The sequence below is a fragment of the Magnolia sinica genome, chromosome 14 (assembly GCF_029962835.1).
Source record: "Magnolia sinica isolate HGM2019 chromosome 14, MsV1, whole genome shotgun sequence".
Taxonomy (NCBI): domain Eukaryota; kingdom Viridiplantae; phylum Streptophyta; class Magnoliopsida; order Magnoliales; family Magnoliaceae; genus Magnolia; species Magnolia sinica.
In genome coordinates, this window is record NC_080586.1 from 2,693,238 (window position 1) to 2,765,326 (window position 72,089).

The 72,089-nt window shown below is 39.8% G+C and overlaps 3 protein-coding genes across 11 annotated transcripts in view; 2 read left to right on the plus strand and 1 right to left on the minus strand.

Moving 5' to 3' along the window:
- Window positions 1-4,339: 4,339 nt before the first annotated feature.
- Window positions 4,340-11,655, minus strand: LOC131225233 (pyruvate dehydrogenase (acetyl-transferring) kinase, mitochondrial-like). Of its 2 annotated transcripts, XR_009161262.1 has the most exons (7): window positions 11,328-11,655; window positions 7,256-7,514; window positions 6,848-7,028; window positions 6,468-6,615; window positions 5,371-5,587; window positions 5,079-5,139; window positions 4,340-4,794 (listed from the first exon to the last, which is right to left on the minus strand). XR_009161262.1 is itself a non-coding variant. In XM_058220716.1 (6 exons), exons 1-6 carry the CDS (start codon window positions 11,574-11,576, stop codon window positions 4,736-4,738), a joined length of 1,113 nt encoding a protein of 370 aa, XP_058076699.1. In that variant the 5' UTR covers window positions 11,577-11,650; the 3' UTR covers window positions 4,340-4,735. The 2 variants fall into 2 exon arrangements, 1 of the variants encoding a protein (XP_058076699.1); XM_058220716.1 differs by lacking the exon at window positions 5,079-5,139 and having other exon boundaries at window positions 11,328-11,650.
- Window positions 11,656-54,739: 43,084 nt separating this feature from the next.
- LOC131225228 (novel plant SNARE 13-like) lies at window positions 54,740-65,035 on the plus strand. The gene is made up of 10 exons (XM_058220713.1): window positions 54,740-55,120; window positions 61,039-61,131; window positions 61,575-61,668; window positions 61,752-61,789; window positions 62,306-62,403; window positions 63,375-63,454; window positions 63,527-63,583; window positions 63,885-63,977; window positions 64,061-64,135; window positions 64,619-65,035. Exons 1-10 carry the CDS (start codon window positions 55,056-55,058, stop codon window positions 64,727-64,729), a joined length of 804 nt encoding a protein of 267 aa, XP_058076696.1. The 5' UTR covers window positions 54,740-55,055; the 3' UTR covers window positions 64,730-65,035.
- A 4,405-nt stretch (window positions 65,036-69,440) lies between these two features.
- The window catches only part of LOC131225237 (nuclear envelope-associated protein 2-like), a 10,063-nt gene continuing 7,414 nt past the window's right edge, over window positions 69,441-72,089 (plus strand). For 3 of the 8 annotated variants that reach the window (XR_009161264.1, XR_009161265.1, XM_058220723.1), the window contains exons 1-4: window positions 69,442-70,111; window positions 71,117-71,207; window positions 71,397-71,591; window positions 71,676-71,783. Coding sequence is in view for 5 of the 8 variants with exons in the window: in XM_058220723.1 (XP_058076706.1) it covers window positions 71,154-71,207; window positions 71,397-71,591; window positions 71,676-71,783 (357 nt within the window). In the remaining 3 variants the exon portion in view is untranslated. Of the gene's footprint in view, window positions 70,112-70,316; window positions 70,457-71,116; window positions 71,208-71,396; window positions 71,592-71,675; window positions 71,784-72,089 lie in introns of all 8 variants that reach the window. The other 5 variants (XM_058220722.1, XR_009161266.1, XM_058220725.1 and 2 more) reach the window with 5 other exon arrangements.

Sequence of the window (72,089 nt, forward strand, 5' to 3'; positions counted from 1 at the left end):
TCGACCACATCACAAATAGTAGTTGGACTGATTCTAACCATTAAGTCATCAGTAGGGCCCGCCATAATGTTTACTTTTCATCCAATCTGTTCATAAGGTCACACAGACCTGGATGAAGAGGAAAAACTTATATCATATTGTTCCAGAACTTCTGTGACTCCAAAAAGGATTTCAACGATAGATGTTCAATCCTTCACAGCCTTTTGCAGTGTGGACTACTTGATCTTTGTATATTTTATTTTTCAACTCAAACCTTAATATTAGCTCGCCAAATGAACAGACGGTTTGGATATAACACATACATCATGATGGGACCCACAGAATTTGGTGACGTCTACATACCAGCCAGGTCGGTAGGTCGGTGGTGTGTGTGCTACACCACATCAGCCAACCCGATTCCTAATTTAGAATGTTTGGCTCCTTTCGATTTTAGCAGTCAGTTCAATTGTTTATGATTCATCTTTAGCAATGCCGATGACATGCAGATCCGATGTGCAGGTATGCCACGTGTAAATTTTCATATGCATGTGCATGGATTGTTATATTCTGTCAGAGCATCAAGCCGATGTTCTTTTCCATCATCGCCACCGGCCCTCCTTTTCCACTTGTGTCAATGGGCCGGAATCGGGCTTAAAATCAGAATTTGAATGGTCCTAACCCGAAGCCCGGCCCAAAACAGTTCAAAATCCGGACAGACCTATCCAGGTCCGGCCCGTTAACAGCCGCCCAGGCTCCCCTTCTGACTGTGATGCCGACCTTTTACCCATCGCCTTTTCCAAAAGCTCTCAAACTCTACTTTTCTAAATTGAACCATTATGTACGGGCACATTATTTTTAGATGAAGATATTGTCGCTCACTACTAGTAGCTACGGTTATAATCCGTAGCCAAATATCTATAGAAATAATAATACAACCCGCTGAATGCAAGGGATTTTTATCTGAAAATAGTATATCCGCGAAAAATGGTTTAGTCTAGGAATGTAAAGTTTGGGAGCGTTTGGAAAAGATGGTGGGTAAAAGGTAGGATGCTCGAAAATTTCGCTGTGAAAGTCTTTCGCATGAAGTTCTTGCACATGAAACCTATGTGAGGCCCACTGTAATGATTTTGATAAATGTATACCATCCATATGTTTTTTGAGATCATTTTAAAACTTCAGAAAGAAATTGAGAAGTATCCAAGACTAAAGTATGTTGCACTAAAGGAAAAAGTGGGTAGGAAAATTTCTATTGATGAAACCTCCCCGGGGTCAACAATGATGTTTAGATGCTATCCATACCGTTCAAAACATCATTGCTACTGAGATGAACTGAAAACAAAAATATTATCCGTAGTCCCATGGATATTTCAACTGTAGACGTTCAATTCTCATGTTTTCAGCACATTTGAGTATTGGATTCGGCTCATTTTTTACCCTATGTTTTGAAATGATCTCAAAAAGGTATGGACGATGTGGATTTCTCATCACGGTGGGCCGCACCTATGTTTCCAGCACGAAAGTCTTTTGCAGGAGAGAAATTGGCCACTGTAAACGCCACCCACCGTCTTTTCAAATCGCTCCTAGACTTTACTTTGTCAAAGTAAACCATCCTGTACGGACACACTATTTGCAGGCGAACGTGCCTTTGCATTCACAACCTATAGCTACGGATTATAACCCTAGCGATAGGTACCTAGACAGCGCGACCGCAATAGTGTTTTCGTCAGCACTGCAAATAGTGTGCCCGTGCAGAACGCTTTACTTTGGAAAAGTAAAGTTTGGGAGCGTGTTGAAAAGACGCCGGGTAAAAGGTGGCGTTTACAGTGGTCAATTTCTCTTCGCAGGAAATCCACGTCCCCAACAACACCTTACTCGTAGGCCCACCCCGGCACTTGTCCAGGGCATCTGACCCATGCATCAGGTGGGCTTCGCTGCATCGATATCCTACTCCAAATGGCAGTCAGCCAACTTATCTGATAGACTGATTTAGAAAAAAATAGTAGATGGTTGAAATAAAATTCAACACGCACCTGTAGCCCGCAGATGAACGGCTTGTTTTGAGTCCAGGTCATCTAAAGGATAAGACCGACATTATACAGCACACTGTCACGACCACATCTCATCCGTTTGAACATTGATGGCGGACCACTAATTTCATGACCAATCAATGGCTAGGATCATCTGATTAAAGTGAGAATGCATTTATCATTAAGATGGAGGTGCAGGTACAATATCCTTTCGGTCAGTTGAGTACACTTGAGCGCAGGCGAATATATAAATTTACACCTTTTACCTCTCACACGCCAACTAATAATTGGAAAGAATCCATCTAGACCGTCCATACAGTGGAAACTGACATGGATGGTATATCTTATAAAAAAGGCACGGCGATCAAGCCATTCCCCACTTGCATGGTTTAAAAATAAATAAATAAATAATAAAAAACAGCCAATCGGCCTTAGTCAACGGCGAGAATCCATTTATCACCTACCCAGGCTGTCTTTTGTGCTGTGGGCCATCTACAGTCTGACCTACCGAATGGAGGGGTCAGATCAACGAAGCCCAAAAGGTCACAAAGAAAAGTTGGGAAGCTTGACGTGTGTGTTGCACGACCGGCAGGTCGAATCGAGTAACCGTGGTCCACACGGTTATGAATTATTGACTATGGCCGTCAGTGCTTTGGCATGTAGTCAAAAGCCACTTGTGTCATTTGACTCATTCTCCTAATAAAAATCAGATTTTGAATGGTCACCACAAATTTTAGAAGTGGACCACACGGCTTTTATGCGACCGAGCATGAATCACATTTTGGACCGCGTATTGCGTACTAAGTCAGATGTATATTTTTCATCCACACCGTCCATATATTTTTTCCAATCATTTTAGGGCACGACCCCAAAATTGAAGTATATCCAAAGTTTAGGTAGACCACACCACATGAAAGAGTGAGAATTGAACATTAAGGGCCACACAAGTTTTGGATCAAGCTGATATTTGTGCATGTCCGTGTGACATTACAAAGGATGACAAATAAACATTACTGTGGGCCCAAGGAAGGTTTCAATGGTGTGGCCCACAGTGATGTTGACTTATCATCCAACCCGTTGAAAAATATTGCGCAGACCTGAATGTAAGAAAAACACAAACATCAGCTCGATCAAAAACTTCTGTAACCCTCGGGAAATTTTCAACAATGGGGGGTCCACTTGAGCTTTTTGATACGCTTCAATTTTAGACCTATGGCCTAAAATGATCTGGAAAAACGAATGGATAAAACTCATACATCACTGTGGGCCCCCACAGTGGTGGCAGGGGTCAGTAAATATAAGATTTTCATTGGGCCCCACAATGTCGGGACCTAGACAATTGATCTGGTGAGCCCCATCAAGGATGGAAAATACGGAAAATGCTCCCAGCCATCCATTGGTTAGCCCAGATATTGTTGGCTGTGGATTCTTACTCATTTCATCAGATAACTTACATGAGTGTTTAAAGCTTGTGTTCAGTAACATTCCTGCCATTTGCAATTTATAGAAATTTCCAAGATGACCACACATTCAATTGGTGGCAGGCCAGCATGCGTAGTATTGCGCCTAAATAGATAAGCTTTGCAGTTTGTGGGTTCCCTTTGTAGTTCGATTTTCGATGCATATACCTCTAGAGTGTCGACTCGAAACAAAGGATCTTGGACCTGTGCAACCCCTCTGTCACTCTGCAGCGAGTAGCGCAAAGTATAAATGTGGGCCCCACCATCTTTGTTGGCCCTTGTGAACCCAGGAAAAAATATTATTGGGGTTAGCTTAAGCCAACGAGTCCCCGTGGCCGGGGTGCGAAATTTCATCTCCAAAGTACAATGAGACCATGTGCCTCGATATTGATCTTGGATGCTGGATTGAAATGAATCGCAGCGGCTCAATAAGGAGGGAATGACCAATGTGGGGCTAGCTCCACTCCACAAGTGGGACACCCTAACAAACCATTACGATCATTAAGGCTGCATCCAAATTGAATTGAATTGTGGATACTCAAATCCACTAAAGAGGAAGAAGTAACAGAAGTAAATGGATGTTTCCTGGCAGTCCTGATGAGAAATAGCCCACAGATTGGGGTTGCGTTTCTTTCAAGATTTCGTAAATTTCCTCAATATTGAATTGACTTATTGCAATTGAATTCAATAGAGCATCCAAATGCAACGTTGATCATGATGAGAAGTTGCGTTTCTTTCAAGTCTAACTTGAAGACTTTTGTAAATTTCCTCCTAATGGAATTGACTTATTGCAATTGAATTCAATAGAGCATCCAAACGCACCTTAAATGTTGGATGCTGTTCAAATATGCCCAAGGAGCACAGATGCACGTATCCATGTAATCTCTAATCTATACTCCATACAACAGATTCAAACACATGAAGGATGTAAATTCACATGCATCTGCACATGTATTTCAACAAAGGGATGAGAAACCAAACTTACATACAAGAGCTGCATAGACAGAACTGCACCGGGTGCCCCAAGTTTCAAAATGCATAAGGGAGCATCACACGGCACAGGAAAACCTCTACGGTTTTTCGAGGCCATATGAATGAATCTGAACCTGGTAAATTGGCTGGAATAAAGAATGAACAGTTGCTCTAATTGCCTAAACAAGCGCCCCACCAAATCCAAACGGTCTATGTTCATCGGCTGCATATTATTACCGGTAGTGTTGTCAAACTTCAAAAACTGAGAGTTCTGTTGTATGAACAAGCAGGCTGGAATCATGGCAATGGTTCTTGCGAATCTCCCAATCGTGATAGATGAAGGTATGCATCAGTTCCTGGAAAACAGAATGTAAGCTGGCATTGGAGCATGAATTTGGATGCCGATCAATGAAATAAAGTGAAACGACTTAAAAAGGAGTGCGCAGAGAACTGACGGATCCAGTCTTACACCCATTTATCTAAGCCTGGTTATGAAGCATTCTTGGTATCATGCGGTGGGGCCCTACCATAAACAGGTCATATCCAACAATCAGAACAGCTGGGACCATCCTAGCCACCAATTAAAGGACCTTCGAGAAGTACAAACAGGCAGTTTAAAGAAGTCCAACCATCCACATACAATGAGAATTCCTCAAGAGTGGCATCCAGCATTGTGCCGATATGGTCCATCTATGGCAGGCCTGGCAGACCAATGATTCGGATCTTATATATGTATTTTTTGGCTCTTATATACATATACAGAGATCACTTACTAGCTTGATAACTAACAAATAAATAAAAATCAGAAGAGTGCCTGTTCTTTCTAATATTTAGATAAAAAGAGACAACACTACAGAAAACGGAGGGGATGGGCAGAAAAAGATAGCACACTACAATGTACAACAGGAAAAGGAGAAGAGATGGGTGCTCACCATATCCTTCCATAGAGATAATTTGCAAATCACCTCCAAAATATCGGGCATAGAGGCGGCTTATTGGGAGACCGTATCCATATCCAGCCATTGTTGCACCATCAGTTGTTCCTTCAATGTTCGTATGCTCGTCAAGTGGGTTTTTGGCCGTACTGTATAGATATGTAAAGATCTTTGGAAGACCGCTTCTCCGAATACCACCGCCTTCATCTGAGATCTGGGATGCAAGGACATTAAATGACCAATGAGCATAGCTTACACCCCAAAACACATAAATGTGACAACCGTATAACTAACTTCAAATAGAAGATAATAGAATCAAATTGCATGATCAGCTAAGATTAAAGTTTTTTTTTTTTTTTTTTGGGTAAGCTTTGGCAGAGGAAGCAATATTCATGGAACTCTTGTGACTAATTACTGACCCATACGACGACTTATATGGTCGTTTGCCCAGGGACATGTAGTACCCTTAGGAACTCAGTATGTAGGATAGGGACCATGGCTAGCTCATAGAAACCATTGATATGGCGGGTACCAATGTTGATGGACCTGCCCCCAAATTCTCCCACATCGAATCATACTAGCCATCCAATCTTCAAGCTAGGATCTTATATTTTCACCCGGCTATTATTCTGGTCAATTGAAATAAGTAAAATGCTTTTAATATTTCACAAAACTTTCTCTACATGAGTGCACAACCACCAAAATGGCAAACAAATTTGTCCAACGGTTTGTGTCTATCCATTCTGCAATATGATCAGTCTTTGCGGAAACAACCTTCATAAGCCTAAATGTAATAGCATTCAATAAAGGGGTGCACTCCAGTGGTACCGGTCCCACTGGAGCGCACCTCTTCTAGAAATGGGTGTTATGGTGGGGGGAATGATTTAAAAGGAAAATACATGCGAAAATGGCATAAATGTGTTTGTTTGATCTTCTTAAGGACTGCTTGAAGTACCACGGATTGGCAAAAAGAATTCACAACTCGAATGGTTGGACCCTAAAAAAATTAAAAGATTTCACAACTCAAATCAAAATTCATTTAATCATTAGTCATATGGTTAGAAGAGTGGAATTAAAAGGCATTATATGAATACCTTTATTGTGACATCCTCTATCCCATCGGCAACGATGATTCTAATAGGAGGCGGGTACTTATCCAAATTCATAAAACGCTCTTGAACCGCACGCAAGGAGTTCTTAACCAACTCAAATACCATGAGATGCAAATGTGAAGGAACGTACCTGTTATAGAAGCACGATCAGTGAATAACTACCGTCAACTCACAAGTTTAATGACAAATGAGTAATCGTGACTAGGACTAAGATGGTCAGGGCTGTCAATGGTGGGCCTCGGGCCAAGCAAAATCAACATTTTCAAAAGGTTCTGCCAGCCAGTTCAAAACCCGCACCCAGACTAACCCAGGCCTGGCCAGTTGATAGCCCTAAAGATCATAACGTTGAACAAAGAACTCACGGGAAGGTGAAGTTGGGGTCCCCAAATGTGATAATGTCAGGTGCACTCCCATATTCCCGTAGACAAATGCTGCGGGCGTCCTCACTGGCACTTTCTGCTACTTTCATAGGAGACATCTTGCAATGTATGTGACCTACACATCCAGGTTGGGGATCGGGATCATGCAAAGCGACATGCTGGCCTGGATTTCACCAAAAATAAGGTTCCGTCAGTGAAGTTACTAATTGAATATGAAGTTGGTGCTGCTGGACCTTTAAATACGGTGCAATGGCAATTTGAACCCTATTAGATAAGGAGCCTTGACATCATTAAACAAGCTGATATAGGCTAGTGTGGAATCCTGAAACTCTGTGGCATAGTATTCAAGAATGTGAATGGAAGACAAAGAATGAGAAGTGGACAACCAACCAATGAGCATGCGAATCCCGATTCTTGACATGTAAAAACGGTCGAGAAACTGATGAATCTCATCGAGCTCTCCGGGCTCAACCTTTGGGCCCAAGTCTTTCTTCAGCTGCTGAATGCCCATAGCCATTGCAGGCACAACATTGTTATGCCTCACTTTAATCATTTTAATCATTTGGGTGAAAGACAACTCGTCATTTGAATCTTTGATCTCCGGAAAGGATCGAAGATCACGAAAGGAATCCAAATACCAATCTCGCACCTGAAAGTACAAAATGAAATGAGTGCCCCTCTCAAAACATTGACAGCTCCTGGTGCTTAGTAGCAATGTTGTCAAAATTGTTACCGTATCACAAATCACAATTAGTGTTGAATCATTCAAATTGCAAATCATACTGTAAATCATAATTTTATTTTAAAATTTTGAAAAAAAAAAGGTGCAAAATATAAATAAATCAGAAAAAAAAAAAAAAAAAAAACTCGTCAATCATCCCTTTCACGGCAATATGCATGCAGTAATACCACCATATCATGATGGTGTTAGAGGACTCTGGCCTTTATTTTTTGTCATGCAAGAAATTTACCTGAAAAGCATACAAGAATCCTTTAATAATTTATGTTCTTTTCACCTTTCTTGAGCACAGAATCACGATGGAAAAGCGGCATTTGATCTTGTAAACTGGAGAAAAAAAGATATTTTGATTTTTAACCATCATTACCACAATATATATATATATATATATATATAGGTCAACATGATAGCAGCCATCTATACAAAATATTCCAAACAAGTCATGCACATGGTATTAAAAAACAGTTACGTTAACGATTGTTATGTAACAGTAACAGTGGTGAACATTAAGCGGCAAGGGGCCGTAATGACCAACTTGAAAAGATCGTAATGGGCTGACACAGGGCCGATGCATTTTTTCCTTTTAAAAAAAATCCGTTCATTACAGGGCCGTAACGGCCATTATGAGGGTGTAACGGCCGTTACTGTCCGCTCATAACAACCAAAAGGCTGGCCCTTACGGCCACCATGACCGTTATTGAATACTATATCAATTTAGTGTTTCGACCAATTAAGAAGTAAGAAATCATGATGCAAAATGATTTAATGTCGAGGAGAATATCCATCATGTAATCTCTTGCAAGTTGTAAAGAACATAATAAAATAATTGACCTGTTCTAAAGGATTCCTCAAGCCCTCACCAATTTAAAAACATTAAACTTAAAATGAAAGGCAAGTAAAGCGTAAAATAAAAAAAGATCAAGTATGATTTGAATAATAAATCATAGGATTCAAATCATAGAATCATAGGATTCATCTAAAAAGGGATTCAAGTTGGGATTCAAATCGTTTTACTTAAGATTCGACTCAAACTGTACATCATAAATCATAGGATTTTAAAAACATTGCTTAGTAGCAAAATCAATCAATCTGTCAAAGCTGAGGTGTCTCCAACTCTAAAATGACAAACAAATTGAAGAATGGCAGTAAATGCTGCAAAAGCAAAAACCATTTAAAAACCATACTAGATGCAACAAGAATCAAATAAAAAATGCAAAATCAGCATGAAACACTGCAAGAACCAAAACCAGGAAGAGAGAATCTGCAACAGAATAGAATTGAAACCCATGAGTCAAATCCACACTGGATCCTTACTCTTGCTCGGGTGGTAGACTCTCAGGAGTTTCAACTCCTGGTCAAGGGTTCAAGTATCCACAGGTGGTGAAATCCCACTACCGCGTGAGTGTGTGGGGGTGTGTGTGCGTGTGTTAAAAAAAATAATAATAAATAAATAAATCCACACCAAATAAATTATAAATTAAAAATCATTCACAGAATCATGCGTCTTGATGCTCTAAGAAAAAAAGATGCAGAATCAACACAAAATACCACCAAGACCAAAACCCCTGCTACCCCAAACCCATTTGCTGAATCAACACAAAACACTACAAAATGCTGCAAAAGAATCAAAACCAGTTTGAAAACACACCAAATCCAAATAATAAGCATAACCATCAACATGGCCAAATGTGGGTTAGGTGGAAAGAATCAAATACTTCCCATTTGAAATAAGGAAGGAATCAAATACCCATAGCAGAATAACTACAAAATGATTCAAGAATCAAAAGCAGCATAAAAGAGAGCACTAAACAAAACCCAACTAAGAATCTCAAAAAAAACACACCAAAAATCAAAACCAATTGCAGATTCAAGATGACACTATAAGAATCCAAAAGATTTTCTTTCTTTCTTTCTTTTTGTGAAAATAACACAGAAAATTTACTAAAACAAGCAAAAGATACAGCCACAGAGAAGCACACAGCAAAAAGAAGGATGGTGAGGGGCCATTGCCAACCCCACTGTACCTAGAATTTACAACACATTTACCAAGTCCCCCAGAAGATCTACCCTATCGACACCCATAAAGAGGTTCAGCGCCAATGCCCAAGAAATGACTCTCCTTTGGCCCTAAGAAAAACAGTGTCCTCTCTCTCTCTCTCTCTCTCTCTCTCTCTCTCTCTCTCTCTCTCTCTCTCACACACACACACACACACACACACACACACACACACTCACTAAGGAGAATCAATGTTTTCTATAATTCATTGAAGAAGAAGTGAGAAAAACTAACATTTAGTTTAATTAAGAAGAAGTGAGAAAAACTAACAATGTTTTCTATAATTCATAAAGGGCAAGAAGCCCTCAGCTTGCAGTCATGTTTCATTTGAGTCCAACTTGAGAGGAACAAGACTGCAATTTGGAGCCCAACCCTCGGTAGGAATGCTATGGAAGGAAACTACAATCTATTTATCTCCACTTTATTACACAACAGAATTGTAATCCAATTTAAAATTGCATCCAAACGCACCCTGAAGAACCAGAAACAACTCATAATGCATAATCTTCACCAAATGCTCAAAATCAAAACCTACTACACGCAGAATCTACAGGCAACACTACAACCATTTAAAAATAAACTTGTTATGGGTATATCCAAATGGAGCCGCATCAAGGTCAACTTTGGCACCAATGAGCAAGGCCCCGGACTGATAAGCCTCCGACCCGAGGTGAGTGTCCGACCCGAGGGCTCTTGCAGAGTTATGACACCGATCCGAGACTCGGAATGAGTCATCACACATCCTACGAGCCAGGTCTTGGGGCTACAACAACACGTCCGACCCGATTATGTCGACTCGGAATGCAGGAGAGCATCACCTACCCATCCAGTGTTCCTTCGAGCCGAGCCTCTCTACTCAATGAAAGCAGTAACGCATGACTGGAGTAATGCTCATAACACGATCTCCGGGTAACTGCGGATGACTGCACGCGCGTAGCCCTCGCGTAGTGGCGATGAGCATGCCGAAATTATCGGACACGTTCATTGCAATCCTCATGTATAAATACGGATCACTTCTACAGGAACAGGTACCCAATATCGAATACCCTCCCCCCAACTCTACGCTAATTAGACCCAGTTTCCTAGCCTGACTTTGGCATCGGAGGGTCCCTGCTCTAGTCAGGGTCTCCTTTTGTCTTCCATTTGTGCAGGACCAGGGTCAGCTCCGAGCACACAGAGCTCGGCGGAGGGTGATCCAGATTTTTGCATCAACAAAACTCAAGCAAAATCTTGCCTGATGCTCTGAAAATCATAACACCCATACAAAATCCCGTACGAACCCCTGCAAGAGCCAATGAACCCACATCCACGATCTTCAGAAAATGCTAACAATCAGAACCCATATGCAGAATCAGCACAAAAACACTCCAATTACAATACAAGAACCAAAAAATAACACGCATAAACTTCACGAGACGCCCCAAAAATCAAAACCCGGTTGCAAAACCAACCTCAAAATGCTCCAAAAATCAAAACAGACGTGTAAAATAGGCACCAGATAACAAAAAAGGGAAAAGAAAAAGAAAAAACTTTGCAGAATCGACCCAAAATACAAACAAAATGCTCCAAAAATCAAAACCCACCTGAAGAATCGCCAACGAATACCAGGAAAAGAAAACCCACATCCAAAACGAAAAGAAGAAGGAGATTCAACCGGAATTGAGTACCTTCAAAACAGCAGGTTTCTCAGAGAGACCATAAGGCAAGTTCTCGAGCTCGATGGCTCGCCTGGCGATCCGAATGGGGAGCTCCTTGTGCAGGAACTGAGAAGAAATCAGAAGGTTCTTCGCTGTTGGCTTGGAACCAAAATCCATCATATATCTCAAGCTGACGCCGGTCTGTTTCATCCCACCCCATCTCTGCACTTCTTCAATCAAGGCCTTCGAAAATGATTCTGAAGCCTTCTTTGCCGCCATGGCTGCAAGCTCTCATGTGACTGTCACGAGAGAGAGAGAGAGAGAGAGAGAGAGAAGCCGATAATTAACGGATGGGATCTTATCAGTTATTTCCTCTTATCCTCGCTCGCGCGTTTTCCTGGGGTTTTTGTTCTGACAACTGGAGCCGTGTGCCCGGTTGCGTGACCCGTACCATCGGTTGCTTGGGCCTTTGTTTTTCAAAAATGAGCTGCCGAATCGGATGGACGGACTGGATAGAACACAAGCACGGATGTGCGGCCCACGTAGCTTTGGATTTTAGTAGTGCTGTGTAATCCGAGGGAGCTGTTACCCTTACCGTGGGGCCCACACCTTGGCGATGCTTTGTCTATTGAAGCCGTACATCCATTTTTTCCAGCCTATTTTTGTACGTGGTCCAAAAATTAAGTAGATCCAAATTCTTTGGTGGACCACACCACAAGAAACAGTGGTGATTGAAGGAACGCCATTTAAAAACTTCACTTATGGCCCACCATAAGTAGATCCATAATGTTGATTTGCAATCCAACTGTTTAATAAGGACGGACAGACTTTGATGAGTGAAAATACAAAAATAAACTTGATCCAAAACATCTGTGGCTTACAACAAGTTTTTAAGGATCATTTACCACTTTTTCCAGTATTAGGTCTATCAAACATTTAGATCTACTTAAGCTTTGAGGTAATTACTTGTGCAATTATTTATCTATAAGGTATTTTCATTGTGTTAATTGGTTGGTTGAGCACTTAAAAGCTTAATACGGGAATACATGAACACTTAAAACATTATTGAGTGAAGAAACGGATAAATTGAAGCGCTTTGGTAACCATAATCTTAGACCTTTTCAGGTCTAAAACGTCTCTAGATAATTTATTTGATTGTATGCTCATCCCATAACCTCACGAGCCTTTAATTAATCATGCTAAGTTAAGCTTTAAAGGTGCAAAGATGTTGGCAAACAAACAGCCTAAATCAATAGTTTTGAGTGGATCTTGATCATATTGACAAGTTATAAATAGGAAACAAGCTACATATATCTGGATTTTCTTTATCAGATTGAAAGGCAGTTCGATCCTATTGAAGGTTTGATCGATCTATCGACAATGTTGTTGAACTAGCCATTAGATACATGTTCTCTATTAAATGGTATTCAATCATTCAGCAAATTGATTGGTTTTTTGTACAATTAGAGTTTATGCGATTCCTCACTCAATATCCCTTTTATAGACTCCAAACCAAAGAGATTTATCACATCCTTTTTGTGATTAACTATTCTAATGAGCATTTCGAGCTCTATTATAAAGTTGTTCTCGTATTTCTCCATTGTTTTAGAGATTAAACTCAAACTTATAGGTAAATCTTTGTCTAAACACTCTTTAAAATACTCATTTAGTTAAATCACTAATAGGAACTAAGTAACATCATTACTTATAGTAGATTCAACCCAACTCTCATTGCCTTAACATCTCATAGGAAGATCATTTTCGATAACCGATTCAAGTAAGCAAAAGAAGATCGTTTTCGAATATCAAAAAAGTACAAGAGAAGCGGATTCAAGGAGTGAAGAGCATCTCAAGCAAAACGCATCAACGAGGCTCAATCCAACAAGTAAGGTTATCAATCGAGTACAAGAGAAGCGGATTCAAGAAGTGAAGAGCATCTCAAGCAAAACGCATCAACGAGGCTCAATCCAATAAGTAAGGTTGTCAATTTAGAGTCCATATACTCTTTCGTTATTTAAGATTGAATATAGAATTTGTAACCCAAACTCGATCAAGTCCTTGTATAGGCCACCACAGGTGTGTACTTGTGTAAATCCTTGTGTAAGTCTCCGGCAGGAGTGTACGTTTGTTAAGTCCTTATGTAGACCTTTGGCGGAAGTGTACGCTTGTAGAGATTAGAGGTGAACTTGTTGAAATTTTATAAAATAGTAAAATCTAATACACTCGAGGAGAGTGCATCTGCTAAGAGTGGAGTATATAAGTAGTCGAACTACTATATATACTTGTGTTTGTGATTGTGATTTAAGTATATTTATATATTCATGCTTATGAGTTTAATTAATTGAAATAATGGAATACTTGAATGGATTATATGCTAGGCATTTGATTGTTAGCACATGCACACATAAGATATCAATCTCGCACATAAATTAAAAGCTCAACTTGTTTTATCATTTGTAGTCTATACAATTGGACCCACTTGACTTGAAAGCATACGTGTTAATTATTTTTAATTGATATAATTTTTAAGTAGTCATATTCACCTTTCTCTCTAGGACTTATACATAATTCTAATTTTTATCGAGCATTCACGTGTCATGGTGGTCAATATGTGCAATTTCAATAACTTCTCAAAATGAGTTGAGAAAATGGATGTGCGGCATGGATATACAAAACATTCATCATGCGTGGGCCCCACATGCTAAGGTAACACCTAATATACTCTAGTAATCCCAAGGCAAATTGCCTATGACATGCCCATGTGGGGCCCATCACAATATTTGTGTCTAATTAATGCCTATTTTGTAACTCATTTTAGGGCATGACACTAAAAATCAATACCTATGGTTATTTGCCATCCAACCACTTCACGAGATTACAAGGACATATATAAAGGGAAACCACACATATCAACTTCTTCTATAAGATAATGTTAAAAATGACCCATGTAAAGCATGTTTGAAAGTTATCATATAAGATAAGGATTCCACATGACGGTGATACAGCATGTGATTTGGTTGGGTGCCCTACACCAGCAAAGAATCCTTTGAAAGCTGCTAGGTTTGCAAGTGGTGTATCCCTGACTGCCAATTAAATCCCATCACGCAGGGTCACTTGGGACGTCCATGGTTGCTACATTTAGGGTGCCTAATGTATGAGGGCAGGGCTAAGCAAGTCAAAGTCGGGCCATGGGCTTAAAATCAGAGTATAGCTATATTTCAGTATTTCCCATCAATGTGCCACGTGTATAAATCTGAGCCGTGAAAAAAGGTGGCCATATCACAAAGATCACTAGAGGCTAAATAGAAAATGGTCTATTCGGCCTAAGCCATTTGAAATCTATGGACAGCCAATGGCACGACCAACCTGATAAGTGGATTGTTCCAGCTATCGCTGCACCTGGCATTTAATACATGGCCCACCTTCTCAACGGCTGGGATATACAAAATGGACTTTTGAAGAGTTAATTTTTAAATGCTTATAGATTCCCGCCGTTTGTGTACTTAAATGGTGGGAAACAACGTAGCTGTTTGAATTTAAATGGTGGGAAAGTCTAGGTACTTTGGCGGTGCTCACGAGGAAAATAAATAACTCCAGTGCTAATGGACCGTGATGGGGCCCACCTTACATCCAACCTGTCCATCAAATGCTCTGCCTCAATTTACCACTATATTAAGAAAAATCAGCCAAATATATGAATCAGGTGGACCACATCATAACAAAATATTTGGGGCAGTGAATCCACCCTTGATTTCACCTGGGGCCCACTTGCTTTCTTGGTTTGATCCTTCATCCGATCTCCATGAAGTGTCTGAATGCCTGGGATTCCATATGCATGACACGGTGGGTCCCATGCAAATCAACGATTGCCATTCCCTCTCAAATTGTTTCCACCATAAGCTATGGTGCTATTGGTATTAGCCAGTGTGGTGGCCCGTCCATATGGAATGTGAACGCGACTTCAATAGAAAATGTAGCCGTAGTGTGCCACGCACACCACCAACCTCAGTGGTGTGTTGACATCACCAAGTTCTTTGGGCCCCATGTTGTAAGTGTTATATCGGCACTGTTGATTCATTTTGCAAGATCATTTTAGGACATGGGTCTAAAAACAAGGTAAATCTAGACTTCAAATGGACCACATCACATAAAGTAGCGGGGAGACCATAACACCCACCCTTAAAACCATACTAGATTTCACTTAGATAAAGAAAAATCACAAATATCAACTTGATTTAAAACTTTTGTGCCCTGAAGAAGTTTTTAATAGTAGACATTCAGTTCTCATTGCTTTCTTTGGCACGATCTATTTGAACTTTAGATTTGACTCATTTGAGGCTACTCTCTAAAATGATCTCAAAAAATAGGTGATTAATGTAAATATAATACACGCATAATGGTGGGGCTTACAGAACTCAATGACATCACACACCTCATGGGTCAGCCATCACATTTTCGCCTTCCCCTTTTTTCAATCCAACTACTTTCGCCATTTTTCATGTTTTCTAATGAAGTACACAGCCAGTGCCTAATATTATCGATTAGAAGTCTGATGAGACCATTTTATATGACTCGTGCAAATACTAAATCATCCACTCATGACTTTTTTGAAATAGAAAATGAATTATAACTTATCTAAAATTATTTCCCATGAATTTAAGTTATTTATGGGGCATTTGGATGGCAAAGTTACTTAAGATAAATTTCTTTTGCCCTAAGTAGCTTATTTTGATTTATATTGATTAAAATAAAGTAATAACTTTAAATAAAAAAGCTACTTATAAATTAATCATATACCAAACTTACTTATCTCAAATAAGTTATTTGTCCACTGCTCTAAAAGTAACTTATTTGGTGGTATCCAAATAGGCCCTTAATGACTCTTTGGACCTTAAAACACCCTACAAATATAAAAGAAAAACCTCTAATTTATTAAAACTAATGAATTTATTTTTGAAAAAATCATGTAGAGACCAGCGAAAATTTGTATTGGTCAATGCATAAAGCTCATCAACGGCATTTTAATAACATATTACACAGGTGACACGAAAACTAACAATAACCAATTCCCTCTCAAATTGTTTCTATCATAAGCCGTGGTGCTTTTGGTATCTTTGAGTGTGGCGGCCCGTCCATATCAAATATGAAAGTGACTTCAATAGAAAATGTAACTTTCTTTCAAATCAACTATTTTCTTCTTTTTCAATTTTCTAAAGAAATAAATGAGTGCCTGGTATTATTGATTAAAAGTCCAATAAAACGATTCCCTATGACTTAAACAAACACCAAACCATTGATTTACGACTTTTCTAAAATAGAAAATAACTTCTAAAATATCTAAAATTATTTTTCATAACTTTAAGCTAGAGGTGTATACGAGTCGAGCCGAGTCGAGCTTTGCCCAGCTCATGGTCGACTCGGACAGCTTGAGTCTTAGCTTGTGCTCGGCTCGGCCTTCGAGCTTGGAACAACAACTTGTGCTCGGCTCAGCCAGTAGCTTGGTCCAGTTCGAGCTGAGTTCGAGCTGAGCTTCGACTGTACCAGATACACCGTCCGACTGTACTAGAGGTTTGTCCAGCCAGTGGTCGTTGGTCGAATGGGTTCGGACCATACCAGATATTCGTCTGGCCAGTGGTTGCTCGTTGAATGGGTTCCGCTAGTCGGACGGATGTTGCTCGAGAGTGGAGGAGATGACTCACTTTGGGAGAGAAATATCGTCAGGGAGAGGAGATTGTCGGAAAGTAGACTTCGTCCAGGAGAGGAGATCGTTCGGACAGACATTGGAAGAAGGAATATCGCTAAGAGAGGAGATTGTTCGAGAGTATTAGGCGAACCGACGGTCGATTTGGGCGATTTGAAAGGAGAAATGGGGTTATGGCTGCAGTTGGGCGAAATGAGTAGGGTCGGGCGTAGAGGGTTTTTTCTTAAACCCTTATATACTCACTTAAACTCGAACCGAGTCGATTCGAGCTAAGTCAAGTCGAGCTCAATACCGAGTCGAGCCGAGTCGAGCTAGGTCTAGCTCAGACTCGACTCAAAATGTTCCGAGCTCCCAAAATATGGCTCGACTTGGTTCGAACAAAGTTTCAATCCGAGTCGAGTCGAGCTTTTTCGAGCCGAGTCGAGCGAGTTACCGAGCTAAGTCTGCTCGTGAACAGCTCTACTTTAAGTTATTCAATGACTCTCCAAATCGTGAAATACCCTACAAATATAAAAGAAAGGAAAAATCACTAACTCACTAAAATTAACAAATCTTTGCCTGAAAAATCCAAAATTAACCCCAAAACAATATATTTTTTTTAAAAAAAATCATGGAGGGTCCAATGACCTTTCATATTGGACAACACAAATAGCTTATTGATAGCATTTTAGTGATATATTATATACACGAAACAGATAATCATCACAAAGTTATGGCCTCTAAAAGCTATAATGCAAGTTAGACCCTTGGATCAAGCTATAATGCAAGTTAAACCCTCCACATAATTTCTTTTAATTTTAGCCATCCATGAGACTTACTTTGATTTAATCCTACACCTGTCATATCAGTGATTACTTTATAAGAGAGCTTGCTTGATTTCTTAAGGCATGAGCAATTTAAATGACGACTTCACCTACAAGTGCACATAGTTCCTACATAGGGTGCCTCCGTGCAGCATGGGTGATACATTTGCATGCCTTTTTTAATATAAATTTGCCAACATCAAACCATATTGATTTTGGTCACAACACATACTATGGATGTGAGGGTTGAATGACTTTGATTCTAGATAAGCTTTTTATTGATTTAAGACATGTTTAATATCTTTCTCCATCCTACTAAGTTTCACTTGAAAGTTTAATTGCTACTTGTCAATCTTATACCAGTTGATCATGACGAAAGTACAAATGGAATAAGTGTTCTAAGATGGAAGTTGCATTAATGCATCTTAAGGTTTTTAAAAATAGGATATTTGTGGACTAACCATTAGATATAAGGTCATATTAGTGATCCAAATTGCTACTGTGATGAAATATAACAATGAAGATGTTGTTGTTCAATCTCCACATATATCCACACATGTTACAAACAACCTGAATTCGGTTAAATGTGTATAATTAGGAATAGTATTGAGCATACCAATGTGTATAATTAGGAATAGTGTTGAGCGTACCAGAGTCGTACTCAACTCGAATCGATTGAACGGTTGTGACCCCATATGCCATATTAGCCAGATTAGGATAAGACTTGTGAAAGTTGATCTGATTGTTCAACCACCAATTGTTACAGCAATTATGCAATTTAAAAAGAGGAGTGTTATGACGTAGGGATAAACGTGATGAGATCGATCACTGTCTTCCTCAAGGATAACTACTTCGAATCCACAAAGCTTTTCTGGACTCCTCATAGAGACTTCCAAATCCATGAGGTAAAAAAAAAAAAAAAACGGGAAAAAAAATAATATTGTAGAAAATTTGTAAATTGATTGATAATTGAAATAAATGAGTCTACACTCATTTAAATAAATCGCGACTTACTATAAAACTACAACTAAAACTCTTATAAGTCGTGACTTACTATAATAAGCCTTGGAAGAAGTTTCAGAATTAAACTACAACTAAAACTCTCATAAATCACGACTTAATATAAATAGTAAACTTACTATTTATAAACAGTCGTGATTCCTACTAGTGCTCATGGTTTTCTGCAAAAAATAGTAAGTGTCCTATTTGGCTTCACGACGCTGTTCTCCTAATTATTCTAAGCACTTTTCATGTTGGGCGCAACTCCTAAAGCCCAACGGATGAAGAGTTATAAACGAACTAAAACTTACTATAAATTGTAAAAACGAAATTAAAACAGGAATTCAATGTCAATCTGATGGTATTTCGCAAATTCGGCATGGGTAATCCGGCGTAGTGGGGTTGGGTAGCTAATGTAGCTCGTCCTACCCCAAAATCATATATGGTACATGTACATCCGATAGCTCATTCTAGTTTGCGACATATGTCCATTTTAAGTTCTGACAGTCTAGATCACCTCCGTCTCCAATCGGGCCTTTTATGGTCCATCTTCGCCATGAAACTTTCTGCGACCCGCTCTACATCAGGTTAGTCCTTCAAAATGGAATATTTTTGCTTTTAGCTAAGAGCTTTTCTTTCAACAATGATAACATATTAGGTTTTTCAATAAATTAATAATGGATGGGAAAGACTAAAAAATAAAGTTAAACATCAATTGATTTATATGGAAGAACAATACCATCAACAGAAACGAAAATAATTTAAGCAAAGAAGAAGATAAATAACTATGACTGCTTGTGCTGGTAAAACAACCATGAAAAAACATACCAGATGTCCGTGAGACGGTCGTAGTGTGAAGTTAGCAGGATGTAATTGGTGATTCATTAAGTCGAAACTTAGTGATCGGTGATCCGACGACGATGGTTGTGGATGTTTAACATACTCTTAAGGTGTACTACAATGATGCGATAACAGATCTAGACTAATGATTTTTGACTTGCTTCAGTGTGACTAGACAAAAGTAGAATATCTAAGTTAAGAAGTTAAAATAAGTATAAGCATTATTATCCTGTATTAAGGTTGAGTGTGTGTGGCAAGGGCCCAAAGCTCTTTATCAGATGATAATTTTATAGGCTTTTGAGAGGCATGGCCATGCATAGGTTTCCTTGTGATTTTTTAATTATTTTTTTTAATTACGTGTCAGTCGTGTCCTGGTAGGATTTGGACTCTCCATTGCCATCGTGATTTGATTTGATTTTTATGGATTCATTTTTTATTTGGACCGATTGTGTTGCGTGCGAACTGGATTGTGAGGAATCCACCATCAACAACTATCGGGAAACTTCCTGTACATGCCAGGGTTACATGTGTCATGTGTGTGTTGGTCACGTGCCTTTAAATGATATGTCTTTTCTGTTGCAGACATGCGCATGACTCTAGGCAACTTGACTTTAAAAGGCTGCATGCCGCTATTCGCTAAGTATTGTAGCTCTTATTTGGTAAGAGTATGATTTCCTCTCGGTGTTCATACATGAGTGCCGACACATGACAGCTTCTCATAAACGTGGACTATGATAGGCTAGGTGTGAACAGTGAGTAGACATCTATAACCTTGAAGATTTGAAAATCTGGACTTTTCAATTGAATGACCGGCAATAGTCAAGGAAATGTTCCCATTGAGAGAGAGAGTTAAATAAGCATGGGCTCAATACCGATTAACCAAAATTTCTTAGGCTTGAGCTCAGCCCCACCATATTATGTCAATGTAAGATGTGTATTGGATGGTGAGGAGCTCACGAGCCACCTTAGTAGTGAAATGAAATGGCGAGATTTGATTGGTGAGGTCGGATGCTACCAGAGATGGGCCTAAGCCTTCTTAAGGTTTGTCGGCCAACCATGTACTCGGCCCATCTCTAACAACGTATAGCCCCACCATTTAAATCTCGCCACATCATTTCACCACTGACGTGTGTAGTGGCCTATTCACCACCCAATCCACATGGATGGTTTGTCGGCCAACCATATACTTGGCTCATCTCTAACAGTGTATGGCCCTATCATTTAAATCTCACCACTTCATTTCACCACTGACTTGAGTGGCGGGCTACTCACCACCCAGTCCACATCCATCCATGTCCAGGTTGGACCCAATCTAAGCTTGGGCACAATTCAAACCTGGCCCATTGTCATGGATAGTAGGTGATTGAAATGAAAAACAACCAAATGTTCCAATTCAGTAAACATGCACGTACAAGTTAGCTGTTAGGACTGTTCAACCAATCTCAATTGGGAAGAAATGCAGCCCTGCATTTTAGATAATTTAATTTGAATTGGCATCGGCCACGTGTAATTTCAAACTTCCATGACAATCAGCCAACAGTCAACCAAAATATCAAATCAATGAATATAGTGATATAGTGAATGCCATTTTGCAGGTTGTGCACAAAAAGTCCATGCTTTTGGACAATACACGCGAGAAAGAAACATGTTTGGTAACTATGACTGTTCATCTGATGGGCCACCAGGTTACTAGACCATGGCCTAATGCTGTAGTGAGGTGACAGCTCTAACCATTCAAATGATGTGAGTTATATTCATGGAATGGGGACTTGCAATAACCGTTCTTCTTGCTGACCACTCATCATCAAATGGCTATCATAATTGGACGTGGATTGAGTGGCGTGCCCCACACCACCACCCCAGTGGTGTGTTGACATCTATGGGCCCCATCATGATGTATATATGTGTTTTATCTATACTGTTTATCCATTTTGCAGGATCATTTCAGGGCATGAACTCAAAAATCAGGCAGATCCAAAGCTTAAGTGGATCATACCATAGAAAGTGATGGGGATGATGACACCCACCATTGAAACCTTCATAGGGCCCCACCGTAATGTGCTTTGAAAATCTACCCCATCAGTCAGGTGAACCATTCCATGGTGGGTCACGGGCTTAAAAATCAATTCAATCCATGACTTGGGTGGGCCACACCACATACAATTGTTTAGATGGATTAATGTCCCATTAAAATATTCATAATCTTTTAATGGGCCCACCGAGATGTGGTTCACAAATCCAGCCCATCCATTGTGTGTGTCCCAGTTGGATGAGGGGTTAGACCAAGTTTCAGCCACATCCAAAACTCAGGTGGGCCCCACCAAGTACTTTTATATTTTTTGGGCATGTCTTCACATAGTTTTAGATGGTATGGTATACTGTTGATTTTGGGATATCTCATAACCTAGAAGGGACTTATCAAATGCACGGTATTGATTTTTGACGCACATCACAGTGGGGCCCACACAACTTGACCTGGTGGAAAGTTCCCATGAGGTCGACCTCATAGTACTATATATATATATACAGAGAGAGAGAGAGAGAGAGAGAGAGAGAGAGAGAGAGAGAGAGGAACGCTTAGCTATGCACCGGTTCACACGTTACTATGTGCGAACTTTCTTATCAATCGTCGGATAAGGTAGATGGTTTGGATGAAGGCACTCTTAACACGAGCTTAAAGAACGAGTTTTCTTCTCTCGTACGCTTCTTCACCCTATTGTCTAACTCTTTTGAAGGAGGCGGTGGAAGCTTTTTCACATGAAATTCTTTCGTTGGGATGCTAGGTGGGTTCCGCCAAGTTGTTAGTGATAAATCCACGTTGTCCATACATTTTTAAAAATAATTTTATGGTATGAACCCAAAATTGAGGTAGATCAGAATCTCAAGTGGGCCACATAGTGTTGATTGAACTCTCACCATTAAAAACTTTATAGGGCTACCAAATTTTTTGATCAAGTTGATATTTGTTTTTTTCCATCATCGAGGTCTGTATGACCTAATCTACAGGTTGGATGTCAAATAAATACCACGGTAGGCCCTAAAAAATATTTAACGGTGAGAACCATTATCACCATTGCTTCTTGTGGTGTGGTCCACTTGAGATTTGGATCTACCTCAGTTTTGGGATATTGCCTTGAAATGATAAGGAAAAATGGATTGACGAGGTAGATTTCTCAAAAACATTATGTTGGGCCCCACCTGTATATATATACATACAGGGAAAAGGTTCTATGTGGTCGAACTCATGGGAACTTCTCATGAGGTTGAGCCGTGTGGGCCTACCATGATGCTTGTCGAACATCAACACTGTGCATTTGATTGGTCCCCTTTAAATTATTGGATATCCCAAAAATCAGTCCTATATGGAACTCAAGTGGGCCATACCATCTAAAATCATGTGAAGACATGCCTAAAACATATAAAAGCACTTGGTAGGGCCCCACCTGAAATCTGGATGCATTTGAAACTTGGTCTGACCCTTCATCCAAGTGGGACACACATAGTGGATGGGTTGGATTTGTGAACCACATCTCGATGGGCCCAATAAATGATTATGAATGTTTTAATGGGAGGGTAACCCCTCTCAACTTTTGTACCTAGTGTGGCCCACAATGGTCATGGATTGATTTGAATTTTAAGCTTGAGGCCCACCATGGAAGTTCGACACATCATGGTGGGGCCATGCAGCTCGACCTCATGGGAAGTTCCCGTGGGTCCACCGCATACAACCATTTCCCATATATATATATAGAGAGAGAGAGAGAGAGAGAGAGAGAGAGATTCCTTTAGAAAAGCTAGCTTTGTTTGCCTGGTCCATAATAAGTGCCTTTTTAAAGTTGGGTGGGCCAAAAACGACATGGGATCTTACTTACCCATAACCACCATTGGTGAGTCATACTGTGGTCAGATGGATCTGACCAAACTTAAAAAGTATACGCACCTCTGCGCCCCTTGGGCTGGAAATGGACCACAGTGGTTGATGGCCTTCCTGGCCAAGCACACCAACTTCAATTTAGGCCCATTTATGATAGTGCAACGGGCTGGCCGTTGCCTGGCCTATTATTACCTAACCATGTCGCTAGGCCGCCCATGTACCATTGAGAGGCAGAGCTGGTCTATTTTACTTCTGGGTCAGAACATTCGACCATATGATTTCTCTAATACTAGTGGCCCAAAATCAACGTTCCTTTTTCTCTTGTTCTGTCAATCAGCACCACACGATACAGTAGACAATTTTCAATCGTCTTGCAACGAAGACCCCAAGAAGCAGAGGACTATGTCATTAACGTGACTCGCGGAGGACAGAAGCGACGGCATGTGTCTTTGTCCAGAAAGTTCACATCCAAGCCTTTGACGGTGGCTCTGGACAATGAAAGAGCACCTCCAGTCACGTGCTCCACCATAACTTTAAAAACCATGCGGAATTGCCTCGTTATCTGGCTTATCATACACTCGCAGGCATTTGTGTAAATGTAGAGTGGAGAACCAGTCAATCCAAGCTGTCCAAAATTTGCAGGCCCTGCGATGGAAAGTGGGAGACCCGAGATTGGTACCGATTGGCTGCTCCCAGCCATTTAATATGTGGCAATTAAATGGACGGCTGAAAAAAGTTGTCATCAACTATTCAAATTCTAGAATCTAGTATTCAGCCGCCCATTCACACGTGGCAGGCATGTGGATGGAACAGACACACGTGCCAGTCCTTTGCCCATGGCATAGTTCCAGGTGGCAGTAGATGAGGCCTCAGGCCTGGTTAGGGCTGCCAATGGCACTGCCGCAGTCAAAATTTTGAATGGCTCAGTCCGAAACAATTCAAAATTGGGCCAATACCAATATAAGCCCAGCCCATTTATAGCCATAGTACCGGCCCTTTTTTCTTTCTCTCTTTCTTTCTTACTTTCTTATACATGCTCATCCAAAAAGTTTCTTGAAATGGGGTTAGCCCCTGGTAGGTTTGTCGTACATGTATACACGGAAAATATATATATATATATATATATGGAAAAGGTACTATATGCTCGACCTCACGACTCCGTCCCATGAGGTCGAGCTGTGTGGGCCCCACCATGATGCGTTTTGAACACGATGGGGCCCACATAGGGAAAATGTACTATGCGCTTGACCTCACGAGTCCGTTCCCATATAGGGAAAATATACCTTTTCCCAAATGAATGGTGTTGATGGTTGACACGCATCACGGTAGGGCCCACATAGTTCGACCTCATGGGAGCTTATCGTGAGGTTGAGCGCATAGAAAAGGTACCATGTGCTCGACCTCACGAGTCTGTCCCATGAGGTCGAGCTGTGTGGGCCCCACCGTGATGCGTTTCGAACATCTACCCCATCAGTCAAATGCACCATTCCATCGTGGGCTTAGGTCTCAAAAATCAAGTCAATCCGTGACTTGTGTGAGCCACACCACATACAAAAGTGGGGAGGGGCCGTGCATCATTAAAACATTCATAATCATTTTTTAGGCCTACCGAGATGTGGTTTGCAAATCCAGCCCATCCATTATGTGTGTCCCACTTGGATGAGGGTTCAAACCAAGTTTCAGCGGCATTCAAAACTCAGGTGGACCCCACCAAGTGCTTTTATATGTTTTAACGGTGTCTTCACATGATTTTAGATGGTATGGCCCACCTGAGTTTCGTATACGGCTGATTTTTGGGATATCCCATAATTTAGAGGGCATCCATCAAATGAACGATATTGATGGTCGACATGCATCATGGTGGGGCCCACACAGCTCAACCTCATGGGAGCTTATCGTGAGGTCGGGCGCATAATAACTTTTCCCATATATATATATATATATAGAGAGAGAGAGAGAGAGAAATGCTCACACGCAGCTCGTTTGGACATTGCATTTTCGTCCAACTAGCTTTTCATTTAATGAGAAAATTCACTCTTTTATACAGTGTATACTTTTATATTGAGGGGTTTTAAAATGCATGCTATAGTTATGTAAAGTAACATGTGTGTCAAAGATCTAGGCCATTCATCAGTTAAGACCAACTAAGAAAAGTTATGTAACAAAAGCTAAGAAACAGCACTTGTAAGAAAAGTACGTATGCATGTTAAATCTAGATGGTTGGACAGTTTTATTAACAACTAAAACTTTTCATAAGTATTTGACATGATCGATCATAACATCATCAAGAAAAAAATTTTGTCCTTGGCATGTTGACATGTAATCTATCTAATGCACGGATCTGATTTTGAGTTGGAAGGTCCAAATCTATAATAGGTGTGTAGCCCATCCTATATTTACCATCCCTCCGCATGTGTCCTCTTTCCAAATATATTTAGCATAGGCGTGTTTGGGCAGTGGGATTAGAAGCGATTACGTGGGATGGGATTCATATGGACATGTGCCAATTCCACTGGGAAGAATCGAAAAGCTTGGAGTTAGATTAAATGGAATTGCATTGGGTCTCGTGCTAATTTTACTCAATTTTAGCAAGTTGTGTAGGTCCCACCATGATGTGTGGGCAATATCCACACCATCCACCCAATTTTCAAGATAATTTTAGAGCATGGGCCAAAAAATCAGGTAAATCTAAAGCTCAAGTGGACCCCACCATAGAAAGCAATGGGGATTGAATACTTACCGTTGAAAACTTCTTTGAGGCCACATAAGTTTTGGATCTACCTCATTTTTAGGCCCATGCCATAGAATGAGCTTACAAAACAAATGAACGGTTTAGATATAACATATGTTTGTTATTCTCAATACTTTCAAATGATGGTGGGTATATTCATTCAACGTACCACCGTATTACCAGCCAAGCATAGCATTAATCTTATCCCATGGCAACCGGGGGACAATTCCTGGGTAATAATTATGTTTTTTGAATCCTATCACACCTAATCGCTTCTGCCAAGGGTAACGCGGCATTGCTTTTCTAGATCTAGAAGGAAAGAGTTTATGTGTAGTAGATCCACCCCGTCTATCATGTGGGCCACCTTGTGTTTGTACATGAACTTATAATTAAGATAGATTCAACACTAGACTGGGCTACACCATGGTAAGTAGTTAAGATAGAAAGTCCCACCATTAAAATCAACCAAATTGTGTTTGGCCAACTGACTTGTATATTTGGTTGTTATGGTTTAAAAAAAAGTAATGCTTATGATGGGTTAACATATTAGACGGATTTGATGTCATTTTTAAGCAAAAGGTTGGATGATACGTACCGGCTGGACACAAAACGGTACTCCAACCCGACCAACTTAGACTTTTTTCTTATAGGAAAAAAGAATTTCATCATACAATCTATTTTGAATTTTTTTTTTTTGATGGGACTCACCTTGATGTGTAGGTGTGATCCACTCCAACCATTAGATGTGTAATCTAATGTTGGGTATAGAAGACAAAAATCAAGCCCACCCGTGATTTAAAACTAACACCGTGGTGGGCTGACCGGAACGGGCCACTCCTTTCCAAAGTTTATTTAAATTACTCATCTGCTGGGATTACGAGGATTAATTACCAAAATAACCCCACATCTCTTCCAAGCCTTATGAGCATTAATTATCGTATTAAATTACGCCAAGCAGTAGTGTTTTGGGAAAAGGAACCACACGGACTCCCACCTCTGATTTTTATGGGCCCACTCTGACATGTATGTGAGATCCACTCCGTCCATTAGATGTGTAATCCAGTGATAAACCTAAAGCCAATAAATCAGGCTAATCGGTGATTCATATGGGCCACACCAATGAGAACAATTAGGAGGGAGACATCCATCCTAGATTTTTACGGGGCATATCATGACGAAACTTTGAAATCCATTCTATCCATTAGATGTCACGCCAAAAGTAAGCTTGGGTCTCAAAAATCAGGCCCATATATGATTCATGTGAGCCACACCATGGGAAATAGTTTAGTGGGTTAACCTTTTCATGTACACTGTTTTCACTAGTGTGGTTGACCTGAACTAAGGATGGAGATGAGATTTAAGACCTTGATCTAACATGGGGTGACATAGCCGATGGTTGGGGTTGATTTTACATTAACGCGATGGAGCCCACCCGAGCCATGGCCCCTTTTCCATGCCAAAATGAAATTAGTATGCGGTGGGAAGCATTTACTTGCGTTAATGAAGAGGGACTTGCGTCATTAAATGCATGGCTAGTTGGACAAAAATGCAATGTCCAACCAGTTGTGTGTGAGCATTGCGCGCGCGCGCGCACGCACATATATATATATATATATATATATATATAGGAAAAGGTACTATATGCTTTACCGTATTATACTTTCCATAAAGTTGAGTGTTGGCGGCACGTTTTTGTTTGGATGGAGAAAATTACCTTTAAATTATGGGATATCCCAAAAAAATCAGTTGTATATGGAAATCAGGTGGGCCATACCATCTAAAATCACGAGAAGACATGTGTAAAACATATAAAAGTACTTGGTGGGGCCCACCTAAAATTTGAATGCGTCTAAAACTTGGTCTGACCCCTCATCCAAGTGGGACACACATAATGGATGGGCTGGATTTGTGAACCACATCTCGGTGGGCCCAACAAATGATTATGAATGTTTTGATGGAAGGGTAACCCCTCTCAACTTTTGTATGTGGTGTGGCCCACACAAGTCATGGATTGACTTGAATTTTAAGCCCAAGGCCCACCATGGAATGGTGATTCTGACTGATGGGGTAGATGGTGGGGCCTACGCAGCTCGACCTCACGGAATTTCCTATGAGCTGGACCGCATAGAACCTTTTCCCAACTATATGCTTAAAATATAATTAGTCACATCAAAATTTTAAAATGTAAAAGATAAATTTTATGATACCTCAATTACTAAAAAGAAAAATAAATGTTATGCTATAACAAACGCATGCAACTTACATGACATATATGCATGAATATCATATGGCTCTATATATGCATCCTATATCAAAGGACATAATTATCAATCAAATCCTAGATATGTAAGTATAGCGTACGAATAACCAAATTTCCATATTTTTTGTACAACATTTTTTTTTAATTGTTAGGATTATCTAATTATTGTGATTTTTATTGATGTTCTAAGCATATATTTATCTTAATAAAATGAATGGTTAGGATTATTGTGCCCATGTTTTGTAAAAACATAGGAAAACTACAGATAGAACTAGATTAATTGACCAATTGTTGTATCCTAAAGACAGAATTATTGGAACTTGTTCACAATATGCAGTCGAAGTGTGGAACAGAAAATTAATGCTTTAGAGAAAATGATACCACAAAGACCTGAGAAGGATTGTTTCATATAATTTTTCAATTTTCAAATTCATTCAATTTTTTATTTTTTATTTTTTAAATTATGCTCAAAATAGTCTCAATATTCACACCATCTTCCCAAAATTCTCACGTGTTTGATTGCTGTTTCATAACCTCCACACTGTCAAAGGGACTAATATCATTTATTTCCAAAATGTACACATATGATTGTATTGCAAGATTTCAGCCTGCTTAGTATTCAGACTAGGAGTGCAACTAGGACAGGTTGGGTCAGGTTGAGGATCAACCCAACCTGACTTCAAAAGGACCCAACTTGCACCCTGACCTGACCCATATAGGTCTCAAAAATCAAGTCAATCCGTGACTTGTGTGGGCCACACCACATACAAAAGTGGGGAGGGGCCGTGCACCATTAAAACATTCATAATCATTTTTTGGGCCCACCGAGATGTGGTTTGCAAATCCAACCCATCCATTATGTGTGTCCCACTTGGATGAGAGTTCAGACCAAGTTTCAGCAGCATTCAAAACTCAGGTGGGCCCCACCAAGTGCTTTTATATGTTTTTGGCATGTCTTCACATGATTTTAGATGGTATGGCCCACCTGAGTTCCGTATACAGCTGATTTTTGGGATATCCCATAATTTAGAGGGGACCCAACAAATGCACGTTGTTGATGGTTGACACGCATCATGGTGGGGCCCACACAGCTCGACCTCAAGGGAGCTTATGGTGAGGTCGAGTCGCATAGTACCTTTTCCCTATATATATATATATATATATATATATATATATATATATATATATAGGAGAAGGTCCTATACGCTTAACCATATTATACCTTCCATAAGGTCGAGTGTTGGCGGCACGTTATTGGTTCGGATGATGAAAATTTTAAATAAATGAGGAGATTTTATAGAGAAACTGGAGAAACAAAATGAGTTTTCTCATGCATATTTTCTGCGAAAGCCTTGCGCACGTCATTGAAACCTTCCTAAGGCCCACTATGATGTTTATCTGAGATCCAACTTATTCATAAGTTAAGACATGCATGAAAGAATAGAAAACACAAATTTCAACTTGGTCGAAAACTTTTGTGCCCTTTAGAAATTTTTAATGTTAGGCATCACTTTATCCACTGTTTTCTGTGGTGGGTACATTCTAGCTTTGGATTTGACTCATTCTTTGTCTCATGCCTTAAATTGATATCTTCGAGTGGATGGACAGTATGGATATAACACATACATCATGGTGGGTCTGGTGTTGTAACCTGTCGTAGCTAATTTGCGTCTAGCTAGCGTTGGAGTCCATTGCAACTTTTAATAGTGCGTATTGCATCGTTTAAATGGGCAGGGCTCTGTGGGGCCCACTGTGATGTAAGTGTTTTATTCATGCCATTAAAAGATTTTCTCATATCGTTTTAAGTTATTATCCTAAAAATGAGGCAGGTCCATAACTCCAGTGGACCATAATAAAGGAGGTTATACTAATAATGACACTCACCGTTGAAACCTTTCTAAGTGCCAGCATTATGTTGTTTTACCATCTAACCTATTCATAAGGTCTTGTAGGCGTGGATGAATTGAAAACACAAATATTAACTTGATCTGAAACTTCTCCAGCTCACAAGAAGTTTTTAATGGTGGACGTTCAATCCCCACCTTGTAGTCCACTTAAGCCTTGGTCTTGCTTATTTTTTGGTTCATATATTAAAATGATCTGAAAAAATCTTTGGACGGAGTGGATAAAATACTTACACCATGTTGGGCCCCACAAAGCCCTGCCTGGACGGAGTAGGAGTAGGACGTGCGTTCCTAAAGGAAGTGAATGGAGGCAGATTAGATACTAAGAGGTGGACGCAGATTGCGTCCTACCCCCGCCCGTCTCTAGCCCCGAACAGGCAGTTTCGTAGGCGGGCCCACTGTGATGTATCCGTTTATCCAAGCTGTTCATCCCTTTTTTAAGATCATATTAACACATTACTACAAAAATGAGGCAAATCCAACGCTCAAGTGTACAACACCAAATAATAAGCTTAGTTGCATTAAATGCACAAAACATTAAAAGCTACTTGCATTAAATGCAAGAGTTATATGTGGTGTGGTCCATTTGAGTGTTGGATCTACCTCATTTTTATGTTAATGCGTTAGAATGATCTTAAAAAAGGGTTGAACGGCTTGGATAAACAAATATATCACGGTGGGCCGCCTATAGAACTGCCCGTTCGGGGCTACAGGCGGGCGAGGGTAGGACGCAATCCCTGTCCCTGACAGGTTGAGTAACAAGTCGGCCACTGAAGTTATGTCACCATGTTCCGTGGGGCCCACTATGATGTATGTGTTATATCTACACCGTCCATCCATTTTAAGATATAATTTTAGGGCATGAGATAAAGAATGAAGAAGATAAAAATCTTAGTGGGCCCCACTATAGAAAATAGTGGGGAGAGTGATTCCCACTGTTGAAACTATCCCAAGGCCACTGTAATGTTTATTTGAAATCCAACCTGTTCAAAAGTTAAAGAAGACATGAAATAAGAGAAAACACAAATATCAGCTTGATCTAAAACTTTCGTGGCCCTTAGAAGTTTTTAATGGTGGGCGTCACTGTCCCCACTCTTTTCTGTGCTGGGGTTCACTGAGTTACTCAGGTACGCTTTTATCCGCACCGTCCATCTATTTTTCCTGCTAATTTTAGGGGCTGATTCCAAAATTACAGTAAATCCAAAGCTCAAGTGGACCATGCCACAAGAAACAGTGTGGAATAATGATTTCCACCAATGAAACCTTCCTAGGGCCCACATTAATGTTTATTTGCCATCCAACCTGTTAATAATATAAAAAATACTTGGATGAAGATAAAACACAAACATCAACTTGATCCAAAAATTTTATGGCCTCCAAGAAAATTTCAATGGTAGAAGTTTAATCACACTATTTACTATAGTGTGGTCCACTTGAGCCTTGTATATGCTTTCTTTTTGTTCTCAAGACTTAAACTTATCTGTTAACACAGATGAACGGAGTGGATAAATTAAATAAATAATAGTGTACCCATAGAGTTTATTCAGTACGCTAATGGTACTGGGTTATTCAGTACGCAATCCGCTTCAAATCTGCGATTGCACTTGAAGTGGATAGAATTAGTGTGAATTGAACTTCTATCGTTGAGAAATTCTTTGGCGTGTCAGGGTTGCACTGTTTTCCGTCACGGACAACTACAGTGTTTGTGAGAAATCCATCTCATCCATCAATTTTTGGAGATCATTTTAGGACGTGGGGACAAAAATGAGCTGGATCCAAGACTCAAGTGAGCCGCACTAAAGGAAAAGGTTGGTAGAAAAATTTCTACCATTAAAACCTCCCTAGGTCAAAAGTGATGTTTCAATTGCATCCATACCGTTCATAACAATATTCCTACTGAGATGAATTGAAAACAAAAATATTATCCTAATTTAAAACGTCTGTGGCCCCACGAATATTTCAACTGTGGATGTTCAATCCTCACGTGTTCGACCCACTTGAGTCTTGGATCCGGATCATTTTTGGCCTCTTATCCTAAAATGATATGGAAAAATGAATGGACGGGGTGGATTTCTCAAAAAAAAAAAAAGAAAAAAAAAGAGAGACCACGGTAGGCCCTATATAAGTTTTTAGCGCGAGGTTTTTGACATAAAATAAGCGTAAAAGAGATAGAGGTAGAGGGATATTTTAATAATCGGTTACACCAGTTCCGTTTATCCAATTTCATTTTCACCATCTAATGAATAACGTGCTACCAGCACTCGACCTTATGTAAGGTACAATACAGTTCAGCGTATAGAACCTTTTCCCTATATATATATATATATATATATATATATATATATATATATATATATATATATATATATAAGGTTCTATGCCGTCGAGCTCATGGGAACTTCCCATGAGGTCGAGCTGTGTGGGCCCCACCATGATGTATGTAGAACATCAACACCGTGCATTTGATGAGTCCCCATAATTAACCTTTAAATTATGGGATATCCCAAAAATCAGCTGTATACGAAAATCAGGTGGGTAATACCATCTAAAATCACGTGAAGACATGTATAAAACATATAAAAGTACTTGGTGGGGCCCACCTAAAATTTGAATGCATCTAAAACTTGGTCTGACCCCTCATCCAAGTGGGACACACATAATGGATGGGCTGGATTTGTGAACCACATCTCGATGGGCCCAACAAATGATTATGAATCTTTTAATAGAAGGGTAACCCCTCTCAACTTTTGTATGTGGTGTGGCCCACACAAGTCATGGATTGACTTGAATTTTAAGCCCAAGGCCCACCATTGAATGGTACATCTGACTGATGGGGTAGATGTGTAACATGCATCATGGTGGGGCCTACGCAGCTCGACCTCACGGGAATTTCCCATGAGCTCGACCGCATAGAACCTTTTCCCAACTATATATGCTTAAAATATAATTAGTCACATCAAAATTTTAAAATGTAAAAAATAAATTTTATGATACCTCAATTACTAAAAATAAAAATAAATGTTATGCTATAATAGACACATGCAACTGACATGATATATTTGCATGAATATCATATGGCTCTATATATGCATCATATATCAAAGGACATAATTATCAATCAAATCCTAGATATGTAAGTATAGTGTGCCAATAACCAAATTTCCATATTTTTTGTACAACATTTTTTTTAATTGTTAGGATTATCTAATTATTGTGATTTTTATTGATGTTCTAAGCATATATTTATCTTAATAAAATGAATGGTTAGGATTATTGTACACATGTTTTGTAAAAACATAGGAAAACTATAGATAGAATTAGATTAATTGACCAATTGTTGTATCCTAAAGACAGAATTATTGCAACTTGTTCGCAATATGCAGTCGAAGTGTGGAACAGAAAATTAATGCTTTAGAGAAACTGATACCACAAAGACCTGAGAAGGATTGTTTCATATAATTTTTCATTTTTCAAATTCATTCAAGTTTTTATTTTTTATTTTTTAAATTATGCTCAAAATAGTCTCAATATTCACACCATCTTTCCAAAATTCTCACGTGTTTGATTGCTGTTTCATAACCTCCACACTGTCAAAGGGACTAAGATCATTTATTTCCAAAATGTACACATATGATTGTATTGCAAGATTTCAGCCTGCTGAGTATTCAAACTAGGAGTGCAACTAGGACAGGTTGGGTCAGGTTGAGGATCAACCCAACCTGACTTCAAAAGGACCCAACTCGCAACCTGACCTGACCCATATTCCAACCTTGAACCCGACCCGACCTCACCTCAAAAGGACCTAACGGCTCCAATTCCCAACCAAAGCCCAACCTAAATTCTTATATACTCAACTGGACCTGTTTGGTACGTGGAATTATATGATATTGACTTGCATTTGGTAGGATATAAATTTCATTTGGTGTTTCGAATCGATGAAAATGATTGGATTGATCTTGGCATCTAAACTTCTACCTCCTTCAGAGATACAACAGGATTTTTGCTGGATTTGGAAATCCACTACATCTTTGAGCATCATGTCGATGCATGTGTTTTATCCATGATATCTATCTCTATGTGTCCTATACATGTGACACTCGAGTTACTTGTGAATATAGGTGACTTTGGGGAGTGGATTAGGTGAGGCCTAGGGCTCACCTAGGATGTTGTAGCCCTTACTGTGGGGCCCACCTGATGTATGTATTCTACATCCACTCTGTCCATCCATTTTTCCAAATTATTTTAGGACATTTCCTCAAAAATGAAGCAAATCCAATTATCATGTGGACCATATCATAGGAAACAGTGGTGATTGACCATTAATGGGCCACAGAAGCTTTGTACCAAGCTGATATTTGTCTTTTTTCCATTCATCCAGGCTTATCTGACCTTATCAACAAATTGGATGGAAAATAAACACGATAGAAACATTAAGGTATGTCATAAGAAGTTTTTAATGGTAGGGTGCTCAATCAGCACTATGGTATGGTCTAACTGATAATTGGATCTGCTTCATTTTTGGGATAATGCCCTAAAATGATTTGGATAACCGAATAGATGACGTGGATACATAATACATACATCAAGGCGGGCCCCATGGTAAGGGTTGCACTGCCTTGGGTGAGTCTGGGTCTCACCTAATCTGCTCCCGGGTGACACTCATCAGTAGTGAAATCTAGCTATTAATTACAATTTCAATTTTCACCAAACACTAGTTTCACCTAAAACAATACTTTTTCCCAAAAGAAGAATTCAATCCCAAAAGAAGTGAAAATACCATAGTATCTCTAAACATATACTCATTGTATAAGAATAGTACTAATTCCATCTAATTCAATTCACTAACACCTAATCCCACATTCTAAACAATCCCTAAACTAATCCAACATGACTCAGCCCAATGGGACCCTTGCTTTCACATTGGGTTAGAGTTTTCCAACCCTAACTCAACTCCAGGGCCCTAGCATCCCGACCCAAACTTAAGTTGGGTCAGTTGGATTCGGGTTGACTCGAACCTAAAGTGCTGCCCATGGATATTGGATCGCGCTCACATGTCTAACCTTTTGAAGGCTTTTTGTTAATATAAGAGGGTTGTTATATTTGACTAGAGTCACCAATATCCAATAACTCCATTCCCACAGCTAGACCTAGTAGAAATGTTAAGATAGAGAAACTAAAGATTCTTTGCCCTAAAATGACTCCTTTTATGACTAAAGATTCTAGATATTAACCACGTTTACAGAGAGAGAAGGTGTTACGCACCTGCTCTACCTGTACAAATGTATAGTATATACTTCACAGAATCTAACAAACTATTAAGGATCAAGATTAGTTCTCATGTATTTGTGATGTAAAATATGTATGATGTCGTGTTTAGATGTAGCGCTTATGACAAGCTGTAGTATAGGCTGGATAAATCCGCCTTAACTCTTCCACTTGCCAAATTGATAATCAACCAGTCTACGTTTCTGATGGGTAATATTCGACTATCTTAACAAACCATAGAGCATACATTTGAACTGATTGAGTGTGGAGTGTTATGTATGCAATGCTTATATATGTAGAGTTATGTAATACTCTGTGTGTCATGCGGTGTTGAATGCAACACCTATGAGAAGCTGTAGCCTAGGTTGGATATCCGTCTTGACTTTCTTACTTGCTAAAGTGATTATTGGTTAGTCCAAGTTTCTAATGGGGAAGATCTAATTAATTCGGCGAGCCATAGAGCATACATTTGAACTAATTGAGTGTACAATGTTATGAATGCAATGTTATGGATGGAGTAAGCAAGCAAGTTGACAAGGAAATAGGTGTTACACTATACCTATGCAAAGATAGATGATGTTGATTTAAAATTGAACGACATGATAGACAAATGTATCGCAAGGATTGGGTTAAGTAGCTTCAACCAGGGGTTTGGGTTACTCGGGTGGCTGAAGATTTGGCTAAACTAGGCTGGCATGCTGGACTCCTTCCTCCTCTCACCTCTCATTGTTGGATGATAGAAATTGAGAGGGGGGGAGGGGGGGGGGTCAATAGTTCCCCACACAATTATATAATCCCACATGCGTTGCTCCTCTCCCCACCATGGTAGGAGAGCTGCCACGTAGTAGGCGGCACCCTAGGTGTTGCCCAAGTCATAGAGGGCCTCCCTGCTTTGGCAAGTGAGAACCCACGCAGGGGGAGGGGGGTGCGCGTTGCTCCTCTCCCTATTATGGTAGGGGAGCTGCCACATGGTAGGCGGCACCCTGGGTGTTGCCCAAGCCATATGGGGCCTCTGCCCAAGCCATAGGGGCCTCCCTGCTTTGGCAGGTAAGCACCCATATGCATGTGTTGACTTTGCGTTGTTGGGACTCGGAAAATTGATGTGCTTTATATATGGGTTTGAGTTTGATTTGATTTGGCAAGGTGAGTTGACTAGGTAAGTTAGCTGCGTGACCTTACTCAACAGGTCAACTCAATGAGTCGATTTGCTAAGTTGATTGAGTTTAACTAGGTTAAATCTAGTTGGATTTTAACTAGGTTTGACTAAGTGAGTAGGTTGGGCTAACTAAGTTTTGGCTGGGTTATAGGGTTAGAGTTTTGGATTAGGTTTGATTTAAGGTTTATATTTACAGTTAGGGTTTGGTTTAGATTTAGGGTTTGGTGAAGTTGAACTGGTCCAACTTAATTAGTTTGTCGACCGGGGCACACAATCTACTTATAAATTACCCTACCGATTGAATTATAAATATAAGGACAGTTACAGGGGGAGATAAGATTGTTATAATCGGTCATTCCAAACAACTAAAAGGTAATTTGGTAATATCTCATGAATCAATCCTTTTCAAAGGATTATTTTCTACTTATTTTCAAACATGACTAGAATCATTTATGACATCTCCCTCTCACTCTCTCTCTCTCAAAACAATTGGAGGGGTCCACAAGTTGGGCCCTCCTTTTATTCGTAGTCATATATGGGCCCATAAGATGGATGGTTTAGATTAATAAATAAAACTTTTGTTGGAAAGATTTGGTTGTCTATTTTGTTGGTTGGTTTGTCAAATCAAAGTGACTCTTGAGAGAAAAGTGGAATAAAAGGTGGGGACCACATGGTTGACGATCAAGATCCATGATGGAATGCTTTTCATAAATGATTTGAACTGTCCGTTTTGGTGGCCATGGATCAAATGGCCAAGATCATCATATTCAAGAGGTTATAGAGAAGAATAGGTGTGGCCTAAGATAGATGGCCTGGATCCATGGATTAGATGGTTTTTGTCATGACAATCTGGCCGTTCATTTTGTTGACCACTGGTTGGATGGCTAATAATCGTATTGAAGTGATTCTTTAGAGGAATGAGTGATCAAATAGATTATCAAACAAAAGTAATTCTTGAGAGGAAGGTGGGATAAGAGATGGGACCCACAAGATGAATGATCCAAATACGTTTTCATACAAAAAATTTCACAATTAATCTGGCCATTCATTTTGTTGGCTATTAATCAGATGGCTAACATCAATCCTTGCAAGGAACAGGGGATCATGTGTGTGGCCCACAAAACTGTCGGTCAAATCAATAATCAGGCACTGTTTTGTGTTTTAAAAAAATAAAAAAGAAAAAAAGAAAAAAAGTGGACCATTGATTCTGTTGGCCACCCATCATATGGACAGGATCATCTGGTCAAACTGGTTCTTAAGATAAATAGAGAACTACATAGGTGGGACCCACAACATGGGCAATCCAAATCTATGATCAGAACATTTTTATCTTGAAAATGTGGGGCCACCTATTTCATGGTCTACATCAATGATCAAACTTTTTTCTTGCCACAAATGATCTATACCGTCCGTAGTGCTGCAAATTAATTAAGATGGTCTATGTCTGTGCTTGGACCTTTTTTGTCAAAAATAAATTGGAATCATCTATTTGTTGGCAATTGATCAATGGTCAGGATTATTTGATCAAAATAATTATTGGAGGTCATCAACATTGAACGGGCCTACCACAGCAGGCCTAAATCGAAGCCCAAAAAAATCATCGGGGTGACCCAACCTGTTCTGTATTGACAATTTATAAAATTCTTACTTTCGACTTAAATTTTCCTAGGTGCCCTTTAGATTTTAGAGATTTTTTCTTCCAACCATATTTGGATTGTTAATACGATATATAAGGACTGCTACTACAAGCAGTACTGCACCTTTGATCGTGAAATATCGATTGGACATATGTTGCGAGTTGTCTCATGCCATAAATAAACCTGGACACTCAAGAATTCCATTGGACAAGTAGATTCACATCTCTTACAGCCTACACAGTCTTTAGATAAAAGCAAATAAGAGTAAATCTGAGAAATTAGAAGTAAATGAAGGTAAATAATATTTTATGTGTGTTTAAATGAAAGTAAATGCATCCAAATGAAATGAAAGGGAAGTAAATAGATTTGCAAATAAAATCCTACATACAAGAGAGGATTTGAAAGTAAATGTAGTGCAATGCCTTTTGAGCTACCTTAAAGAATGTGCAATAAAAAAAGGTGGCCGCAGCATGCACATGTCCACCATACGCATAACATGATATTGTTGCTCTAAAACCATTCAAATACTAACTACATTACTAAAATTACATCAATAAAATGTTCGAAACTATCTAACGTTGGCAATCTAAATGGACAGTTAAAAAACACTGGCAAGTTGGTTGTTTGTAACTCTTATGTTCGTATCCCACTCGTGGCTCATTATTTTTTTACTAAATTATATATTTCATTAGGTTTATTATAATTAATATATTAAATATTACATATGTATACTAATTTGAGATATAAAAACTGATTTGGGATATCACATATGTTACTAGGAATATATTGAAAAATTCTAATACACTCCAATTTCTTCCATTTCTCATCTCCAAATAAAATATTTTATATTTTAAATGCTTCTAATTCATTTACTTCAAATTCCATTTCCCATTTACATCCGTTTACAAGCTTCCAAACCAGCACTTAATCTATTTGATGATCAAGTGGGTCACAGATGCAGAGAGAAATAGACATTAAGGGGAATAAAATCAATGGTCCACATTCAAGATGCACGGGCTGCCCAACAGAGGATTGGAATGGAACATGTGTAGGATTTAACACGTACATATTTAATTCAGTTAGGCTGGGCTAAAATGATTTAAGCCTAAGCCCAAACCAAAAAGATTCTAGGCCCAAACCTGGCCCTTGGGCTAAGCTAATAGCTCTATGCCAAGCCACATCTCAGCCTGCCATTTCATGGTGTGGGCTAGTTTACTGGCTAGTAAGCTAGACCCAGGCTGGACCGTATTGGGGCTAAATGATTTGAACCCAACCCCACCCATGGACCAAGCTAAGCCTAAGAGGTCTATGCCAGGCTCAAATTCGGGCCCGGCTCACTACCTGCCCAGCCCGTTACCACTATAGCTTGCCAGCCATTGAACTAGCCCACACTGTGAAAGTCCATGAGGATCATGATCACTTAGACTTTTTTCCAGATGGACCATGCAAGGGTGAACTAATTAGACAGACGGTTCAGATCATGACCTTGCAATGTACAAAAGGCAAACAACAGTGGGAGAGCAAGGCTAGCAAATCCCTTTCAAATTTGCACCCATCCAAACAAAATAAAAAAATTTAAATAGCCCAAGAGGCTCGGCTAGGCTCAACCCCGGTTCAATCCAGGCCAAACCCAACCTCAGGCCCGGCCCATCTATGGCGCTGTTTCTTTAATGCTTCTACACCAACATGTGGACGACTTAACTTCAATTTCTAATAGTTGTAGGTTTGAGCCAAAATGAAATATCATCTAAGTCGGTCTCTCCATTGCAACATTCTCCAACACTCCCGAGGAGCCACCTTCTCCTTCTACAGCAATTTGTTGGACGCCGATTCCCTGCGCAAGGATGCTGGGTGGGGCCCGCCGATATTTTGTGAGAAATCCACCCTGTCCATCCGTTTTATGAGATCATTTTAGGTCATTATCCAAAAAATGAGAGGGATATAAATCTAAGGTTGACCACACCACAAGAAAACAATAGTGATTGGATATACACCATTAAAATCCTCCTAAGGCCCACTGTACTGTTTATTTGACATCCAATCTGTTGATTAGGTCATACATACCTAGATGAAGGGAAAAAATAAAGATCAGCTTCATCCAAAACTTTTATGGCCCCCAAAAAGTTTTTAATGGTCAACGTTCCTTCAACACTGTTTCCAGTAATGTGGTCCACTTGAGATTGGGATATACTTCATTTTTTATCTAATACCCTAAAATGATCTAGAAATAGAAAAAAAGATGGACGTCATGGATGAAACACATACATCATGGTGGGGCTCACAGAGCACCGACCATCAGCCATTGGCTGGAAGCGGGGGAGTAGCCAATCCGTTTCCGAAGACCTGAGCTATTGCACACGTGCCAAGATGAAATGCGTATGCGACCCACTTCAGTCATTAGGTGGGGCCATTGATAAATGTAATCTAGCTCCAAAATATCAGCCCAATCCACTCACTAGGTGAACCACAAACCTGAAATGGGAAAAATGAACGGTCGAAAACCACCCCGGTGGCCTACCTGATAAATGGATCAACCTTATTTTAGGACAGGTCATATCCAAAGTGACCCCACTGGATGCATGGCCTCATTTACACGTGTGCCAAACTTGGCACGTGTGTTGTGAAACACCTCTTCAATCTCTACACCTGCGAAATGTAAGTTGGTGGACGCTCACATCAAAGACCAATAATGGCTAATAATGAGGAGACAATGAATCGTCTACAACACCTGTTTTAGGCCGGGTATGATACACCCAAGTTGTTTGGTGCCAACCATATTCTTTTTGCAAATCCAATCCGTCCATCAGGTGAGAATCCATATTTAAACCGTATATTTAAAAGATCAACATGATTTAAAAAATTCTAACGGGCCACACAGATGGGGATAGCATAACATTGCAATTAAAACATATAAAGTTCAGGTGTGATTGAGTTTTGGATAAGTATGATATTTGAATCTTCCTTTGATTATGGCTATTAAACCTGATTAATGGGTTTGATTAAAGATATACACAACGGAAGCCCCACATACAAACCTATGATTTACATCCCATCCCCATTGTAAGGTATTGTGTGTCCCATTTGAGTTATATATCTCTACCTTCCTTTTTTACCAAAAGGCCTAGAATCAAGGATAAAACCTGATTGATGGAGTGGATTTTGCATACACAATATAAGGGTCCAACGAAGCTCTCAGCCTAAATGAGGTATGGTGGAGGTATAAACGTAGGATCGATTCCACAATATTAGATGTCACCTTTATCTAACAAGATGTTTGCTTAGGACATTACTGGTATTGCAATTTTCCATGAAATGCAAGTAAATCAGGCATCGGTTTTAAGCGTTTCCTTCAATAGGAATTATGGCATGTAATTTGAGAGTTAAATACATGGGTAAAGAAAGTAGGTAGAATAAATTGTAAATATTACATTTTTTCATAGAGGTGGGTATCAAGTCGAGTCAGACCGAATTAGGTCCAACTCGATTCGATCCGATTTTTCGAGAACTTGACCCGAACTTGATCTGGTCCGAGACCGAGTCCAGCAGGATTGACTCGATTTGATCCGAATCCTTACTGGCCTGACTCAAACAGAGTTCGACTCGGTCTGAGAAACCGAGTCGAGTCAGATCGAGTTGAGCCTGGGGAGAGAGAGGGAGAGAAATGTGGAGAGAAAGAGGGAGATGTGGGGAACCGGGAGAGAAAGGATGAGAGAAGAAAGGAAATGAAGGAAATCGGGAGAGAAAGAGGGAGAGAAAGGAGGAGAGATGGGTGGGTGCAGCGCCTTCTTCGGGTAGAGAAAGAGGGGTTAGGGGTTGTTCGGATTTCGTATCGAATTAGTTTGGATTGACCACAATCTAAACTCGATCTAATGTACGACCGAATCTAAATGGTCCTACTTGATCTGCATCGATCCAGGCCTTCGGTTCGGTTCGAATCGGGTCGGATTCGCTGGATCGAGACAGATTTTGCCCAGCTCTATTTTTACATTATAAAACTATTATTTTTACAGTGATTTTTGGTTGAAATAAACAAGATAAGAAAAATGTAACAAATGTCATCACACAATTATAAGAGTAAATAATCATAACCCACTTAGGGGTTGTTTGGTTAGGTGTTAATGCATGCGAAATGGTGGTAAATTAGTAATTATGACAAGTGTACGCTGTTTTCTTTAAAGTCTGAATTTCACTTTGAAAATCGAACAAAACTTGACCTTTAATGGGTGAGCCCCACCATGATGTATATGTTATATTTGTGCGCGCATTCATTTTTTCAAATCATTCTAGCACATGAACTCAAAGATGAGGCGGATCCAAAGTTTAAATGGACCATGCCACAAAAAATAGTGGAGTTTGAATGTTTACCATTGAAAACTTCTTAGGAGCTACAAAAGTTTTTGATTTATCTCATTTTTTGGCTTATGCCCAAAATGATATGATAAAATAAATGAACTGCGTGGATGAAACATAGACATCATGGTAAGGCCTATAGAGTTTAAGTGAGGCAGTTCAAATCTTTTTTCAAGAACACTGGACGTCAATGTCTTTACTCATAACAAATACTGTTGCAAGTCATGATTACCTTTTTATTACCTATTACATCCATTTACCGGTAACCAAACAAGCACTTATAGCAATTTGCCATTGTAACTGGAAAACCAAACTGGCCCTTTCTCCAGTCTCACTCAGCCGCGGATCACAAGGTGCCTATCAATGTGTAGGGCTTTGTGGAGCCCAACTTGATGTCTTTCTTTTATATCCACAATGTCCATCCTTTTTGCCCTCTCATATTAGGGCATGGATATAAAAATAAAGCAAATTCAAAGCTAAAGTGAGCCACACCATAGGAAACAATGGTAATTGAATAACCACCATTAAAAACTTCTCGGGGCCATAAAAAGTTTTTTACCCGATTGATATTTGTGTTTTCGCTTCATCTATGTATAAGTGACCTAATCAATAGGTAGGATTGCAAATAAATGTTATGGTGGGCCATAAAGGTTTTAATGTTGGGTGTCATTGTCCTCGCTTTTTCCCATGGTGTGGTTTACTTTAGCTTTAAATCTGCTTCGTTTTTGGATTTTTCTCCTAAAATGAGCTATAAAAATGGATAGAGAACGTGGATACAGAATACATATATCACGATTGAGCCTGACAGTGCCCAACACATCAACACCCCACCGATGATGGGGGTTGCATTAGCAGCACCACCTAATCCGCGTCCTGTCTTACTCACCCCTTTGGTGTGGCGTACCTGAAAAAAGGAAAAGAAAATTAGAATCGTTGTATATGGAGAAAATCTTACAATGACCAAAAATCGTGTGGTGTGATCTGATACGTTGACATGGTGGGTCATGATGATCAGGGACCTAGTACATTGAGATACGGGCTGTGCTTCTTAGGTAATTGCAATTCAGCTTAACAACGTTCTAAAGCATTACACTTGTATTTCTTTCACAATAATTTTCTTGAACATAATCATTTTCAACTTTTCTTGCAAACTGCGAAAACTAGTTTACCATCTTAGGTGAAATTTTCAAGGCAAGACACGCCTTTAGTTGTACATGATGAGAAAAGCTTCACTGTCATTATGTGGGCCACGACCATTGTTGGAGTGGGAAAGAACTAACCCACCTACCTAATTCTTGGTTACAGCCACCGGGTATAATCGACAGCTTAGATCATTAGATCTGAGCCAATAGTATGGCCTGCTCCGTTCTCTCAACTAAGGACGGAATTGCTTGTGACTACTGTAAAAGTGACACAGGGGAAAAGCGTTATGAGGTGATGAAAAAGAGCATCGTCCTTTTCAAGTAATCAAAATCTTGAATCCATGAGGTGTAATGGCTCTTAAAGCTACAAGAATTTTTTTTTATTTAAAAAAATTGAAATATTTTATTGAAGTCAATCTCTAATACAAAATTGAAATACTTTAAATAGTAAAATACAAACTTTAATCAAGAGTCATAATTTGACAAAACTAGAAATTATCCAACGTAATAAAATATACTAAAAATATAAAGTTCTAATTTAATCAAGCTGGATAAATCCTAGGAAGATTATAAGCAATTTCTGAGAAGATGTCATATACTAAAACTGCAAAATGAATGCATACATCTAAATTAAAACTTATTAAAAATAAAAACTTTTTTTTTACTAAAATTGCAAATTTGAAGCGAGATGAGTCATTTTATATTAAATTGATGGATGTGACCCTCTTTGCTGGTTGTGTTACCCTGGATGGCTTACAATAGGAATTCATATACTCTGCACCTTATAACTCATCCTGAATAAAAAGTTATGAATGATTTACTATTCACACTTTGAAAGAGAATTTTTCTCAATCCGTAATGAATCTCTTCAATTCGGATGTGCTTGGGGCTCAATTACATTATGCCCCACTTAATACTAGGCTCGTATGTGATGAACTATGTCCTCTTTCGTTCAAGCTTTTTTTGGTCCATCTGAGTCAGGAACATATTTATGGCCTACTCTACATCAAGGAGGTTCTTGCATTTGGAATCTAGGGGGGTCGACCATGATATATGGGAGAAATTCATTCCATCCATCTATTTTTCACATCATTTAGAAAATGAATAAAAAAAATAAGACTAGTTTAAAACTCAAGTAAGCTAAATGATAGGAAACAATAAGAACAAACATCCATTAAACATCCTCTGTTGAAACATTTGTGGGGCTACATATTAGGCTAATATTTTTATTTTTTTAGTTCTTCTCAATGGGAATGACCTTATGAATAGCTTGGATGGCATATAAACGTCACAATGAACCTTGACAAGGCTTCGATGGCAAACACTTCCCTCACTACTTTTTCCCATCATCTGACTCACTCGAGTCTTAGATATACTAATTTTATTTTGAGAGATAATTGAGATTTTATTGAAAACCACTAAGATAGGAGATAATACATAAACTAAAAAAAAAACCAATGAAGATCGATTAGCGTGTAAAGCTAATTAAACATAAAAATCGCATTTGGAAACAACTACGTTAACCGTGTGTGTGTGTCTCTCTCTATATATATAGCCGAATGCTCGGCTACGCACCAGTTTGCATGAAACTTATGCGAACTTTTTTGAGAACTCATCATAAGTGATGTGGCTCCAAAATTTGAACGGTCCACGTGAAGTAGCACCTTATGAAACGCCCTAAGCCCAATTTTTACTTTGATCCAAAACTTTAGTGGACCATGAAAAATGAAAACACTTTCCTCCCTTCATTTTTATTTCTCTTTGCTAAGGCTAGCCAAAATTTCACATTAGGGTGAAATTTTGTCCCTTGAGTTATATATATATATGCACCATAATTTTCTTCATATGTGTGGAATCAAAATAAATAAAAAATCATTAGTTGATGATCAAAGAAGCTTTGCATGACATATGCTATAGTTAGGGGTGTACACGAACCGATCTAGCTCGGTTAGCTTGCTTGACTCGACTTGAAAAAGCTCGATTCAACTCGGTTCGAAGCTGAGTTCAAGCCGACTCGAGTTGATTTTTTGAGCTCGAAAATGAGTTCGAGCTGAGTTCGAGCTGGCCCGAGCTCGACTCGACTTGGATCGAACGCAGCTCGAATCGAATCAGTTCAGTGATTCGGTTACTTTGATATTGATGTTGCTCACCAAGTGTTTGATGAAATGACTCAATGAAGTGTGGTTGGTGGCAAGGAAGGCATGTATATGAAACAAATATCCTATTTTTTCTTGATTTTTATGTTGCTTAGAAGGTGCTTGATAAAATACCAGTAAAAACCATCGCAACTGTTTTACATACAGTGAGATTTTGAAGGTGCAATCCAAGTGTTTGTGAAAATGCTACACAAGCGAACTCGGCTTGAACTATCCCGAGCTGCTGACCGAACCAAGCCGAGCTGGCCAGTCAGGCTCGAGGACCGAGCCAAGCCGAGTTTGAGGTCTGCTAGTGGCCGAGCCAAGTCGAGCTGAGGCCAGCTTGACTCGGTTCCACTCCATGTACACCCCTAGCCATAGTCATCGTTAAGGGTTTGTTTGGGAACATGATATGTCTCCAATTATCATAAAATCTATGGTAATTAAAATTGTTAGTTGTGTTTTGCAACATGTGATAAAAGTGACTTAGAGACACCTTGTAATTTTTTGAATGCATGAGTGGCGGGAGAGTGAGAAAGATGATTATTTACCTTATAAATATGGTAATGCTTATAAATAGAATCACATGATTTTGTTTTGATTCAGCAGGGCATTTGGTGTATATTCATATCAAATGCACTCTCCCACATGTATGAATTACTGCTGATTATAAGCGACCAAACGGCAGTAGACTACCATCTTTCCATAATTTCAAAGTCAAATTCCCCACACACATGGAAACAAGGAATGGGCGTGCAAGATCACATCCGCTCATCAGCCGAACATAACAATCTATACGCAATTATCTAAAAATTCAGATCTATTTGATCATGAAATGGGCCACCTCTATACAAAGCAATGACCTGTTAAGTGAAATTGACCAACAGTTACAATGCCGTGTGAATGTGTGGAGTACCTTATAGTAATATTTATCTGATTTTATAAGCATGGATCGCCTCATGATCTAATCCAATATTACACGTCTTCCTCTTTTACCAGTGTGATTGAAATGAGAACTCTACTGTAATTTTCATTTCCTTTTACTACAATGCTACCTTAGGTATTTCAACGTGGCACATAGGGCCTGTTAATATACCACCAAATAAGTTACTTTCTCTATTTACAACCACAGATATATAACTTATTTCAGATAAGGGCGTGTTTGATTTTTCAGAGCCCATGTAAATAACCTTGAAATGAGTATTATTACCATTTCACCCGTTTGAAAATCATTTGAAAGAATGAGGTAAATAGTCAAGGAAATGTTCCCTTTGTGAGAGAGAGAGAGAGAGAGAGAGTTAAATATGCATCAGCTCAATACCAATTAACCAAATTTGTTATGCTCGAGCTTGGACCCGCATATTATGTCAATGTAGGATGTGTATTGGATGGTGAGCCCACCTTAGTAGTGAAATGAAATAGTGACATTTGATTAGTAAGGCCGGATACTATCAGAGATGAGCCTAAGCCTTCTTAAGTTTTGTCGGCCGACCCTGCAGTTGGCCCATCTCTAACAGCGTATAGCCCCACCATTTAAATCTCACCACATCATTTCATCACTGACGTGGGTAGTGGGCTACTCACCACCCAATCCACATGGATGGTTTGTCAGCCGACCATGTACTTAGCCCATTTCTAACCGTGTATAGCCGCGTCATTTAAATCTCGCCACGTCATTTCACCACTGACGTGGGTGGCGGGCTACTCACCACCCAATCCACATCCATCCATGTCCTGGTTGGACCCAATCTAAGCTTGGGCACAATTCAAACCTAGCCCATTGCCATGGTTAGCGGGTGTTTGAAATGAAAAACAACCAAATGTTCCAATTCAGTAAACATGCATGTACAAATTAGTAGTTAGGACTGTTCAACCAATCTCAATTTGGAAGAAATGCAGCCCTGCATTTTAGATAATTTAATTTGAATTAGCATCTGCCAGGTGTAATTTCAAAGTCCATGCCAATCTGCCAACGGTCACTACCAAAATATCAAATTAATGAATATGGTGAATGCCATTATGCAGGTTGTGCACAAAAAGTGCCTGCATTTAGACAATACACACCGGAAAGAAACATGCTTGGTAACTGTGACTGTTCAACTGATCGGCCACCATGTTACTAGACCATGGCCTAATGCTTTAGTGAGGTGACATCTGTAACCATTCAAATGATGTGAGTTATATTGATGGAATGGGGACTTGCAATAACTATTCATATTTCTGACCACTCATCATCAAATGGCTATCATAATCGGATGCGGATTGAGTGGTGTGCCACATACCACTGCTTGTGTTGTTAAAACAACCATGAAAAACATAACAGATGGCCGTAAGATGATCATGGTGAGAAGTCAGGAGGATGTGATTAGTGATCCATTAAGTCAAAACTTGATGATCAGTGATCCGACGACGGTGGTCGTGGATATTTAACATACTCTTAGGGTGTATTGCCATAATGCAGTAATGGATCCAAACTAAGAATTTTTGACTTGCTTCAGCATGACTAGACATAAGTAAAATATCTAAGTTTAGAAGTTAAAATAAGGATAATCAATATTGTGTTTTAGAGAGGTTGATTGTGTGTGGCAAGGGCCCAAAGCTCTTCATCGGATGATGCTTTTATAAGCTTCTAAAAGGCGTAGCCATGCATAGGTTTCCTTGTAATTTTTTTATTATGCGTTGGTCGTCTCCTGATAAGCTTTGGACTCTCTATTGCCATCGTGATTCGATTTGATTTTTATGGATTCTTTTTTTTTTTTGGAACCATTGTGTCGCGTGCGAACTGGATTGTAAGGAATCCACCATCAACAACTATTTGGAAACTTTCTGCACATGCCAGGATTATATGTGTCATGCATGTGTTGGTCACATATCTTTAAATGATATTTGCCTTTTCTGTTGTAGACGTGCGCACGACTCTAAGCAGCTTGCCTTTAAAAGGCTATGTGTCACTGATCGCTATGTATTGTGACTCTTATCTAGTATGAGTACAATTTCGTCTCATCATTCGTACATGAGTGCTGACACATGACAACTTCTCACTGAACGACATGGACTATGACAAGCTAGGTGTGAATAGTAAGTAGGTGTCCAGACCCTTGAAGATTTGAAAATCTTAGACTTTTCATTTGAACCACCAGCAATAGTCAAGGAAATGTTCCCATTGAGAGAGAGAGAGAGTGAGAGAGTGTTAAATATAAGTGGGCTCAACACCGATCCAAATTTATTAGGCTCAAGCTTGGACCCACCATATTATGTCAATGTAGGGTGTGTATTGGATGGCGAGCCCACCTTAATAGTGAGATGAAGTAGTGAGATTTGATTAGTAAGGCCGGATACTATCAAAGATAAGCCTAAGCCTTCTTAAAGTTTGTTGACAGACCCTGTACTTGGCCCATCTCTGACAGCGTATAGCCTCACCATTTAAATCTCGCCACATCATTTCACCACTGACGTGGGTAGTGGGCTTCTCACCACCCAATCCACATGGATGGTTTGTCGGCCAACCATGTACTTGGCCCATCTCTAACAGTGTATAGCCCTGTCATTTAAATCTCGCCATGTCATTTCACCATTGACATGGGTGGTGGGCTACTCACCACCCAATCCACATCCATCCATGTCCAGGTCGGACCCAATCTAAGCTTGGGCACAATTCAAACCTGCCCATTGCCATGGTTAGTAGGCGTTTGAAATGAAAACAACCAAATGTTCCAATTTAGTAAACATGCATGTACAAATTAGTAGTTAGGACTGTTCAACCAATCTCAATTTGGAAGAATGCAGCCCTGCATTTTAGATAATTTAATTTGAATTAGCATCAGCCACGTGTAATTTCAAACTCCATGCCAATCAGCCAACGGTCACGACCAAAACCTCAAATCAATGAATATGGTGAATGCCATTATGCAGGTTGTGCACAAAAAGTGCATGCATTTAGACAATACACACGAGAAAGAAACATGTTTGGTAACTGTGACTGTTCATTTGTTAGGCCACCATGTTACTAGACCATGGCCTAATGCTTTAGTGAGGTGACATCTCTAACCATTCAAATGATGTGAGTTATATCCATGGAATGGAGACTTGCAATAACCATTCTTCTTCTGACCACTCATCATCAAATGGCTGTCATAATCGGATGCGGATTGAGTGGTGTGCCACGTACCACTACTCGTGGGACCCATAAATATGTTGTGGTGTTCTTGATTTTTGAGTCAAAAAAATATATGGTCAAATCAAACTTTGGAAAGATTGAGGTAAAAACAAAGGAAATAATCATTAGATATTTACACGGCATTTTCAGGTGAATTGAAAAATCAAACACGCCTTAAAGTAAATTTTGCTTATGATTAGTTATAAGTAACTTTTTTTTATTTAAAATTACTTAATAACTTAAGCTATGTTTTTTTTATAGCTTAATAAAAAAAAGAAAAAAAAACTTTTCATTAGTTGTTAAAGAGAAGCATAGAAGAGACGAAAGAGATGAAAAGCTGATAAGTAAGTTGTTTGCCAAATATACTTATCTGTTTAATAAAAACAAAACTAAGATAAGTCTGGCATAAGTAACTTATTTTAAACAACTTAAGATCCAAACGGGTTGTAGGCACTACATCTATTGATCCTAGACCCCTTCCAATATCCCCATCAGTGGGTGTCACTGACCCGGTGTTTTCTGTAATGGGTCCACTTGAGCTTTAGATATGTTTTATTTTTGGGCTCATGTCCGATGATCTAACGAAATGGATGAAAGGTGTGGATACAACATATACATCATTGTGGGCCCACAAAACTTGGTGACATCCTTTAGTAGTGAGATAGTTGCTGAAGCCGTTAGTAGCTAATCCGCGTCTATGGTCATATTTAGAGCTGGGCAAGGGACTACTCGACTCACCTAACTCGGCTCGTCCGACTCGACCTGAACTGAATGGGTGAGTAGGTCTGAACCGAGTAGGTTTCTCCCGATATGAACTCAAATCGAGCCGAGTTCGAGTTACCCAGTAACTTGACTCGACTCAATCCGAAACTCAATTCGGTCATACTCAACTCGATCTAAAAGCCACTCGACTCAGTTTCGGGTATATATATAATTAAAAACTTCAACCTGATCTCAAACTCTCTCTTCCTCTCTCATCCTCCTCCTCTTTTAATCCCGGCAACCACCCACCTCCATCACCACCCTCCTCTCTCTCTCTCTGTCTCTCTCTCTGTCTCTCTCTCTCTCTCACTCAATTGAATCGATGACCACTTGAACTAACTCGGTCTGATTTAGTCCAGGCGGCTAGACCCGGATTCGAATTGGTTTAGGCATGTTGGACTCGGTATTGAGTCGAGTCGAGTCGAGATCGTGTCAGGCCTATTTCATAACCGGATAGAATCGGATCAGCCCTAACTTGGTCTCACTCCACTTGATGCCCAGCTCTAGTTCTGTCTGATTTCAGAGTCTAGATGCGCGAGGATCGTCTGATGATCCAATCCAAGGCCTTTTTGGTTGAGCGTGATTGAAAGGGGCATTCAACCGAAATATGCATTTCTTATGGAGCTTTTTTAGAATACATCCTTTTTAAGTATTTCAATATGATGCGTTGGAACTTTATCCGTTGATCTTGGACTTCTTTTAATGTCCCAGACCGTTTACGTGATAGAAATTTTATTGGATGGGAATTTTTTTTTTCCCAGAAAAAGATATGGAAAGAATACCTCAACCCTTTGATTATGCAAAAGTTGCGTGACCATCCATATTCAAAACAAAAGAGCCAAAGAACCAGAGGTTGAATAATTCAAATTTGAACTTTTATTTGTGGGATATCCACTATTAAAAGTGAGGCCCACTGTATAAACGGTTTGGATCATTGATTCAAAGGCTAAATTCCCGGTCCACCCTGATGTATCTGTTTATCTAAACCGTACATCCCATTTCTAAGATTATTTTAAGGTATGAGCAAAAATATGAGACAGATCCGACGCTCAAGTGGACCACACCAAACAATAAGCTTGGTTGCATTAAATGCACAAAGCATCAAGTGCAGTTGCATTAAATGCAAGAGTAATCCGTGGCGTGGTCTATTTGAGCGTTGGATCTGCCTCATTTTTTTTCTCATGCTTTAAAATAACCTGAAAAAATGGATGAACGGCTTGGATAAACAGATACATCACGGACGGGGGCAGGGCGCAATCCCCGTTCAAATTACGCATCGTATTATAATACGACGGTACGTATTCCGGAAAACGTCTTCGTAGAGAAGAATAAGTACTGCTGACCGGCTGGTGCACTCGCGCGAGAGAAGTATTTTAAAGTCGCGCTAACACGTGCCAGCGATAAACAACGTGAGAGATCCAAGACACTCATCACATGGGCCACACCATCTAGATACCAGATGAGCAGATACGAATGATGACTCCAATATCACGTCAGTTGGTGGGTCAGACGAATACAATGAATGGACGGTTAACAGAAATTGACGAGCTGTCCACATTCAGCTCATATCTGTGGCCTGCAAGAGGAACTAACAGTCCTGTTGTATCCACCATCCAAACCATCTAGTGGATCCTTCTCGCGGCTTGGATATCCTGCATGTGTGCGACATTGGCACGCGTGTGCAGTTCTCTTTTCTCGAGCATTTTCGAATTTCAAAATGCCCTTTTTGTTGTGTAGGGTCTACTTCTCACATATTCATTCGTAGGGTCGAAGCGGGTGAGTGCCAGCGCATTTCCACCTGGTCATGAGCGCCAATCATGCGGAATAATCTTGCTAAAATACGCCGGTAGCTCATGGCGCTCATGGATCTTTGTTCTCATCGTTCAGGGTAACTGCCACGTGGCAGTGGACTATAGCACACGTAGAAAACCTGTGATGGATCTAAGCCATTCATTGGCAGTGCCTGCGTTGGTAATGGTCCTTTCTTGGGGTTGCATATGTACGAGAGAAATGGATGGTTTGGGAAAAGATGATCAATGGTCTATATTCAAAGTACATGTACGGATAACCTTAATGGAACTTCTTGATTTTCGGTACACGTGATTTTTAAAGTGGACTTCTTATGACGAACGGTACGGATTTCTTAAAACTATGCCAAGTTGGCACATTTGCCTTGAATTTCTTCTTCCTCCTCTCCCGTTAATCGCCCCGCCATTTTCACAGGATAATTGCTTTAAGACGCGGATTTCGTGCCGAAGCCTTTCACGTGATGTTTGTGAGAAATCTACACCGTCCATCCGTTTTGTGACCTCATTCTAGGACTTGAATCCAAAATTTAGCAGGATCCAAGACTCATGTGAGCCGCACTAGAGGAAAAGGTAGTTAGGGAAATTACTACCGTTGAAACATCCCTGGGGTTGACACTGATGTTTACATGCCATCCATACCGTTCGTAACATCATTCCTACTGGGATGAACTGAAAACACAAATATTAGACTGATTCAAAACCTCCGTGGCCCCACGAATATTTCAACTGTGGACCTTCAATCCTCACGTTTTCGGCACACTTGATCTTGGATCCGGATCATTTTTTGGCGACATTCCTAAAATGAGCTCAAAAAACGGATGGACGGGATGGATTTCTCACAAACATCGAGCTAGGGCCATATAACTTTATAGGCAGGAACTTCCCGTGAAACGTTCTAGCAGTAAATCCGCATCCATTGCTTTAACATTCGACCACTCGGCATGTGGCCTAGTTCAGTGATCCAGACCGTTGATCTAATCCCACGGGAACGGTTTAGGTATTATCCCGGTAACACCCACTTACCGTGTGGGGCCCACTTGATGAATATACTGTACACTCACGCCGTCCATCCATTTTTCCAACCACGTGATACTAAAAATTAAGCGGTTCCAAATATCAGATGGACCACATCACTGGAAAAAGAAGTGAACGGCCATTAAAAGCTTTTGACCTTTGAATTTTCCTTCCATTCAGGTCTGGTTAACATTATAAACGGGTTGGACGGTAAATAAATATTAAAGTAGACCCAAGGAAGTTTTTAATGGTGAGCGTTTAATCACTACTGTTTCCTATGGTGTGGTCCAACTGAGATTTCAATCTGCTTAATTCTTGGGACCACGTCCTAAAATGGGCTGGAACAACAGATGGACAGTGTAGATGTACGAAAAATCATCAAGGTGAGACACACGGTAAGGGTAACACAGATTCACCCAGGTAACACCTGGACCTGGTCCACTCCTTGATACCAACTACCTGGATGAACCCAGATTCATGAAAAGACGACTATTTGAAAATAATCGGGAACTAGCTTTTAGTTTTCGTAAAGTAGATCGCATGGTTCAATGATCAGAACCATTGATATGCTGGATCCATTGTCAGGCCCCAAAGTTCTTCTACTTGGGACAATCCCAACCTTTCATTTTATGGCCAGAAAATACGCAATCGCCCACATGAATGCAGCAACAGCCCACATCCAACTTGATTATTATCTTCCAACGGGTGAGATTCTCGATGATGGTCCATCCACGAAGGGGAACAACAGACCAATGGGCTGGATCAGTAAAGAGTGGGCCCCACTTGTAAAAACTCAAAACTTGAGCTGTACGGTGTAGATATCCTCTGGTTGATCCCGATGCACGTATAATTCCTCTCGGGGCGTAGGTGTGCCGTATCCACTCGGCGCATTTTAGAGAACCCCAAAAACTAACAATTTCCAGAAAGTCTAAAAAAAAAATAAAAAAAATTGAAAAGAAATTTTCGGACAGCCCGGCTTCTTACCAATCTCTCTCTCTCTCTCTCTCTCTCTCCAAAACCCTAAAATCGAGAAACCTTCTCTCTCCTACCAAACGCCTCTCGCGTTTTCCTTGGGGTTCCATCGATTCCCTGCCCTAACACTCCAGGGTTAGGGTTCCTATTTCAGTTTCATTTCATCTTCTGGAGTGATATGAGTTAGAAAATCGTGAGATTTTTCGATTTCCTGCAATCGGTAGACGGATTCGGAGTTCCAGAGCCGAGATGGCGGACGATTCTCAGCTGGAGCAGATCGAAGGCGAAATCCGCGATCATTTCCGAGCTCTCGCGTAAGACGATATGATTCTTCTTCTCTCTTTAAGTTTCGTTTTCTGTACTGATTTTGTTACTCTTGAGATCTGATTTGTTTGTGCTTTTGATGGAAAATGGAATTTCATTGTGTTTTTCCTTCTTCCCTTTTGGTATGGAAATATCAACAAAAAAAAAGGAAGCATTTTGAAAAATCCCATCTTTCAGTGGTTTTATTTTGGTGGGGACGGTTGGAAAATTTTGAGTAATTTCATTAGCAAATTTGCGATTAAGATTTAAGCATGCCTGGCCAAGGCTATTTGCACGAGATGCGATTATACTGAATTTCATTGCTAGTAAAAGAACAAAAATGCAATTTTAATTGCTAGCTCATGTGATCTATAGCATGAAAACACATGCGAAGTCCAGGTTGTCCATCAGGTGGGCCGCACCTCCCCACTTATATCCCCTGATCCAAATTGGGGCACTGCATTCATCAGGTGGGCAAAATGTGCACGAAAGGAATGGGCACTTAGGAAGAGTTTGCCTTAAATGTACAAGCATGGCCTACTTGCCTGAGTTTTGGGTCTGGCCGTCTGGGCACACAATGTGAGGCTATCCTGATAAATGGGCCAGATCTCTAACAAGCTTTCCTGCAAGTAGAGTCTTCAATTCTCTTTGGAATAAGAGCGTCGTCGGTTCATTTGGAACTGGAAGTCTAAAATCCTTGAAGATGCATGAATGAAGTAATATTTAGCAATTCAACGTAAGTCAGTTTAAAATGCGATGGTTAGAAGAGTGTGTTGGATGAAGAGTGACTACGATTGTAGTAGTTCAAGCAATTGGCCTAGCCTAGGCTATCAAACTTAGGTTTATAACCTAGGTGGTAGCTCCCCAAGCTCTATCCTGATAAATGGGCCATATCTCTAACAAGCTTTCATGCAAGTAGAGTCTTCAATTCTCTTTGGAATAAGAGCGCCATCGGTTCATTTGGAACTGGAAGTCTAAAATTCTTGAAGATGCATGAATGAAGTAATGTTTAGCAATTCAACATAACTCAGTTTTAAATGTGATGGTTAGAAGAGTGTGTTGGATGAAGAGTGGCTTCCACTTCCATTGTAGTAGTTCAGGCAATTTGCCTAGCCCAGGCTATCAAGCTTAGGTTTATAACCTAGGTGGTAGCTCCCCAAGCTCTCATGGAACAACATGATTACCTGAGGTTTTAGGTGGGCAATCACCTTGTTATCTTCTCTCTACGTGACTCATTTCTCCCTTTTACAAAGGGAAAATATTCTTTGGTGGGAACCATTGTTCAAAGTATCCTCAATATTATCGATAATATCCCCAATATTATTTGGATCTCCAAATCGGCGATACCGGTAACACTAGTAGTACCAGAAATTCCAAGTATCAGCAATATAATGTTATGTATCACCAATATTTTCGATTGTGTAAATTCTAGGCGTCACTTGTATTGCTAATGTATTAATATCGCCAATGTATCGCCAATATTTTTGACTGTGTAAATTCCAGGTGTTACTTGTATTGCCAATGTGTCGATGATATTTCAATATTATCGCGAATGAATTGATATCGCCAAAAATCTGTTTATTACAAAAAACACATTTCTCTTTAGACAGATATCTGGAGTGGGGATTTCCCTCTTCAGACAGTTTTCTTGGGTTTTCCTGGTTTATCCCTCACCCCTAGCATCTTCGTTGTAGATTGTTTTTTCCTTCTCTACCTCTGGCGGGGAGTGGACCCCTCCTTGTTGGCAGGACCTCTCAGACCTTGAATTTAACGAGCTGTTGTCCTTATTGTCTCGTTTATAGAGCCTTTCCCCTATCTCGGGAGTGGATGGTTCTCTTAGGTGGTGCCTTAGCAGCTCCAGAGTTTTTTTGGTGCACTCCTTCGCTTCCCTCTCGCATCTGGAGAATGGAAGTGCTTCCAGCCACACTGCCCCTATTTGGTCATATAAAGTTTCCCCCAAGGTTTTAGCCGTTGGCTGGTTGATTGGGAGAAACAAGGTGCTGACAATGGACAACCTTCAAAAGAGATCAATGGTCCTCCCAAATATCTATCTGCTCTACTATAAAGCGGCAAAGTCTGTTGATCATCTGTTCATCCATTGCTCATTCCCCAGAATTGTCTGGTTTGGTATTCTTAGAAGCTCAGGTCTCTTGTGGGTTATGCTGGGCTCAATTGAAGGTCTATTCCGGTCTTGGCACACTGAAGGGGGTAGCAGCCTGGACAAGTTGAGATGGAGAGTTGCAGTGCTTGCTGTTGCGTGGTCCATCTGGAGTAAGAAATAGCTGTTGCTTTCAGAATGACAATTGACAGGAGGTCTGCTTCAGGAGTTCTTCATTGGGCTCTTTTTTATTTTTTATTTTTATTATTTTTATTAATTTTAAATATGAGGGATTGGGTTCCCTAGATGTGGGTTCTGGGCAGCTGCTTTGGCCTTCTCTTTTTGCTATAGATTTTTAGGTTTTTATTTTTTATTTTTAAGTTTTAGTTTGTGTTGTTTCTCCTTTTCCGTCTTTTCCTTTTATTTTTTCTTGTACTTTTGCCTTAATAATATTCATCATCTTTCAAAAAAAAAATCCATTTCAAATTTTTTCTGGGTGCATTGTTGTATGATGAAATGCATGTGTGTGTGGAAAAGGTACTACAAGGGCTACCTCATGGGAACTTCCCATAAGGTTGAGCTCTGTGGGCCCCACTATGATTTGTGTCGGACATCAATGCCATCAACCAGATGCACCCTTCCATGGTGGGCTGCAGGCCGAAAGATTAGGCCAATCAATGACTTGGGTGGGCCACACCACAAGCAACACTCGAGAGTAGATACCAACTCATTGAAACCTTCATGATCATTTATAGGACCTACTGAGATGCTGTTGAAACATCCGGCCCATCCATTTGTGTGTGACCCGCTTGGATGAGGGGTCACACTAAGTTTCAGCTGTATCAAAAACTCAGATGGGTCCTCCCACCAAGTGGTTTTATAGGTTTTGTGCACAATTTCTCATGGTTTTAGATGGTATGGTCCAATTGAGTTTTGGATACAGGCTGATTTTTGGGATATCCCATAACCTAGAGGGGATCTACTAAATGCACGGTGTGGATGTTTGACAGAATTATGATGAGGCCCACATAGCTCAACCCATAGTATCATTTCCTTATATATATATATATATATATATATATATATATATATGTATGTATGTATGTATATATATATACACACGTGCACGCATGGATGGATGGATGGATCCACCATTTTCCCCATGTTTTCCTAATGTTTCCTTGAGTCAATGATGCATGCTTTTAGGCTCCATTAGAGGGAAACTTATTATTTGATTCCTAAATGTCAAATGTGCTTCTTTCGCTATCATTTGATTCTTAAATATGTAAACATGTCTATTTTAACATTTCCTGAAGTATCATTAAAAATAACCATTTCCCCCATGTCTCTCTAATGTTTTCTTGAGTCTACATTACATGCTTTTAGACCACCATTAAAGAAAAATTTATTACGTATGCGTCTTTTTTGCAATTATTTGATTCCTAAATATGCAAATATGTGTGTTTAGGTTATTCTAAAGTTTCATTGAGAAATTCTACCATTTCCTCATGTTTTCTTATTGTTTCCCTCAATTAGTTCTACATTTCTGGGTATAAACAATTATATCAGTGATATCGATACATGTTTCCGTATCCCTAGCTAGCGAGATACATGTAACGATATTGATACTACGAACACTGACCCTTCCCTGCCATGGTTTTGAATGTCGGTATCAGTCAGCGTGTCGGCCCAGCGGAGAAATGATACGACACAACATCGCTTATTGGTATCAGGGCTGTATCGGTCATATTTTTTTTTAAAGCAAAAAGATATGGAAAAATAGGAAAAAAAAAGAGATTTCTGAGAATCTATCATTTTTTGTTTTGGTATTTTGACTATGTATTCAATAGTGTATTGGACCATTCTTTGATGAGAATGTTGTCTTTTGATTTTACTTGTTGAAGGTCAACTAAATGGGCCCTAATTAAACACAAATCAAGCATGATTCGGTGAACAATGACCCATTACATTAAAATACAATAACAAGAAGATGAAAATATAAAAAAAGAAAGTGAAGTTTTACCATTCTTTCTGATTTTTCCCATAATGGTCCACTTCGCTCTGATTTATTGAATCTCATTCAAATTATTTGTTTTGATCCCAAAATAGGTCTAGATCTAGCCCAAAATGAGTTTTAAAAATTCTTTCATGGTTTAAATGAAAAAAGAAGAGGAGTCATGAGTGAAATTTTGAAAAAAATAAAATAAATCAAAATTAGGCTTTTATGAGTGTATCGGCTGATACGGGTCAGTTTTTCTTTCTCATATCGGGCCGATACTACCTTGTATCGCATATCATCTCGTGCTGATATGGATATGATACGGCCATATCGGCCAATGGGATACTGATTTTCATATCCATGTCCCTGGCTTGTACACGTGCTCCAACTTTGGTCTTCGGATTCCCTCCACAAGCATCCCCACTTAATTAGTGACATTGCCTACTGCATGCGTGAGTCGATCTACTTGTTCTATTAGTTTGTGGATCAATTGGATTAATTGCACACACTCTCCTTGTGTCACTTCCTTTGAAGCCATTGGATTAATTGCACACACCTGCTTTGATACCAAAATTGTGCAACCTTGTTATCGAATCAATGAGATATCGACATTGAATAGCAAAGAAGTAGACAAAAATTATACTCACAAGAATATTTGAGTAGAGAGGGATAAATACTTTGTTGATATGAAACTTCTTCTTACAATGCCTAATAAAAGAACTCACACTGAAATTTTTTTAGAATGACTTAACTCCTGCACCATCCTCCCTTTTATAGACCTTACATGAATCTTTAATGAAAATCCCCTCAACTATTAGATTGATTTCAAATTAATCATAATTTATTTTAAACCAATCTAACCTACCTAAATGGTGATAGCCTAATAATAGGAAAAACAAACATAGAAAGTAATTCTAATTACATCTTTAAATTATCCCTATATCTTCAATCTCATCAATTACACCCCCTTCATATCTTCAATCACATTAGTCATATCTTTAAATCACCCTCTCATCTCCCAAAATAGTAAATTTATGCCCTCAAAACTATGAATAAACAGTCCAAAAATCAACACATGTTAGGCCTATGGTGGGCTGTGGGCCTACATTATTGTTGGGACCTACATTGGGCCTAGGTGGGCCATGGGCCTGCATCAATGTGTGACTGACCTAATGACTGGACCAGCTGGATTTGGGAAAGAGGCATTGAGCAGCATGCTCATGTCGTGGCCAATTTAGTACATCGCCCCGTTGCACATGTGTGCCACATTTGCCTGTGTGCTACTTGTGCTGCGATTCACCTCTTCAATTTCCCCTTGTGAAAATTGCTTTAGCACTTCACTTCTATCCTATTCACATTCCCCCTTCTATATATGATTTTACAAAGTGTAAACTTTTAAAAATAATTACACAGATATTCATCCGTTTGATTGTGGAGGCAGTGAATCTTCAAAAGGCCATCTATAGCCTTGTGGATGCAATTACATTCTCCAGTAAACTGTCGAGGTGCCTATGGGGTCAGTCATGTAGCCATTCTGGGTGTTTTGACCACCTTGGTGGTGACTGAAAAAAGAAATATTTTAAATGGGAAGTGGTGTTGGAAGGGCTGAATTGGATAATTCCATACTCTTAAATTTACCAAAGCTTGTTAGTTCGTCTGCAGCATCTAATCTTTCAATTCACATAAACTTGATAGTTGATTTGGACTCTCGTTTGCCTTATTGTTTGGTTACGTCTTCCTTTGAAAATGATTTTTTTTCCTGGACAAGTACTGACTTCTCTTTGTGATCCTTTTGATAATAATAATGCTTACCTTCTTTTTTTTTTTTGCAGGAATGGCTTTCAGAAGCTGGATAAGATTAAAGACCCAAATAGACAAACTAAGCAGTTGGAGGAGCTCACTGGGAAGATGAGAGAGTGTAAACGGTGGGCTATATCAACTGCTCAAGGATATGTCTTCTTGTTTCCAAGTTCTAGTAAATTGGACCAAGTTTAAAGTATTGTCCAAAACCTGTACCCATCGTATGATACTTACTGGTATTGTCCATGAGCGATACGGCTGTATCAGCCCAAAACAGCCTGATATAGAGAGATATGATCCCATATTGGTGCTGAGTGATGCGATTTTCAAAAACCGATTTTTAATCCTTGATTTAAACTATATTACTTCTTATAGATTGTCTACAGGGCTGTAGCTTCATTTAGAGAATATGGTACTGAATTCTGTATCACTTGTTTTCACACTAAATAATTGCAAAATCACATTCTTGTTGCTTGGGTATTTTGTTTTGATGCACTGAGAAGAATTAATATAGATGATGAATTAACAAAATCATATTCTTGTTTTGATACCAATTATTTCCATTCAGGTTGATTAAAGAATTTGATCGTGAAATTAAAGATGGGGAGAATGGGAATCCTCCTGAGGTCAATAAACAGCTCAATGAGAAAAAGCAGTCCCTGGTCAGTCATTGGATTCCGTTTTAAATCCAGTTTTCATTGATACATAATCTAAAGTTAACAGAGAGCACACTTTATTAATGCAGATCAAAGAGCTGAATTCATATGTGGCGTTGAGAAAAACGTAAGTCAGCCTCTCTCATTTAATTTTGTATTATACACTCTACTATTCGATGGTCATGTACATACAACCATGCGTGTAATTTGTTTGGGATGCTGGCCCATAAATGTGTGTTACGTTTTGAAACCACGTCCGAGCTTTTCCTCTGGTCCTACATAAATCAGCAAGTGGTTAACAAAGGGAAAGCCATCTTCTTGTTGTTGATATTTTTAAGAAAAGGAAAAACCAATTTCATTGGCTGCCACAGGCAGTGGTAAATTTACACTTGTTCCACAGTGGCTTTAAAATTGTTTCTGAGTAGTTTTTTTCTTTTGGTCCAAAGAAAAATTGGCGTGTTATTATGAATTTCATGAGATTATACACCTGCTTTTACTTTTGTGTGGCCTCTTTTTTGTTTTTTATTTTTATTTTTTTTTAATGACTTGTTGGATTTTTATCTTGTTATTTTGATGCCCTTGATTTTTGGATAGTATTTTAATTCCTCTCAAACAATCTTTATTCAATTTGGTGGGAGTGCAGGTACACGAGTAGTCTCGGTAATAAAAGAGTGGAACTCTTTGATATGGGAGCTGGAGGGAGCGATCCTGCTGGTGAGGACAACGTTCAAATGGCCTCAGGTGCTTCTCCCTGTCTCCTGCCTTTGTATGCAATATCGGTAGCGGGATATATCTATATGGTCGATATTCGTTTCATTCCTATCAAGGTATTCAAGGACAGTAATGGCCGTTATGTAATGGTAATGGCCGTTATGGCTGTTACTTAACGGTAATGGCCGTTATGGCTGTTACTTAACGGTAATGGCCGTTATGGCTGTTATGTAACGGTAATGGTGGGAATCATTACGCATTATGGGCCATTATGGAATAAATGTTCTGTAACAATCCATTACGGGGCCAACATAGTTTTGTTTTTTTTTTTTTAAAATAAAAAATAATTGGCTGTAACGGCCATTATGGTTCCTATCATAACAGTAATTACGGTGGCCATTATAGCAGCCATTACCATATATGAATTCCTTGATTCCTATCTTCTTGGTGAGGTACAGCCCAGTTGTCCTGTGATAAATTTCTATTAACGCTTTTTCAAATTTATTTTGATTTATGGTCAACTGAAATGTGAAGAAGCTCAAAATTGGCATACAGTGTAGTGTTGCTAGTTCTTGCCTGATCTTTAGGGCCCAGTTGGATTCAACTTCCACAAATGGGGGTTTCCTCCAAAAGGGTTTTTCCTGCAACCCTTTTCCGTTGACTCGCCAAAAACCAATCCAAATGGTTTTCGGTTAGTGGGCTTTTTTTTTTGGGAAAGATGACAACTGGGCTTTTTAGTGCCTATTTTGTTGAGCTGTTGATCAGTGGGGGTTTGCTCTAGTGCATGCAAACACACAAAATTTACTGGGGTTCGTCTCAAAACGGCATTTTGGCATCAAACACTCGTTCTGAGTATGCATCCAAACAGCCCTTAATTTGTTAATTGCAACACTTACAGGTCCTACGACCTTTGATGCATTTGCAAATTCTTTGGACCTGGTTCCATAAACATAATCTTCTTGGTCATGCCCTCAAGGTTGTTGAACTTTGTTATCCTGTAGCAATGTCTAATCAAGAGCTTATAAGTTCTGGGATGAAGACCATGAATGAGACCGATCAAGCTATTGAACGCTCCAAACAGGTGCATTACATACAGCATTTCTTTGCCTAGATTCTTCTGCCATGTTCTCACCTTTAAGACTAACCTACCTAGGTTGTTGAGCAAACGGTCGAAGTGGGAGCTCAAACAGCAGGTAAATTGAAGGGCCAAGTAAGTAACAATGTTCACTTGAGTAGTCTCTTTTCCCCTTTCAGGTTGCTTAGGGGGCGTTTGGATCTTAAGTTACCTAAGATAAGCTACTTATGCCTCAAGTAGCTTATCTTGGTTTCTACTTATTAAGCTGAAGTGGTTAAGTAACTTTTAAGTAAAAAAGTTACTTGATCTTAAACTAAACTTATCTCAAGTTATCTGGTGCTGTAAGTAGAAAAAGTAACTTATTTGGTGGTATCCAAATGGGCCCTTAGTGTCCGCATTTTGTACCCTTTGAAATCATTGATTAAAAAATGTGCAGACTGAACAAATGGGCCGCATTGTAAACGAGCTAGATACCATTCACTTCTCAATCAAGAAAGCTTCCCAATTGGTGAAGGAGATTGGTAGACAGGTTGGTTGTTCATAAGCCTCCATCGCTATTGTTGTCTCCATGTGCTTTTATGACGCTATCACTGCCAAAATTTTCTGTTTCAGGTGGCTACCGATAAGTGTATTATGCTCTTTCTATTTCTCATTGTCTGTGGTGTGATAGCTATCATTATTGTGAAGGTACTCTCTCTCTCTCTCTGACACACATCTGTGTGAGAATAATGAATTGAATTATACGACAAAAAAGGAAACAAAATTACAATAAAGGAAAGCCTTTCAAATTGCAATGGAGGTCTTCCAACCAGACAATGGGCCTAATCTCTTGCATTGTGTAGGCTCAAACATCCTGTAATTCAATGGAATAATGTGGCATCCATGCTTTTGCCATGGCTGATGGTTACGTGTTCTGCCTGAGAGTGAAAGTTCCACAGCATGCATTATACCTGGATATGGCGCTTGTGTGTAGAATATCAGACATGGATTGTTACTGATACAGACCCCATTTGAAGCATCTTATAATGATGGTGTAGGTCTGATACTGCAGACATATCTGGTGTTTCTCAGAGCAACACGTAGCTGCATACATGAATATACATACATTCATATGTGGGTCAGTACATGAAAACATTCTATCAATTGTAAAGGCATATCTTTATTGTGTAGATTGTGAATCCCAACAACAAAAACATCAGAGACATCCCCGGTTTGGCGCCGCCGGCGCCAACCACATCAAGGAGATTGTTGTCGGTAAAAACAATGGGAGCTTTTCACTAATCATCCCCAATCTGGATTTTGGAGTGTTCATGTGATATGATGGTAGATGGTGAGTTGAGCACAGAGGAATTTACAATCAATGCAGGTGGCGGGGACCATTATCCCTTATCAGCCAGTCTATTTGTCTTATTGTGGAGATGTCCCGGTCACGATTCTTTACCCATGTAAATCATAGGTTGAGGCTTTATTTCTTTTCTTCTTTTTTCCTATTTCAGTTTGAAATTTAAATTCTATGATTGTGTAAACTAAGAATATGATATTTGGCCTTGTGATGTATTTGCAGTGTTGAGCTTTCTTTGTTTTTCATTGTTTCTTGCTGGGTCCGGCATTTTTTTACTGCTCATTGCAAAATCCCATCATATATAATTTCATCCCTCCATTTCCCATGCACCATGGATATCTTTCTTCAGAAACATTCTGTGATCTTTACACCCTCGGATATGATATGGGATGTAGTCTTTTATACTCAGATTTTCAGCTTGTACAGGCAGGAGATGGACCATGACCCAAAATTCTTCCAGATATTGAGGATCCTAGCCACCCATCTTGTGTTTGCTTGCCACTAATTGAATGATTAGGATCATCATGGCCCATCGACTGTGTGGGCTGGTGCACTGGTGGTCCGGATACTATGGTCCCATTTTTACAAACTGAAAATTGCGAGGATATACTGTAAAACCAAAGGTTGAGGATCATAAAGAAATGGTATGATGCACTGATTATTCTCTGGATGAAGAGAATGACGGAAATTGCTGTGGGTGGGACTTGTACGTTGGAGATGCTGGAAGCTGGATAGAGCAAGCCGTCCATCTGCTGGGGGCTTTGTGTAGCCTTATTTTTCCAAGCCTTCCATCTCCAGGAGGCCCTCTCAGATTTCAAAGGGATGACTTGGTACCTGACACAAATGGATGGTTATAATGTAAAGGAGATCAGTGCGTGGTCCAATTCATTGGTAAATCGGATGGTCAAGATCGTCTCATGGATGCAGATATAGGGCATGCACCATGCAGATGATGGTAAATCGGATGGTCAAGATCGTCTCATGGGTGCAGATACAGGGCGTGCACCATGCAGATGAAGGATCACCTGATAATGTGTGCACTGTTTTTAGTTTGTAAGTGGGGGCATTGTTGCACGATCCAGGCCGTTGAATGAGCATATATCAACCATTGGCCTTTTTCTTTTTTGAAGTGAATGTAGGCCAATGCTGTACTTTTTTCTCTAGTTTTATTTCCAGGTCACTGGCAGAAGAGTTATGATTTTTCCATTGATGAGACTCATGGGATGTGATCCATTCACCATGGGCCCCCCAATCAGATCAATAGTTTGGATCACCAAACCATGGGTCCCATTTATACAAGCTAAAAACTAGGGATACTGGTCACATTTTTGAAGCTGAGCATCAACTTAATATACTCTTATTTGCCTCTGGATGCTTAACATGGGTTTCCAGTCCTCACAATCAGGATGGCATCAGCAATCCAGACCTTAGTCTGGTGAATCCTACCATGGTTGGATCATGCCCCAAAAAGTCTCCCAGACTGGAAGATCCTAGCCACCGATCTTGGGACATTTTTCAGCTGAATGGTGAATTTAAAACTGCAACTCATTAGCTAACTAACCGCACCAAATTAATGGTTGTATAGTTTTAGTAATCGTCTAACAGTTGAACTGACTCGGACTCGATCAAATCCGGGTTGAGATGAGACTGTAATTCTTGGACTGGAATGATCCCGAGTCGAACCGAGGGCGGACGAGTCGGCAATGGAAGTGAAATCTATGCCTGCAGGACATTAATAAAAACATATAGCCACAAGTAGGCTGTCCATCCACATCCCTTCAGCCACAAATGATCATTAATTGCGGGATCTAATTTTAGACTCAGGCATTAAAAAAAGAGAGCCTAATCTGTGATTTAGGTGGACTAAGGGAAAAAAAAAAAGAAGCCCAATCTATGGGTCCTACCATGATTTATATGTTATATCCACACCATCCATCCATTTTGCAAGATCATCTTAGGGTCTGGTACAAAAAGTGAGGAACATCCAAAACTCAGGTCGCAGAAAGCAGTGCCGATTGAACATCCATTGAAAACTTCACGGGGTTATAGAAGTTTTGGATCAAGTTGATATTTGTGTCTTCCCTTCATTCATATTTGTGTGACTTTATGAACAGGTTGGATGACAAATAAACCTCATGGTGAGCCCTAGGAATATTTGACTTTATGAACAGGTTGGATGACAAATAAACCTCATGGTGAGCCCTAGGAATATTTAATGGTGGGTGTCATCATCCCCCATTGCGTATAAATTCACTTGAGCTTTAAATCTATTTCATTTTTAGCCCAGGGCCAAACATGATGTCACAAAATGAATGAACAGTAGGGATATAACTCATACATCATGATCATGAAATTGAATTTCTGAGAGCTTAATTTCCATCCGAAGGGTACGAGTGGACGTCTATTTATAAGAAAATCTCTCAATAAAAGTAATTTCGGGAATTTTCGGATAACTACCTCTGAATATTTTTGTTTCTATTATCTCTTTTTGTTGCGGAATCTAAATGGATGTTTCTTGTTTCTGAGCTTTGCAATTTCCACCTGTTTTCTCTTTTTATTGAGGAATCTAGATGGATGGTTCTGGTTTCTTAGATTTGCAATTTCCATCTGTGCGTACAACATAGCTCATGCACACGCCATCACGTGTCCCAACGTGGCCTGCAGGTGAATATCAAAGTCGTCCATTAAGTTAGTTTGACTGTGTAGATCTTCTTGAAATAAAAATAAATCTGTTCCAATCAATAGGTAGACCATGAATTTGGAAGCAGTTGGGCAGGTGAAAAAAGCTTCAGCAAAGTTTTTATCAGCCGTATATTTGTTTCATAATCTGTGGCCCACATGATGAGTGGGCCGAGCTGATTCCTGGAGAGGAGTATCTACATAGTGGTACCGTTCTAATGAATGGAATGGATCTCATGAAAAATTTCCACGGCGTTCACATGATCCAGGATCTGCTTTTGTTGAGTAGGTTCTACCATCTTCGGACGTGCATTTCCTGCGAAAGGCTTTCGCAGGTTCTCAGCAAGTACTGCGTGGGAAGCTGGGTGGGGGCCACCCTGAAGTTTCGTGGGGCCCACCGTGATGTTTGTAATTGTGAGGAACATCACGGTGGGCCCCACCTAGATTCCCTCTCGCAGAACTACGTTCGATCCGCCTCGGGAGCGCAGTTCACCATCTTCGTTAACTTTCGTATACAGCCGCTGCACCTGAACTTTCACATCCATCCCTCTAGTTCTGCCTATATATCAAATGTATTTAAGATCCGATCCTTATAAAACGTTGCAAGTGCCACAAAGATAATATAAAATGAAAATGAGGTCTATGGAATAATTAATTTGGTGAAACCTATAATGAGAAATACCATCGGATGGAAATATCTTTCGTATCTGGGGCCCACATGATGCGTGGATCAGTAATGATTCTTTAATCAGTTAATATTACTGGAGTGGCCCACCATATGAATGGTTACTAGTTAACAGGAAAGAGAGGGATGTATGTGAAATGTCACACAGAGGGGCTGTATGTGTGCATTTTTTTAAATTTTGTTTTCGTTTGTAGACCCTAGAAGAGACCGATGATTGCATCGGGTTCGGAGACTCGGAGTCAGTCCGTCAGACCTGACATTCCATGTTTCAGTTTTGTCTCCAGCAGTTACTTCATACAGTGGGAAAGTGTGATGGTTCATACACAGCCACTCAGAAAATGCCCCGTAACATAAGTATTTATCAATCTGGACCGTGTAAATCTGGGGATGCTCTGAGGATAGGTCATAGCGTTAAAATCAGATTGATTGGAAGAAGTAACCTTCCGATTAGTGGACACCTGTTTGTTGACTTTGGACCATCAATTTTTAACGTATCCATGCATTAGCCGCCCGTAGGTTTCAATGGCATTTATTTGGAACATATGGCCATCCATTTCATGTGGGCCACACCATATAGATGGACGGTCAAGATTTATAGATATCCTCGCCACGTGCAGCGAAAGAATGCTCACTGTGCTCACGACGCTCGCAAGTGCACTCTTCGGGAGCGGATTCGGTCAGGCCGGGGTAAGACCGAGTTCAGTTAGGCCGTGACCGTGGGGCCCACTTTGATGTCTTCGTTATATATCCATGCCGTCCATCCTCTTTAAAAGACTATTTTAGTTCATGGAAAAAAAAATAAAGGAGATCTAAATCTTATGTGGACTACAGTAAGGGAAAGAGTGGTGATTGAACACCTACCATTAAAAGCTTCCTAGGGACTACCGTAATGATTATTTTCCATCCAAGCTGTTGGTAAGATATCACAGATCTGGATGAAGGTGAAAATATCTTGGCTCACAAGATATTTAATGGTGACCATTCAATCAACACTTTTTCCTATTGTGTGGTCCACCTGAGATTTATATGGGTTTCATTTTTGGTTTCAAAGCTAGAATGATGTGGAAAAATGAATGGATAGTGTAGATATACAAAAAATACATTAATATGGGCCCCACGTCACCGAGTCCGCGTTCGCGAGGAGTGGCTCTACCATATGCCGGTTCTTCCCGCACTACAGAATAATCCACCAGCGCTTACGTCAAACGCAACCTCAGCTTCGTATATTCCGAACCTAAGGCTCGTAATCTCCCGAGCCAAAACTCTGTAAAACCTCCAGCTCCGAAGCTTCTCTCTCCTGCGGTCCAGCTCGTCTGTTTCGCCACACCATCTAATCGCAGTCCAAAACGCTCGCTTGAAATAGACGCGAAACGGCTAAAACCCTAGCATTGTCGTCGTCGCTCGATCTGGACTCCTTAGTCGTTTCTCCTTCGAAGGAGAGTGCTGAGGGTCGGATCTCATTCCCGAGCTTTTCTTTTAGTTTTTACGCGGTTCGGCGGCAAATTCTCACCAAAAAGATAGAAATGCGGAGAGATTCAGGCCTTTGAAAAACGGATTCAGATGAACGAACGACGTCGATAATCTAATAGATTAACTGATTTACGGTATTGAAGCGATCTGATGGAAAAATCGCTGTTTTTTCAGTTGTAATGATCTGTAAACGGAAGAAATCCCGGTTTTTGTACGGTTCATCGAGAAGGACTGAAGAAACGGGCAGATATGAATGAATGTACCGTTTTTTTTCTTTGGCCCACGGATTTACGGCCATGAAAATGATCTGATGGTGAAAATTCAATGTTCTCGCAGCTCTAATACTCTCTAACGGAAGGATTCCTGCTTTTTCTCGGATTCATTCGGCGAAGACTGAAACGTAGTGTTACGATTGATTTTTCTGGAAGAGATTGACCGTTTTGCTGCCATTTCTCTGTGGATTAACGGTCCCGAGGGCGATTCAACGGTAAGATCGCTGCTCTTGCAGTTTAATGCTCTGTAAACGGGCGAAAGTTGCGTTTTTTTTTTTTCAAACCCGAGATTCTTGAAATTGCTGAAGCGATTTACTGCTTGGGGTCGGAGAGTTTGATTTGAATCGCTTGCAATCTAAAGAGAACTGTAAGGCTGAGAATTCACTGATCTTTGACGACATTTTATCATCTTTTTCTCAGACGAAGAGAATTTGCATTTTCCCAAGTATTTTTGCTCAAAAGATGTGACTTTTGCGTGAAAAAAGGGGGCCTTTTTTATCTGGAAATAGGAGCTCTGCATTTTCCTGAATTCCGGCCGCGGTTTCAGTCGTCTCTGCTCGGTTAGTAGCCTTTTCCTCGTGCTATGCGATTTTTCTTGGATTTTAAGGCAGTTTTTTCTGTTTAATTAATTAATTCAAGAAAAGAAAAAGGAAAACGGATGTATGGCTGTAATCATGACTTCCCTTTCTGTTCTTTCAACGTTGGATTTTTGTATGTTGTAGTCAGAAACTGACAGAATGCTTTTTCTATTCATCGGGATTTTGAAGGGATTACAAAAAAATCCTAGCAAAAGGTCATTAGATTTTCTTTCTTATTGCTAGCTTTCAAAAAGAAAAGAAAAATTATAGAAAGAAAGGAAAAGTAAAGTTAAATATCAAATGCTTTTAGCTTCATTGTTGGGTTTTTGTTTAACTTAATCAGTGTTGAAGACAGTTAAACCTTCAGTGAGTCTTATGGGGTGAATGTTGTGGATCCAACCGTTCAATAGAATGACCACCTCTTGGATAGGCCACTGCCCGAATCGCAGATTGATTAGATGGCCTGAAACATGCAGAAAGTAGCATTTGATGTCCAATTTACTAGACGGTGAATGTAATCTTATCTCAGAGATTGAGAAAAATAGTCTAGAATTTCTCAATAGTCTAGAATTGTATTGGCCGTCCACTGGATGGGCATCTTGGGCTACTTGTTTCATTGTTCAAAGATTGCGCTTTGGACAGAAGCCTAACGGGCCACTCAAATGGACGGCCAAGATCAATGGGCGCATTCACCAACAAGGGTCCGCGGAGGCTTTCCCCCAATGCAGTGAAGGTTAGCAAACCTATTGTTATATTTAAAATCCTTGCTATGTTACTGTAAAGTTACAGCTTATTTATTTTATTTGGCATGAAATATAAGATTTTCTTCATACCTATCATAGGAGCATTTGAAGAGAGGGAGCTCTTTCTGTATGCTTGTATTTTGAATTAAGGTTTTTGGGATTTTTTTTTTTTTCATTAGGATTTTCATTTTGGGATGATGTTGAAGGAGACATCATTGACTGCCCGAGAAGTGGATCCTCTGTTAAAGGATCTCACAGAGAAGAAGAAGAATTTTCGGCACAGTGTTGTTTCGTTGGCAGCTGAGCTTAAGGATGTTCGTGGTCGGCTAGCCTCGCAAGCGGAATCTTTTGCCCGAGAGACACTAACCCGACAGGCATATAAATTTCTGCATTTCATGAACTGAGTTCCTTTGTTAGAGTGTCTTGATTCATCCTAACTGGCTTTTGGGGTGGTGCAGGCGGCAGAGGCAAAGGCAAGGAGCATGGAGGATGTGATATGCCAGTTGCAGAGGAGATTGGAAGAGAAGAATGGCCAGTTGCAGGTGTCAAAATCAGACACTGAACAGGTAAATATATCTCTGAGGTTTTTATGGATTTTGTTCTTTTTTGTTCTCTTTGAGTATTTACATCTACTTTATCAACTCTCTATCTGTGTACCTGCTCTCTGTTTTATTCCTGCATTTGATCTGGTCCCATGGAGTCTGCTTTGTACCATTTTTTGAAGTGTTATTGTGCCTGTTTTTCAAGCCCACAAAGTGGTTTCCGTCTTTTATTTGAGCTTTTATTGTTGATTTGTTATCATTTCCTATATAGGGAGGTTTCTGAAAGCTCTCAACATAAAATAATGTAAAATTTGTTTTATTGCTGCTATC

Bases quoted from the DNA above. Each gene is read 5' to 3' on its own strand.
- LOC131225233 (XM_058220716.1), bottom strand. From the start codon at position 11,576: ATGGCGGCAAAGAAGGCTTCAGAATCATTTTCGAAGGCCTTGATTGAA. The intron at 5,588-6,467 runs GTATTCATATAA...CTTGCATCCCAG, and splicing joins TAGAGGATGTCACAATAAAG to ATCTCAGATGAAGGCGGTGG. The intron at 4,795-5,370 runs GTGAGCACCCAT...TCTGTTTTCCAG, and splicing joins TATCTCTATGGAAGGATATG to GAACTGATGCATACCTTCAT.
- LOC131225228 (XM_058220713.1), top strand. From the start codon at position 55,056: ATGGCGGACGATTCTCAGCTGGAGCAGATCGAAGGCGAAATCCGCGAT. The intron at 63,455-63,526 runs GTGCATTACATA...TAACCTACCTAG, and splicing joins CTATTGAACGCTCCAAACAG to GTTGTTGAGCAAACGGTCGA. The intron at 64,136-64,618 runs GTACTCTCTCTC...TTTATTGTGTAG, and splicing joins TAGCTATCATTATTGTGAAG to ATTGTGAATCCCAACAACAA.